The sequence below is a fragment of the Apium graveolens genome, chromosome 10 (assembly GCF_009905375.1).
Source record: "Apium graveolens cultivar Ventura chromosome 10, ASM990537v1, whole genome shotgun sequence".
NCBI classification, from domain to species: Eukaryota; Viridiplantae; Streptophyta; class Magnoliopsida; order Apiales; family Apiaceae; genus Apium; species Apium graveolens.
This window is the reverse complement of record NC_133656.1, coordinates 55,403,183-55,475,271: the sequence shown is the minus strand read 5'-3', so window position 1 is coordinate 55,475,271 and position 72,089 is coordinate 55,403,183. Positions and strand designations below refer to the sequence as shown.

At 36.3% G+C, this 72,089-nt stretch overlaps 1 protein-coding gene across 1 annotated transcript; it reads right to left on the bottom strand.

The window, feature by feature from the left end:
- Positions 1-38,238: 38,238 nt before the first annotated feature.
- On the bottom strand, positions 38,239-43,378 carry LOC141692310 (E3 ubiquitin-protein ligase SIS3). The gene is made up of 10 exons (XM_074497086.1): positions 43,021-43,378; positions 42,889-42,927; positions 42,302-42,368; positions 42,119-42,192; positions 40,645-40,783; positions 40,476-40,568; positions 40,238-40,303; positions 39,766-39,885; positions 39,343-39,456; positions 38,239-38,979 (listed from the first exon to the last, which is right to left on the bottom strand). Exons 1-10 carry the CDS (start codon positions 43,047-43,049, stop codon positions 38,587-38,589), a joined length of 1,134 nt encoding a protein of 377 aa, XP_074353187.1. The 5' UTR covers positions 43,050-43,378; the 3' UTR covers positions 38,239-38,586.
- Between the last annotated feature and the right edge of the window lie 28,711 nt (positions 43,379-72,089).

Below are 72,089 nucleotides of genomic sequence, written 5' to 3'. Positions count from 1 at the left end.
AAATCCTCTGACATGTATAATATACACAGAGTTCCAGTTTATAACTGTATAAAAATTATCGTTGCAAGGTGATCTCATATATCTAACCTTGTCTCAACGTTATTCTGAAAATCTTTGACATGCACCAGATAATCATTTACTAGATATAAGTTTAAAAGATGAAGTTACAAGATACTCCAATATACTTATATCTTTTCCAAATACTACATGAACTACCACCGTTCAAGTTATAATTAGTTTAACAGTTCATCACATAGATGAGACTACAAGATAATACTTGAATAGATTCAATCTTTAAAATATCATCAAAATAAAATGAAGTTATGAGATACTTCATTTGATGCAAACGTTATTTTGAAAACTTGACCCTGCCAACACTCAACAATCGCCCAACCGTAGCCTTTCTATCGAAGTGCTCTGGGTAGTGTTGCAGAAATATCCAATTGGATGATGAACTCATTACGGGAGTTTGTCGCGCCAGGAAGACCACTTACGATGATCAGTCGTAGTAGTACAACCCCACCATTTTCTACATGTAGAGGAGAACCTGTCGGATTTACTTGTCAACCGAACACTGAACTCCTAAGGAATGGACCGCCTTAGCGGAACTTCCAGGCCATTTGGGCCAATATAATAAGGCTGGGCCGGCGCCACTCGACCACTTACGCCACTCCTAGTTCAGATGAAATCCATGACTCTGAAACGTAAAGCTCGTTCCCCCTTTCCCCAAGTAGAAACTTGTTGATACGGCTCCACCAAGAAGTCGTATCTAGTTGGAAAGGAGAACTCACCGATATTTCCCAGGCGATGCCTGTTAATGGATTAACTTGTTCCAAGAATTTTACTTCCCGAGTGTTGGGTAAGTAATCAATTCATTTATCAAAACAGCAACCTTGTTGCGAATATAAAACACACCACAGAGCCGGATCCCTCAGGTTTTGAGCGAGTATTTAAATCCCCTTCGGAAGGAGGATCTTAAATATAAAAATGAGTTTTGGGATCCGCTCTAACTTTTAAAAATCATTTTGAAGACTCGCAAAATATTTTTAAGAATGTTTGGAGTGATGCTGATTAAACAAGGTAAATCAGTCCCAATATATTAGAAAATATCTGAATATTATTATTTAAATAATATTCCCATAAAGAATAATCTTTATAAAAATAATTGAAGTAGAAGTTTTAAAACTTATACTTGAAATGAATATTAAATAACCAAAGATATACCTACACGAAAGTACTATCTTTATTTGAATAATCAAAAGTGAGTTTGATTATCGACACCTTATTCTTTAATAAAATAAAGAATATATCTCAGCAAATAATCAGAGTCATAGATCCTCAAATGAATATTCAAATAATATTTAATAAATAAAATAAGCTGAGTCATAAGCCCTCGAATGAATATTCGAAATAATATTCAATAATAAAATAAAGGAGTCATAAGTCCTCGGATGAATATATGAAATAATATTCAATAATAAAATAAAGTTATCAAATAAACCTTATTCGATTAATAGTTTTTAAAACTATAACCATATATATATATATATAAATATATATATATAAAATCTACTCGGGATCCTCGACTCCCGGTTTTAGAAAATGTTTTCACCTTTGGGTCCCTATACTAAGGGTATATGCAATTTACTGCTATTCTCTAGCATAGGTATTATCACCTGAACCAACAGATATATATGGCAAGAATACGAAACAGGCATGCATATATATACCATATCAGCATGCTTCAATATATCGCAACATTTGCTAATTAACCAACATGCATCTATCACAAGATAATGCATATACATATATACATCACAACAACAGTATAACGGGTAGAAAACTTGCCTGAGTGCTCCCGGATAGACTTAAGCTTAGAGTGGGTCCGATAACCTATGAACAACAACATAAGTCAGAATTAAACCCCGGTCGCTTAAGAAACTAGACTTTAACCATTTAGAGTCCTAACGTTCGCTTTCGCGCTCAACGATTTACTTAAGTCGCTCGAGTACCCTCGGCTCTCCCATTTTTAATAAATTAACCATTACGAGTTTTAAGGCGATTCTTTCGCAAGTGTCTTATCAACTGCCTATTACACCTTACATAAATGTTTCATACTTCAATTAGTCATTTAAGGTCTTTAACCTATGTTTCAAAGTAAGGCGAGGGGTAATGTTTCGTTCGCGAAACGTCGTTACTTAAAACAGCCATTTCTCCTAAACCGTTCATCGGAATCAAACGAACCACATATCAAAACGAAGCTCGTAACATGAACTATTTAAACATGCTAATGGTCAAAACCTAGCAGGGAGTTCTCAGGTCCTAATGTTATGAACAAAAGCAGTCTAAAGTAAATCGGACATTACGACGGCTATGTTTACGCGATTTCCCAATTTTATACCATTCCAATTCAACCACCAATAAATCCACAATCACCACCAAATCAAAACTCCATCCATACTACATCATAACAGCCCCAACAACTCAACATTAACAATTTATACTTATTCCCCACATGAACTAAAAGCTTTACTTAAGTTCTTTAACTAATTATCAAGATTTACAACTCCAAAAATACCACAAAACCAACTAATCTCTACAAACTCAACCAAACTTTAAACAAACAAGCATCATGCTTCATATATACTATATCAATCATATTCATTCCTAATTACTCAAAACTAAAGCTAGGGTTTGGAGTTTATACCTTCTTTGGAGCTTTTAATCAATGAAAGATCCTTGGAATGCTCATGGAAGCCTTGATCTATGTTTAAGCTACCTTGAAATTTCATAAAAAATCAAGAAAAACAAAGTTATTTCTTGAAGGTTACTATTCACCATATTCTTCCTTGATTTATTGGAAGAGATTGTGAAGGAATTAGAAACTTAAACTTATAGGACATCCATATCTATGTATAAGGAACCTTAGATAATTACCTTGTGATTTAACAATGCTTGGAACTTGATTTTTGAAAATTTCTTCTTTGAAAAAGAAGAAAAGCCGAGAGCAAGCTTGGAGAAAGAAAGATTTTTGTGTTTTTTTGCTTTGATTTGTTTTTTGGTTGGTTGTTTTTGTTTAGATTTTGGTTAATTACCTTAATAACCTTGAACTTTGTGTGGTTATCATTCATCCACACCTCCTTCCCTCCTATGTCATGCTTACATCACCTTATTGTGTCATCATCCCTTAATTGTCCTCTCCTTATTGGTTGGATGACCTCATCATCCCTAACCTCCTTGATTAACTTCCTAATTGTTTGCCTAATGACCGCTGATCTGTTATACGGTTCGCTTAACTTTCGTTTTCGTTTATCGTTTGAGGGATCATACCCGGGATCTTATTACTTGGGTTTCCTTAACCTTTCTCAATACATTATATTCCTTTTATGATCCTCTCTCATAATCCTTTAATTTAAATCCTTTTTATCCTGTTACCTTATACTCAATTCTTTCCGTATCTAGTGGATTTCCGGGAAAAATCAAAGTGTTCGGAATTGGATTCTGACGATCTTTACATACACTTATATACCACATAGAGTACTAATAATATCCCAGAAGATCAATAACAGAACCCCTACATAGTGTGGCATGAAAAGTTTTCTCATTCAGCATAATCTGCAAAATCACTATTCATAAGGGTTTCAAAAATTTCCAAAAATTGGGGTTATTACAGTAAGCAAGAACTTCAAATTCACTTCTTCGACATCATAAAATTTATCATGAAGCTGCAAGTCATTTATCAGCTTATTAAACCTTTCAAACACATCAGTAATACCCTCATTTGGTTTATCCATAAAACCCTCATACTGAGAAATCAATATCCTTCTTTGATTTGACCTAACCTCCTCAGTTCCTTCACAAATTATTTTAATCTTTTCCCAGATTTGTTTAGCAGTGTCACAGTTGACAATGTTATTATACATTACATTGTCAAGTGACTCAATTAGTATCAGTTGCAAAGCACTGTCTAGGGAAACTTTCTCTCTTTCAGGTTCAGTATACTCAGAAGGATCCTTGGGAGCATAATGAGCTGGAATAACCATATCTCCATATGTGGTTTCCTCAACTCTAACTACAGGAGTGAAGGGCCCATTCTTGAGGATACCAATGTAAAGATGATTGGCCATTCTTATAAACAGCAGTATTTTCTTTTTCCATAAAGTGTAACTGGCCTTATCAAAGGGAGGAATCTTGATACTACTGATTTTCTGTGTATTCATTTTTCCAAGATCTAATCTGTTTACTTTCAGATTTTGCTCTGATACCACATGTTAGGTATGAATACAACACAGGGGGGTGAATGTGTTTTGGCTTAAATGTTTGATTTTCGATCGACTTAGGCTTTAGCAGTTGGTAGTTGTTAATGATTTAGTAGAATGGATGTTAAACATAAATAGCTGTGCAAATATGTAAAACAAAGATCTTCAAAACTCACTTAATTTTATATTAAAAATCAAGCAGTGTTTTGCTACAAAATCTCTAAGTTCTTGTTTTAGAACTTAGCTTCTTTCTTGAGAGAGAACACACAAATTTTCTATTCTGATTGTTCTACTTAACTAGAGGACCAGTGTTAACTTTATAACTCAGTTAACTGCGGGTTTACACGGTGGATAATAAATATGCTATTAGATTCTCTAAACTGTCACTTGTCATTTCTATTTATAAAAAAGCAAATCTTCCATTTCTGGCTTAGCATATCTTTAGCATCCCGTGATTACTTTAATCTCCTCTGTCAGTTAATCTTTGCCATTGATCTTGCACATCTCTCAAGCTGCTTTTTGTAGACTTGTCAATCCAGCAGTGTGAATTGTTTGTTGATTTGCAACCTTGGATATTTAACTGTTCTGCAATTCTGTACTTAGAGAAATTTTGTAACACCCCCAAATCCGGGGTCGGGGATCCGGGTTGTCACGAGTTCCATTTCCCTTAATAATACTTAATCTTAATAATCAACCAACTACTGCGTACTGTGACCCCACAATATACACACACACCACAAGTTATAGTCTCAGAGATAAATACCAAACAATAACACAAGTCATTTTATTCCACAATTATAAGTCATTACACCTCAAAAGGGTTTCTGAATAAATTTACATATTCTTTGCCATTATTACAATTCATAAATATACATAAGTCTGGTACATCAAAAGTTGAAAGCCTAGCCTATTGGTAGACCCTACCTCAGCTACAACGGCATCAACACCTACAGGAAACTGCGGAACGTTTCCTATCCACTCGCGAATTGGGAGCTTGATCCTGTTCATCTTGTCTATCTGTTGTTGTGTGATGAAAAAAGAAAGCAAGGGTGAGCAACAAGCTCACCGAAATAATATGTATAATGATTAACAATATATGAGCATTCTCATAGTACTCATGAAAGTCTTGGTGAAGTAAAAAATGAACCAAGTTTGATATCTTATCGCGACCAAGTCGTAAAATATTCAGCATATATGTATATATACTTTTCAAAATCTTGGAAGTCCTCTTCCATGCATAATATACACAGAGTTCCAGTTTCTAACTGTATAAAAATATCGTTGCAAGGTGATCTCATATATCTAACCTTGTCTCAACGTTTTTGTGAAAATCTTTGTCATGCATAAGATAATCATTAACCAGATATAAGTTGAAAAGATGAAGTTATAAGATACTCCAATATACTTATATCTTTTCCGAATACTACTTGAACTACCACCGTTCAAGGTATAATCAGTTTCAAAAGTTCACATAGATGAGACTACAAGAAAAGACTTGGATAGATTCAACCTTTGAAATATCATTATAAATAATGAAGTTACGAGATACTTCATTAAGTCCCGATATATATATACACCTATATATATATATTTCATACACTCCTTGAAAACCTCTGTTATGAAAATTATAACAGAGTTATAATATCCAATGAATTTGGAAAGGAGAAAACCTTGACATAAACCTGATATCTTGTTGATCAGGCAAAGATACCAATAAATAACCTTTTCTACTAGTAGATGGACGAATTCCCCACTGGTCATCACCCTGGCCGCATTAGGACCTATGCTGGACTGCCACTCAGCCACTTATGCATTGATGGACTCCCACTGAGCCACTTACACTTTCATGGACGCCCACTGAGCCCATGTTGCTTATGCCGACTCAAATAGATGGACTTACTTCCCGAACGTTGGGCAAGTAATCAAAATGTTTTCTCAAACCAACAACCTCGTTGCGAATATAAAATACACCACAGCGCCGGATCCCTCAGGTTTTGAGCGAGTATTTAAATCCCCTTCGAAAGGAATATCTTAAATATAAAAATGAGTTTTGGGATCCGCTCTAACTTTAAAAATCATTTTGAAGACTCGAAAACATTTTTAAGAATGTTTGGAGTAATGCTGATTTAATGAAATAAATCAGTCCCGGTATATTAGAAAATATCTGAATATTATTATTTAAATAATATTCCCATAAAGGATAATCTCTATAAAAATAATTGAAGTAGAAGTTTTAAAACTCATACTTGAAATTAATAATAAATAACCAAAGATATACTAATACGAAATTATGATCTTTATTTGAATAATTGAAAATAAGTTTGATTATCGAAACATTATTCATTAATAAAATAAAGAATATTACTTAATAAATAAGCGTAGTCATAAGTTCTCGAATGAATATTCAAAATAATATTCATTAAATAAAATAAACGGAGTTATAAGTCCTCGAATGAATATTCAAAATAATATTCATTAAATAAAATAAAGTTATCGAATAAACCTTATTCGATTAATAGTTTTGAAAACTATATCAATATATATATATATAAATATATATATATATATATATATATATATATATGTATATTATACTCGGGAACATCGACTCCCGGTTTAGAAAAATGTTCACCTTTGGGTCCCCTATACTAAGGGTATACGCAACTACTGCTTATCTCTATCATAGGTATTATGCAACTTATATGCAATTGAATTAACAATTAGATATCAAGATTACGAAACAGACATGCATATATACCATATCACATGCTCCAATATATCGCAAGATTTGCTAATAACAATCATGCACTTATCACAAGATAATGCATATACATATATTTACATCACAACAACAGTATAACGGGTAGAAAACTTGCCTGAGTGTTCTCGGATAGACTTAAGCTTAGAGTGGGTCCGAAAACCTATGAACAACAACATAAGTCGGAATTAAACCAAAGTCTCTTAAGAATCTAGACTTTAACCAATTAGACTCTAACGTTCTCTTATGGTCGTTTATACCCTTAACGATTCACTTAAGTCGCTCGAGTACCCTCGGCTCCACCATTTTTAATAAATTAACCATTAAGAATTTTAAGGCGATTCTTTCGCGAGTACTCTACCAACTGCCTAATACACTTTACATAATTGTTTCATACTCCAATTAGTCATTTAAGGGCCTTAACCAAGGTTTCAATGTAAGGTGAGGGGTAATGATTCGTTCGCGAAACGCCGTTACTTAAAATGGTCGTTTCTCCTAAACCGTACATCAGATTCAAGCGAACCACACATCAAAACGAAGCTCGTAACATGAAATATCTAAGCATGGAAATGGACAGAATCTAAAAGTGAGTTCACGGGTTCTGAAGTTAAGAATAAAACAGTCTAAGGTAAATCGGGCATTACGACGGCTATGTTTACGCGATTTCCCAAATTTTACCATTCCAAATGATATCAATCCAACTACCAAATAACAACAACTCAAGATAGACATCAATGCTACTGATTTCAGTCATAATAAGCCCAAGAATCTCAATTTAATCCAATATCATACTATCTTCAAATTCAACCATACTACTAAATCAAACAAGGTTCAATTCATGCTTAAACATTTAAACTACTACTCCTCCATTAACAATCATCAACACCTCAATTAAAATCCAATCACTACAAACCCAACCAAACTTTAAACACACAAGCATCATGCTTCTCATGAACTATATTAATCAAAACCACTCCTAAATATTCAAAGTAAAACTAGGGTTTGAAGTATTATACCTTCCTTGAAGCTTTTAATCAATGAAAGATCCTTGGAATGCCCATGGAAGCTTCAATCTATGCTTAAGCTACCTTGACCTTAAAAATAAAATCAAGAATCAATATTTGTTCTTGAAAGTTATTATTCACCCTAAACTAAAATGATTTGTTTGAGATAGAAAACCTTTGATTCAGGCACTCAAACTACTTGCTCTTCTTAGTTATGAAATATAGGATTCAAAGAAACAAACCTCTTGAATTATGATTGAGTGGAGCTTGGGTTTGGAAATTTTTCTTCTTGTTTTTCTTCAAAAAACCGTGAGCAAGTAGATGGGGGGAAGAGAAATGAATGTGTTTGCTTGGTTGCTTTGTTTTTGTTGTTAATTAACCTTTTACCATGGTAAAATTTGTGTGGCTTATAATCGACCAACAATTCCTTCCCATTGTGTCATGCTTATATCATCCTCTTATGTCATCTTCCCACACTTGTCTTCTTCCTGTTGGTGTGATGACATCATCATCACTAACCTCTTTGATTAACTCCTAATTACTTGGCTAATGATCGCTGATCTGTTATACGGTTCGCTTAACTTTCGTTTTCGTTTATCGTTTGAGGGATCATACCCGGGATCTTATTACTTGGGTTCCCTTAACCTTTCTCAATACATTGTATTCTTTTTATGATCCTCTCATATAATCCTTGAATTTAAATCCTTTTTATCCTGTTACTTTATACTCAATTTTTTCGGTATCTAGTGGATTTTCGGGAAAAATCAAAGTGTTCGAATTTGGATTCTGACGATCTTTACATACATTTATATACTATATAGAGTACTAATAAGATCTCAGAATAACAATAAAAGAACCCCTACAAAGTTTGGTATGAAATGTTTTCTTATTCAGCATAATCAGCAAAATCACTATTCATAAGGGTTACAAAAAGTCCAAAATTTTGGGGTTATTACAGTCTCCCCTCCTTAAAAGGATTCCGTCTCGGAATCAAATAGAAAACAAATGGGGGTACTTTTCTAGCATTGCGCTCTCTAGCTCCCAAGTTGATTCTTCCACATTATGATTCTGCCATAGCACTCTGACTAGCTTGATCACTTTGTTCTGAAGCACCTGCTCCTTCTTATACATAATCTTTATTGGTTTCTCCACGTAAGTCAGATCTGGTTGCATATCCACCTGCTCGTACTCCACTATGTGTCTGGCATCCCGATGATACTTCCTTAGCATTGACACATAGAACACATTATGAACTTGTTGTAGGTTCGGGGGTAAGGCTAGCTCATAAGCCAACTTCCCAATCCGTCTTAGTATCTCAAAAGGTCCAATGTATTTTGGGCTTAGTTTCCCTTTCTTTCCGAACCTCATTAATCCCTTCCAAGGGAATACCTATAACAGCACTAGGTCCCCTACTTCCTATTCTTTGTCCTTTCGTGTCAAATCAACATACTTCTTATGTCCATCTTGGGCTACTACCAGCCGTCCTCTGATTAGATCTATTATATCCTTGGTCCTTTGGACTACTGCGGGTCCGAGCATCTTGCGCTCTACAACTTCATCCTAACATAAGGGAGATCGACATTGTCTTCCCTCAAGGATCTCATAAGGCGATATCTCGATACTGACATACGATCTATTATCGTAAGAAAATTCAATCCGCGTTAAATGATCCTTCCAAATTCTTTTAAGTCTATTGCACAGACCCTCATCATAGCTTCTAGCATTATAGCTTTTGCTTCTCAATACCCACTTTTTCCCGTTCATAATATTATACTGGTTATAATTTTGCTCGTTAGCGTTCTATAACCTTTTAATAACCACGTCAACCTTAGTATCACGAACGCGTTAGATTCGGAATACCACCGCACTGATACTACTTCCTTTTGCTGCTTCCATCTTCGAAAGCTTGATCTATCGTATAGAAGTAAAAGATTTTATTGAGAGATCACTATGATCATGAACACTTGTTCTATTGCATAGTTATTACAGAAGGTGGCCAGTCTTTAGTACTTGACAAGCAATTAAACAACATGTGGTATCCTACTAGGCATCTATCATACAGATAGATAGTCATTCGGCAATACCTCCCCTTCTGGAAGGGTTGTTCTTCTCAGCTTATACAAAATGAAAAGAAGAGAAAAGAATGAATTGAAGAGAATTGTATATATATAAAATATACTGTCACAAAATATCTGGCTTGGAATCTACCTCTGAACTATAGAGGTTTATCATAGGAGGACAAAACATATACGTATATATATCAACATCAGGTATTATAGCATCGTATTTCACATGCCTAAATATTTTTGATATTCTGTCCATCATTCTATGGACCCATGCTCTTGCTCGAGCTTATACACAATCACCTTTGAAACTCCCTCGACATCAAAAATCGAATCTGGGATCTCATTCTAGACATCATCATTACTTGAATTCTATGCTTGCACCGCAACCTTCCTCGTATAGTAATACGACTCTCTATTGATAAGAAGGAATAAGTATTCAATAGGTAAATAATCGACTTAATTAGTCTATTAATGATAACCTATACATCACCACAACCCGATTAGTGGTACCCAATCTCAACATCCATTACACTACAACTCTCACGGTTGTGATCGGCTCATTATTCACAGAATCGTTGCTGCATTACTAGGGTCCACCACTGACCTACTGTCGTCATTCATTTTCCTTGGAATATTAATAGCTAACCATATGGAGTCCATACCTGTCGTATCAAATTCTTCTAAGGAGTTAACATAATCACCATTCATAATTCATGAAGAACACTCCAGATCCTGACGTACTTTCATGACATGAGGCAGATAAAATTGCAGAAGTGTTTCAATAAAAGCAACGATAGCAGGTTAATACCATTCTTAATCATATGTCTTTATCAGGAGACATGAAGCTCAAAGGTTCATTTAATCCTTTCGTAACATGGTCCTGGCTTATCTCAAGATATGTCCTTATAAGATAGATTGCCCACTCACGGCGATTACATAAATTAAATCTTTACTAAACTACTATCACGATTGGGTATTGCACAGTCATCAGAAGGAATGTCAATCTTCCAAACCATAATACAACCTTCACGGCTTCAACCATCATCACTGTATTCCTCTGGCACGAGCGCCTATAATTATCCTCTTACATTTAAAGTGTCAGCCACCTCTTTGGCCTTTCCTGATAGTAAAATTTCCTTACAATCAATGTCATTTTAACCACCTCCAACTAAATTTTCTACCTCATTTCAATCACTACTTATGTAAAAATGCTTTTCTTAAATCCTGGTGAGAAAAAAAACACCATTTTTCCATAAGTCATTTCCTTAGTCTTTAGATGTGAACATTGTCACGACTGACTCTCGATCATATTTAGGATGTCTTTTATCTTGGGTCCTTCTCGTTTTCACCAATCTCGACCTTCATTGGGTCGATCTATACTTTCTTATGGTTCAACACGTGCCCACCTGGCATTATTATAATTATGTCATATTTTCTTTATCAAAATTTCTATTCTTGAGAACTTTGAATATTACCTTTTTCCTTGTAAAACCTCTGAGGTTATCCTTAAATTCTTCATCCGGTACTCCCTAGGTACAGGGTATATCAAGATACCATTTACTAATACTAGAACCATTGTTTAAGTACTTCTGAAAAATTTCTCTACTGATCTTTAAAGGTTGTTGTTACCTTAGTCCTTCATTCCATACTACCCAACTCATAATGTCCCTATTAAGGGTGAAATACCAACCTTTATGCATTCCCCTAGGATTCATTTTAAGTTACCGAGGTTATATCCTTAATTCCACCTTTAAAAAGGTACATGCATCCTTCCATGGATAAATCAAGTCATATATCCTTGATAGATTATCTTATTTAATCATTCCCATCTCGATAGTCTATACCAAATTTCACAATAATATCCTTACTCAAAATGAGGTCAACCAATATGGCCTCCAAAAGATAACAACGGTTACCCGCTTTTCTTGCCTGATTTAGTAATGATAACAGGGATGTTCTAGAAGATATTGGTCGTGTTCAACGTGAACTTCTTCTTAATAAATCCTTATTTTCTTTTGTTATTTATCTCAACAGTCATCTCAATGTTGGGATATCTTTCATACATGGCGTCTCCCTTTCTGGGTATCATGCCCCCGGTCTTACACTTCACTTTCTTAAAGGTCACTTCCTTCATCCAATTTTCCTAATTTCTGACTTTCTTGTCTCCTCAATCTATCCGCGTCTCATTATTTATCCTTCGAACTATCTCAAGGTTTCCTCGAATCCTCCCAACTTAAAGGGGATAAAATATATGTATCTCTTATTCCTTAAATCATCAACTTTAACTCATGGTGAATCACCCTCATCCTGACGATTACATACTTTTCTATTTCTATTGCTACGATTCTTTAGGGTTTCCTCATACCCAACTCCCTTATCATTCCTCAAACTCTATTTCCTTTATATTCCTTTCCACTTCAATGTCTTTTTATTTACCTCTCTCTTACAATCATTTCACGAACCCACTAATCATTGACTTCAAACATCACGTTGTTCTGGGATTCTTGTCATCAAAACAAATCTTGACAACTTTTACAATCTTATATTCATAATTTATCATACTCGTCCGCCTTTGTTTCGGCTCTAAAGCTTTTACACTATCTCCATAACCTTGGGAAGTACTTTCCCGAAAACAATTGACTGAACTTTAATCAGTTTATTATAACCTCTAGCTCCATGCTTTCCTTGGACTTTCACCAGCGGGTGGCCTCTCTCTTAGGAGGGTAAGTGACAAAAATAGTCTTTTGTGATTCGTAACTCATTTAGAATCTCAAATGATTCCTATATTTCTTTTAGCCAAGCTCTTACCTCGACTGGGTCAGCTTGTTCTTTGGAACTCTGAGAGCTTAGCGACTTAAAGGACCAGAAAGAATTTCTCACCGCATTGTTTCCTCAGGGTGGTGGTTGGGGATAATAGTCTAAGTTCTGTTTAGGCAGGTCCATGAATTTCCCAATAGGAGTACCATCCTGGTTATCCCTATCTTGTTCGACTTTTATTTTCTCAGTATGAAATGTTCCAACCTTCTCCCATAATCGGGGTTATCTTATACGTTAAAAATCCTTGTTTTTCATTTCATTATATTATAGGTTCTTTCTTTCTTGATGGCGACCTCCCTGACTATCACATTCAGGGTTTGCCCTAAATCTTATTCCTCAAACTATGGCTTTCATCTAAGATCTCGTCCTTAAGCTTTTGAATGTTTGGAACCCAAATTCTGTAGGAATACCTCATTATTCCCTTATCATCTTTCTCGGTATTAATCTCTTCTCTATTTGTTGGCTCTCTGCCTTCATTCATCACTTTTTCTTGGCACAATATGATCTTTTCCAATAATTCGGGCTGCATTACAATCTCAAACGGCATTTCGGTACCAGCTCCGGTTACCTTCACTTATATTTCCATTTTCTCAAAATCCCTTATCAATTCTCCCAAAGACATTATCATCTTGAGTCTCTCCTTTCTACTAAGGCATTAGCCACCATATTGGCTTTCCCTGGATGATAAAGAATCTCATAATCGTAATCCTTAATTAGCTCTAACCACCTCCTTTGGCGCATGTTGAGCTCTTTCTGCGTGAAAATGCACTAGAGCACTTATGGCTTGTGTAAATCTCGCACTTTTCTCCATACAAGTAGTGCCTCCAACCTTTAGGGCAAAACTATTGCCACGAGCCCAAGCTCATGGGTGGGGATATCGAATTTTATATTCCCTTAGTTGTCTTGACGCGTACGCGATTACCTTGCTGTGCTGTATAAGAAGCACCCTAATTCCTTATGTGAAGCGTCACTACAAATCAAAAAAATATCTCCTTTTCCATCCGGAAACGCCAACATAAGGGTCGTCACCAACCTTTGCTTCAGTTCTTAAGAGCTGTTCTCGCATTTCTCTGTCCATTCGAACTTCTCAGTCTTACGAGTAAGCTGCGTTAAAGGGGCTACTATCTTTACAAACTTGAACGAACCTCTGGTAGTGGCTGACCAATCCTACCTCTGGTAGTCGCTCTAACCATGGTCATCAATTCCTCAGTGGTCCTTTATTCAATCTTGTCAGGATCCTTCACGGGATCCTTCTCAGCAATAATCCCTTTTAGGACAACATCCTCAACCGCTACATCCTCAATATGAACATCATCCGGTCCCGTGTTAGGACGCTCTATCGGATCCACAATCTGATCTCCAATACCTAATAAAATATCATCGCGTTGTTGCTCCTCAAACTTAGGGTTCGCAGTCCCGCTACCATATATGATAATGAACTACGCCTCTATCACGATATTTATAAGGCTTCCCCTAAGGGTTTTAACTGTCAGTACTACGTTAGGTAGTCCGACTATGAACTTGGAAAGAGTTCTTATTTATCTAAGTGAACTTATTATTTTAACGTCACTTCATCTCTGAGGTTTATAACGCTCAGCTCTGATACCATTTTTGTAACACCCCCAAATCCGGGGTCGGGGATTCGGGTTGTCACGAGTTCCATTTCCCTTAATAATACTTATCTTAATAATCAACCAACTACTGCGTACTGTGACCCCACAATATACACACACACCACAAGTTATAGTCTCAGAGATGAATACCAAACAATAACACAAGTCATTTTATTCCACAATTATAAGTCATTACACCTCAAAAGGGTTTCTGAATAAATTTACATATTCTTTGCCATTATTACAATTCATAAATATACATAAGTCTGGTACATCAAAAGTTGAAAGCCTAGCCTATTGGTAGACCCTACCTCAGCTACAACGGCATCAACGCCTACAGGAAACTGTGGAACGTTTCCTATCCACTCGTGAATTGGGAGCTTGATCATGTTTATCTTGTCTATCTGTTGTTGTGTGATGAAAAAAGAAAGCAAGGGTGAGCAACAAGCTCACCGAAATAATATGCTTAATGATTACCAATATATGAGCATTCTCATAGTACTCATGAAAGTCTTGGTCAAGTAAAAAAATGAACCAAGTTTGATATCTTATCGCGACTAAGTCGCAAAATATTCAGTATATATGTATATATACTTTTCAAATTCTTGGAAGTCCTCTTCCATGCATAATATACACAGAGTTCCAGTTTCTAACTGTATAAAAATATCTTTGCAAGGTGATCTTATATATCTAACCTTGTCTCAACGTTTTTGTGAAAATATTTGTCATGCATAAGATAATCATTAACCAGATATAAGTTGAAAAGATGAAGTTATAAGATACTCCAATATACTTATATCTTTTCCGAATACTACTTGAACTACCACCGTTCAAGGTATAATCAGTTTCAAAAGTTCACATAGATGAGACTACAAGAAAAGACTTGGATAGATTCAATCTTTGAAATATCATTATAAATAATGAAGTTACGAGATACTTCATTAAGTCCCGATATATATATATACACCTATATATATACATTTCATACACTCCTTGAAAACCTCTATTATGAAAATTATAAACAGAGTTATAATATCCAATGAATTTGGAAAGGAAAAAACCTTGGCATAAACCTGATATCTTGCTGATCAGGCAATGATACCAGTAAGTAACCTTTTCTACTAGTATATGGACGAATTCCCCACTGGTCATCACCCTGGCCGCATTAGGACCTATGCTGGACTGCCACTCAGCCACTTATGCATTGATGGACTCCCACTGAGCCACTTACACTTTCATGGACCCCCACTGAGCCCATGTTGCTTATGCCGACTCAAATAGATGGACTTACTTCCCGAACGTTGGGCAAGTAATCAAAATGTTTTCTCAAAACACCAACCTCGTTGCGAATATAAAATACACCACAGCGCCGGATCCCTCAGGTTTTGAGCGAGTATTTAAATCCCCTTCGAAAGGAAGATCTTAAATATAAAAATGAGTTTTGGGATCCGCTCTAACTTTTAAAAATCATTTTGAAGACTCGAAAACAATTTTAAGAATGTTTGGAGTAATGCTGATTTAATGAAATAAATCAGTCCCGATATATTAGAAAATATCTGAATATTATTATTTAAATAATATTCCCATAAAGGATAATCTCTATAAAAATAATTGAAGTAGAAGTTTTAAAACTCATACTTGAAATGAATAATAAATAACCAAAGATATACTAATACGAAAGTACGATCTTTATTTGAATAATCGAAAATAAGTTTGATTATCGAAACATTATTCATTAATGAAATAAAGAATATTACTTAATAAATAAGCGTAGTCATAAGTTCTCGAATGAATATTCACAATAATATTCATTAAATAAAATAAACGGAGTCATAAGTCCTCGAATGAATATTCAAAATAATATTCATTAAATAAAATAAAGTTATCGAATAAACCTTATCCGATTAATAGTTTTGAAAACTATATCAATATATATATATAAATATATATATGTATATTATACTCGGGAACATCGACTCCCGGCTTAGAAAAATGTTCACCTTTGGGTCCCCTATACTAAGGGTATACGCAACTACTGCTTATCTCTAGCATAGGTATTATGCAACTTATAAGATATTGAATCAACAATTAGATATCAAGATTACAAAACAGACATGCATATATACCATATCACATGCTCCAATATATCGCAAGATTTGCTAATAACAATCATGCACTTATCACAAGATAATGCATATACATATATTTACATCACAACAACAGTATAACGGGTAGAAAACTTGCATGAGTGTTCCCGGATAGACTTAAGCTTAGAGTGGGTCCGATAACCTATGAACAACAACATAAGTCGGAATTAAACCAAAGTCGCTTAAGAATCTAGACTTTAACCAATTAGACTCTAATGTTCTCTTATGGTCGTTTATACCCTTAACGATTCTCTTAAGTCGCTCGAGTACCCTCAGCTCCACCATTTTTAATAAATTAACCATTAAGAATTTTAAGGCGATTCTTCCGTGAGTACTCTACCAACTTCCGAATCCACTTTACATAATTGTTTCATACTCCAATTAGTCATTTAAGGGCCTTAACCAAGGTTTTAAAGTAAGGCGAGGGGTAATGATTCGTTCGTGAAACGCCGTTACTTAAAACGGTCGTTTCTCCTAAACCGTACATCAGATTCAAGCGAACCACACATCAAAACGAAGTTCGTAACATGAACTATCTAAAAATGGCAATGGTCAGAATCTAAAAGTGAGTTCACGGGTTCTGAAGTTAAGAACAAAACAGTCTAAGGTAAATCGGGCATTACGACGGCTATGTTTACGCGATTTCCCAAATTTTACCATTCCAAATCATATCAATCCAACTACCAATCAACAACAACTCAAGATACACATCAATGCTACTGATTTCAGTCATAATAAGCCCAAGAATCTCAATTTAATCCAATATCATACTATCTTCAAATTCAACCATACTACTAAATCAAACAAGGTTCAATTCATGCTTAAACATTTAAACTACTACTCCTCCATTAACAATCATCAACACCTCAATTAAAATCCAATCACTACAAACCCAGCCAAACTTTAAACACACTAGCATCATGCTTCTCATGACCTATATTAATCAAAACCACTCCTAAATATTCAAAGTAAAACTAGGGTTTGAAGTATTATACCTTCCTTGAAGCTTTTAATCAATGAAAGATCCTTGGAATGCCCATGGAAGCCTCAATCTATGCTTAAGCTACCTTGACCTTACAAATAAAATCAAGAATCAAAAATTTGTTCTTGAAAGTTACTATTCACCCTAAACTAAAATGATTTTTTTGAGATAGAAAACCTTTGATTCAAGCACTCAAACTACTTGCTCTTCTTAGTTATGAAATATAGGATTCAAAGAAACAAACCTCTTGAATTATGATTGAGTGGAGCTTGGGTTTGGAAATTTTTCTTCTTGTTTTTCTTCAAAAAACCGTGAGCAAGGAGATGGGGGGAAGAGAAATGAATGTGTTTGCTTGGTTGCTTTGTTTTTGTTGTTAATTAACCTTTTACCATGGTAAAATTTGTGTGGCTTATAATCAACCAACAATTCCTTCCCATTGTGTCATGCTTATATCATCCTCTTATGTCATCTTCCCACACTTGTCTTCTTCTTGTTGGTGTGATGACATCATCATCACTAACCTCTTTGATTAACTCCAAATTACTTGGCTAATAATCGATGATCTGTTATACGGTTCGCTTAACTTTCGTTTTCGTTTATCGTTTGAAGGATCATACCCGGGATCTTATTACTTGGGTTCCCTTAACCTTTCTCAATACATTGTATTCTTTTTATGATCCTCTCTTATAATCCTTGAATTTAAATCCTTTTTATCCTGTTACCTTATACTCAATTCTTTCGGTATCTGGTGGATTTTCGGGAAAAATCAAAGTGTTCGAATTTGGATTCTGACGATCTTTACATACACTTATATACCATATAGAGTACTAATAAGATCTCAGAATAACAATAAAAGAACCCCTACAAAGTGTGGTATGAAAATTTTTCTTATTCAGCATAATCAGCAAAATCACTATTCATAAGGGTTACAAAAAGTCCAAAATTTTTGGGTTATTACATTCTCCCCTCCTTAAAAGGATTCCGTCCCGGAATCAAATAGAAAACAAATGGGGGTACTTTTCTAGCATTGCGCTCTCTAGCTCCCAAGTTGATTCTTCCACATTATGATTTTGCCATAGCACTCTGACTAGCTTGATCACTTTGTTCCGAAGCACCTGCTCCTTCTTATACATAATCTTTACTGGTTTCTCCACGTAAGTCAGATCTGGTTGCATATCCACCTGCTCGTACTCCACTATGTGTCTGGCATCCCGATGATACTTCCTTAGCATTGACACATGGAACACATTATGAACTTGTTTTAGGTTCGGGGGTAAGGCTAGCTCATAAGCCAACTTCCCAATCCGTCTTAGTATCTCAAAAGGTCCAATATATTTTGGGCTTAGTATCCCTTTCTTTCCGAACCTCGTTAATCCCTTCCAAGGGAATACCTATAACAGCACTAGGTCCCCTACTTCCTATTCTTTGTCCTTTCGTGTCAAATTAACATACTTCTTATGTCCATCTTGGGCTACTACAAGTCGTCCTCTGATTAGATCTATTATATCCTTGGTCCTTTGGACTACTACGGGTCTGAGCATCTTGCGCTCTACAACTTCATCCTAACATAAGGGAGATCGACATTGTCTTCCCTCAAGGATCTCATAAAGCGATATCTCGATACTGACATACGATCTTTTATCGTAAGAAAATTCAATCCGCGTTAAGTGATCATTCCAAATTCTTTCAAGTCTATTGCACAGACCCTCATCATAGCTTCTAGCATTATAGCTTTTGCTTCTCAATACCCACTTTTTCCCGTTCATAATATTATACTGGTTATACTTTTGCTCGTTAGCGTTCTATAACCTTTTAATAACCACGTCAACCTTAGTATCACGAACGCGTTAGATTCGGAATACCACCGCACTGATACTACTTCCCTTTGCTGCTTCTATCTTCGAAAGCTTGATCTATCGTATAGAAGTAAAAGATTTTATTGAGAGATCACTATGATCATGAACACTTGTTCTATTGCATAGTTAGTACAGAAGGTGGCCAGCCTTTAGTACTTGACAAGCAATTAAACAACATTTGTATCCTACTAGGCATCTATCATACAGATAGATAGTCATTCGGCAATACCTCCCCTTCTGGAAGGGTTGTTCTTCTCAGCTTATACAAAATGAAAAGGAGAGAAAAGAATGAATTGAAGAGAATTGTATATATATAAAATATACTGCCACAAAATATCTGGCTTGGAATCTACCTCTGAACTATAGAGGTTTGTCATAGGAGAACAAAACATATACGTATATATATCAACATCAGGTATTATAGCATCGTATTTCATATGCCTAAATATTTTTGATATTCTGTCCATCATTCTATGGACCCATGCTCTTGCTCGAGCTTATACACAATCACCTTTGAAACTCCCTCGACATCGAAAATCGAATTTGGGATCTCATTCTAGACATCATCATTACTAGAATTATATGCTTGCACCGCAACCTTCCTCGTATAGTAATATGACTCTCTATTGATAAGAAGGAATAAGTATTCAATAGGTAAATAATCGACTAAATTAGTCTATTAATGATAACCTATACATCACCACAACCCGATTAGTGGTACCCAATCTCAACATCCATTACACTACAACTCTCACGGTTGTAATCGGCTCATTATTCACAGAATCGTTGCTGCATTACTAGGGTCCACCACTGACCTACTGTCGTCATTCATTTTCCTTGGAATATTAATAGCAAACCATACGGAGTCCATACCTGTCGTATCAAATTCTTCTAAGGAGTTAAAATAATCACCATTCATAATTCATAAAGAACACTCCAGATCCTGACGTACTTTCATGACATGAGGCAGATAAAATTGCAGAAGAGTTTCAATAAAAGCAACGATAGCAGGTTAATACCATTCTTAATCATATGTCTTTATCAGGAGACATGAAGCTCAAAGGTTCATTTAGTCCTTTCGTAACATGGTCCTGGCTTATCTCAAGATATGTCCTTATAAGATAGATTGCCCGCTCACGGCGATTACATAAATTAAATCTTTACCAAACTACTATCACGGTTGAGTATTGCACAGTCATCAGAAGGAATGTCAATCTTCCAAACCATAATACAACCTTCACGGCTTCAACCATCATCACTGTATTCCTCTGGCACGAGCGCCTATAATTATCCTCTTACATTTAAAGTGTCGGCCACCTCTTTGGCCTTTCCTGATAGTAAAATTTCCTTACAATCAATGTCATTTTAACCACCTCCAACTAAATTTTCTACCTCATTTCAATCACTGCTTATGTGAAAATGCTTTTCTTAAATCCTGGTGAGAAAAAAAACACCATTTTTCCATAAGTCATTGCCTTAGTCTTTAGATGTGAACATTGTCACGGCTGACTCTCGATCATACTTAGGACGTCTTTTATCTTGGGTCCTTCTCGTTTTCACCAATCTCGACCTTCATTGGGTCGATCTATACTTTCTTATGGTTCAACACGTGCCCACCTGGCATTATTATAATTATGTCATATTTTTTTTATCAAAATTTCTATTCTTGAGAACTTTGAATATTACCTTTTTCCTTGTAAAACCTCTAAGGTTATCCTTAAATTCTTCATCCGGTACTCCCTAGGTACAGGGTATATCAAGATACCATTTACTAATACTAGAACCATTGTTTAAGTACTTCTGAAAATTTTCTCTACTGATCTTTAAAGGTTGTTGTTACCTTAGTCCTTTATTCCATACTACCCAACTCATAATGTCCCTATTAAGGGTGAAATGCCAACCTTTATGCATTCCCCTAGGATTCATTTAAGTTATTGAGGTTATATCCTTAATTCCACCTTTAAAAAGGTACATGCATCCTTCCATGGATAAATCAAGTCATATATCCTTGATAGATTATCTTATTTAATCATTCCCATCTTGATAGTCTATACCAAATTTCACAATAATATCCTTATTCAAAATGAGGTCAACCAATATGGCCTTCAAAAGATAACAACGGTTACCCGCTTTTCTTGCCTGATTTAGTAATGATAACAGGGATGTTCTAGAAGATATTGGTCGTGTTCAACGTGAACTTCTTCTTAATAAATCCTTATTTTCTTTTGTTATTTATCTCAACAGTCATCTCAATGTTGGGATATCTTTCATACATGGCGTCTCCCTTTCTGGGTATCATGCCCCCGGTCTTACACTTCACTTTCTTAAAGGTCACTTCCTTCATCCAATTTTCCTAATTTCTTACTTTCTTGTCTCCTCAGTCTATCCGCGTCTCATTATTTATCCTTCGAACTATCTCAAGGTTTCCTCGAATCCTCCCAACTTAAAGGGGATAAAATATATGTATCTCTTATTCCTTCAATCATCAACTTTAACTCATGGTGAATCACCCTCATCCTGACGATTACATACTTTTCTATTTCTATTGCTACGAGTGTTTAGGGTTTCCTCATACCCAACTCCCTTATCATTCCTCAAACTCTATTTCCTTTATATTCCTTTCCACTTCAATGTCTTTTTATTTACCTCTCTCTTACAATCATTTCATGAACCCACTAATCATTGACTTCAAACATCACGTTATTCTGGGATTCTTGTCATCAGAATGAATCTTGACAACTTTTACAATCTTATATTCATAATGTATCATACTCGTCCGCCTTTGTTTCGGCTCTAAAGCTTTTACACTATCTCAATAACCTTGGGAAGTACTTTCCCGAAAATAATTGACTGAACTTTAATCAGTTTATTATAACCTCTGGCTCCGTGCCTTCCTTGGACTTTCACCAGCGGGTGGCCTCTCTCTTAGGAGGGTAAGTGACAAAAATAGTCTTTTGTGATTCGTAACTCATTTAGAATCTCAAATGATTCCTATATTTCTTTCAGCCAAGCTCTTACCTCGACTATGTCAGCTTGTTCTTTGGAACTCTGAGACCATAGCGACTTAAATGACCAGAAAGAATTTCTCACCGCATTGTTTCCTCAGGGTGGTGGTTGGGGATAATAGTCTAAGTTCTGTTTAGGCAGGTCCATGAATTTCCCAATAGGAGTACCATCCTGGTTCTCTCTATCTTGTTCGACTTTTGTTTTTTTAGTATGAAATGTTCCAACCTTCTCCCATAATCGGGGTTATCTTATACGTTAAAAATCCTTGTTTTTCATTTCATTATATTATAGGTTCTTTCTTTCTTGATGGCGACCTATTTGACTATCACATTCAGGGTTTGCCCTAAATCTTATTCCTCAAACTATGGCTTTCATCTAAGATCTCGTCCTTAAGCTTTTGAATGTTTGGAACCCAAATTCTGTAGGAATACCTCATTATTCCCTTATCATCTTTCTCGGTATTAATCTCTTCTCTATTTGTTGGCTCTCTGCCTTCATTCATCACTTTTTCTTGGCACAATATGATCTTTTTCCAATAATTCGGGCTTTATTACAATCTCAAACGGCATTTCGGTACCAGCTCCGGTTACCTTCACTTATATTTCCATTTTCTCGAAATCCCTTATCAATTCTCCCAAAGACATTATCATCTTGAGTCTCTCCTTTCTACTAAGGCATTAGCCACCATATTGGCTTTCCCTGGATGATAAAGAATCTCATAATCGTAATCCTTAATTAGCTCTAACCACCTCCTTTGGCGCATGTTGAGCTCTTTCTGCGTGAAAATGCACTAGAGCACTTATGGCTTGTGTAAATCTCGCACTTTTCTCCATACAAGTAGTGCCTCCAACCTTTAGGGCAAAACTATTGCCACGAGCCCAAGCTCATGGGTGGGGATTTCGAATTTTATATTCCCTTAGTTGTCTTGACGCGTACGCGATTACCTTGTTGTGCTGTATAAGAAGCACCCTAATTCCTTATGTGAAACGTCACTACAAATCAAAAAAATATCTCCTTTTCCATCCGGAAACGCTAACATAGGGGTCGTCACCAACCTTTGCTTCAGTTCTTAAGAGCTGTTCTCGCATTTCTCTGTCCATTCGAACTTCTCAGTCTTACGAGTAAGCCGCGTTAAAGGGGCTACTATCTTTACAAACTTGAACGAACCTCCGGTAGTGGCCGACCAATCCTACCTCTGGTAGTCGCCCTAACCATGGTCATCAATTCCTCAGTGGTCCTTTATTCATTCTTGTCAGGATCCTTCACGGGATCCTTCTCAGCAATAATCCCTTTTAGGATAACATCCTCAACCGCTACATCCTCAATATGAACATCATCTGGTCCCGTGTTAGGACGCTCTATCGGATCCACAATCTGATCTCCAATACCTAATAAAATATCATCGCGTTGTTGCTCCTCAAACTTAGGGTTCGGAGTCCCGCTACCATATACGATAATGAACTACGCCTCTATCACGATATTTATAAGGGTTCCCCTAAGGGTTTTAACTGTCAGTACTACGTTAGGTAGTCCGACTATGAACTTGGCAAGAGTTCTTATTTATCTAAGTGAACTTATTATTTTAACGTCACTTCATCTCTGAGGTTTATAACGCTTAGCTCTGATACCATTTCTGTAACACCCCCAAATCCGGGGTCGGGGATCCGGGTTGTCACGAGTTCCATTTCCCTTAATAATACTTAATCTTAATAATCAACCAACTACTGCGTACTGTGACCTCATAATATACACACACACACCACAAGTTATAGTCTCATAGATGAATACCAAACAATAACACAAGTCATTTTATTCCACAATTATAAGTCATTACACCTCAAAAGGGTTTCTGAATAAATTTACATATTCTTTGCCATTATTACAATTCATAAATATACATAAGTCTGGTACATCAAAAGTTGAAAGCCTAGCCTATTGGTAGACCCTACCTCGGCTACAACGGCATCAACGCCTACAGGAAACTGCGGAACGTTTCCTATCCACTCGAGAATTGGGAGCTTGATCCTATTCATATTGTCTATCTGTTGTTGTGTGATTAACAATATATGAGCATTCTCATAGTACTCATGAAAGTCTTGGTCAAGTAAAAAAATGAACCAAGTTTGATATCTTATCGCGACCAAGTCGCAAAATATTTAGTATATATGTATATATACTTTTCAAAATCTTGGAATAATATACACAGAGTTCCAGTTTCTAACTGTATAAAAATATATCGTTGCAAGGTGATCTCATATATCTGACCTTGTCTCAATGTTTTTGTGAAAATCTTTGTCATGCATAAGATAATCATTAACCAGATATAAGTTGAAAAGATGAAGTTATAAAATACTCCAATATACTTATATCTTTTCCGAATACTACTTGAACTACTATCGTTCAAGGTATAATCAGTTTCAAAAGTTCACATAGATGAGACTACAAGAAAAGACTTGGATAGATTCAATCTTTGAAATATTATTATATATAATGAAGTTACGAGATACTTCATTAAGTCCCGATATATATATATACACCTATATATATACATTTCATACACTCCTTGAAAACCTCTGTTTTGAAAATTATAAACAGAGTTATAATATCCAATGAATTTGGAAAGGAGAAAACCTTGGCATAAACCTGATATCTTGCTGATCAGGCAAATATACCAATAAGTAACCTTTTCTACTAGTAGATGGATGAATTCCCCACTGGTCATCACCCTGGCCGCATTAGGACCTATGCTGGACTGCCACTCAGCCACTTATGCATTGATGGACTCCCACTGAGCCACTTACACTTTCATGGACGCCCACTGAGCCCATGTTGCTTATGTCGACTCAAATAGATGGACTTACTTCCCGAACGTTGGGCAAGTAATCAACATGTTTTCTCAAAATAGCAACCTCGTTGCGAATATAAAATACACCACAGCGCCGGATCCCTCAGGTTTTGAGCGAGTATTTAAATCCCCTTCGAAAGGAAGATCTTAAATATAAAAATGAGTTTTGGGATCCGCTCTAACTTTTAAAAATCATTTTGAAGACTCGAAAACATTTTTAAGAATGTTTGGAGTAATGCTGATTTAATGAAATAAATCAGTCCCGATATATTAGAAAATATCTGAATATTATTATTTAAATAATATTCCCATAAAGGATAATCTCTATAAAAATAATTGAAGTAGAAGTTTTAAAACTCATACTTGAAATAAATAATAAATAACCAAAGATATACTAATACGAAAGTACGATCTTTATTTGAATAATCAAAAATAAGTTTGATTATCGAAACATTATTCATTAATAAAATAAAGAATATTACTTAATAAATAAGCGTAGTCATAAGTTCTCGAAAGAATATTCAAAATAATATTCATTAAATAAAATAAACGGAGTCATAAGTCCTCGAATGAATATTCAAAATAATATTAATTAAATAAAATAAAGTTATCGAATAAACCTTATTCGATTAATAGTTTTGAAAACTATATCAATATATATATATAAATATATATATATATGTATATTATACTTGGGAATATCGACTCCCGGTTTAGAAAAATGTTCACCTTTGGGTCCCCTATACTAAGGGTATACGCAACTACTGCTTATCTCTAGCATAGGTATTATGCAACTTATAAGCAATTGAATCAACAATTAGATATCAAGATTACGAAACAGACATGCATATATACCATATCACATGCTCCAATATATCGCAAGATTTGCTAATAACAATCATGCACTTATCACAAGATAATGCATATACATATATTTACATCACAACAACAGTATAACGGGTAGAAAAGTTGCATGAGTGTTCCCGGATAGACTTAAACTTAGAGTGGGTCCGATAACCTATGAACAACAACATAAGTCGGAATTAAACCAAAGTTGCTTAAGAATCTAGACTTTAACCAATTAGACTCTAACGTTCTCTTATGGTCGTTTATACCCTTAACGATTCACTTAAGTCACTCGAGTACCCTCGGCTCCACCATTTTTAATAAATTAACCATTAAGACATTTAAGGCGATTCTTTCGCGAGTACTCTACCAACTTCCTAATCCACTTTACATAATTGTATCATACTCCAATTAGTCATTTAAGGGCCTTAACCAAGGTTTCAAAATAAGGCGAGGGGTAATGATTCGTTCGCGAAATGTTGTTACTTAAAACGGTCGTTTCTCCTAAACCGTACATCAGATTCAAGCGAACCACACATCAAAACGAAGCTCGTAACATGAACTATCTAAACATGGCAATGGTCAGAATCTAAAAGTGAGTTCACGGTTCTGAAGTTAAGAACAAAACAGTCTAAGGTAAATCGGGCATTACGACGGCTATGTTTACGCGATTTCCCAAATTTTACCATTCCAAATCATATCAGTCCAACTACCAATTAAAAACAACTCAAGATACACATCAATGCTACTGATTTCAGTCATAATAAGCCCAAGAATCTCAATTTAATCCAATATCATACTATCTTCATATTCAACCATACTACTAAATCAAACAAGGTTCAATTCATGCTTAAACATTTAAACTACTACTCCTCCATTAACAATCATCAACACCTCAATTAAAATCCAATCACTACAAACCCAGCCAAACTTTAAACACACTAGCATCATGCTTCTCATGAACTATATTAATCAAAACCACTCCTAAATATTCAAAGTAAAACTAGGGTTTGAAGTATTATACCTTCCTTGAAGCTTTTAATCAATGAAAGATCCTTAGAATGCCCATGGAAGCCTCAATCTATGCTTAAGCTACCTTGACCTTACAAATAAAATCAAGAATCAAAAATTTGTTCTTGAAAGTTACTATTCACCCTAAACTAAAATGATTTGTTTGAGATAGAAAACCTTTGATTCAAGCACTCAAACTACTTGCTCTTCTTAGTTATGAAATATAGGATTCAAAGAAACAAACCTCTTGAATTATGATTGAGTGGAGCTTGGGTTTGGAAATTTTTCTTCTTGTTTTTCTTCAAAAAACCGTGAGCAAGGAGATGGGGGGGAATAGAAATGAATGTGTTTGCTTGGTTGCTTTGTTTTTGTTGTTAATTAACCTTTTACCATGGTAAAATTTGTGTGGCTTATAATCAACCACCAATTCCTTCCCATTGTGTCATGCTTATATCATCCTCTTATGTCATCTTCCCACACTTGTCTTCTTCTTATTGGTGTGATGACATCATCATCACTAACCTCTTTGATTAACTCCTAATTACTTGGCTAATAATCGCTGATCTGTTATACGGTTCGCTTAACTTTCGTTTTTGTTTATCGTTTGAGGGATCATACCCGGGATCTTATTACTTGGGTTCCCTTAACCTTTCTCAATACATTGTATTCTTTTTATGATCCTCTATTATAATCCTTGAATTTAAATCCATTTTATCCTGTTACCTTATACTCAATTCTTTCGGTATCTGGTGGATTTTCGGGAAAAATCAAAGTGTTCGAATTTGGATTCTGACGATCTTTACATACACTTATATACCATATAGAGTACTAATAAGATCTCAGAATAACAATAAAAGAACCCCTACAAAGTGTGGTATGAAAAGTTTTCTTATTCAGCATAATCTGCAAAATCACTATTCATAAGGGTTACAAAAAGTCCAAAATTTTGGGGTTATTACAGTCTCCCCTCCTTAAAAGGATTCCGTCCCGGAATCAAATAGAAAACAAATGGGGGTACTTTTCTAGCATTGCGCTCTCTAGCTCCCAAGTTGATTCTTCCACATTATGATTCTGCCATAGCACTCTGACTAGCTTGATCACTTTGTTCCGAAGCACCTGTTCCTTCTTATACATAATCTTTACTGGTTTCTCCACGTCAGTCAGATCTGGTTGCATATCCACCTGCTCGTACTCCACTATGTGTCTGGCATCCCGATGATACTTCCTTAGCATTGACACATGGAACACATTATGAACTTGTTGTAGGTTCGGGGGTAAGGCTAGCTCATAAGCCAACTTCCCAATCCGTCTTAGTATCTCAAAAGGTCCAATATATTTTGGGCTTACTTTCCCTTTCTTTCCGAACCTCATTAATCCCTTCCAAGGGAATACCTATAATAGCACTAGGTCCCCTACTTCCTATTCTTTGTCATTTCGTGTCAAATCAACATACTTCTTATGTCCATCTTGGGCTACTACCAGCCGTCCTCTGATTAGATCTATTATATCCTTGGTCCTTTGGACTACTACGGGTCCGAGCATCTTGCACTCTACAACTTCATCCTAATATAAGGGAGATCGACATTGTCTTCCCTCAAGGATCTCATAAGGCGATATCTCGATACTGATATACGATCTATTATCGTAAGAAAATTCAATCCGCGTTAAGTGATCATTCCAAATTCTTTCAAGTCTATTGCACAGACCCTCATCATAGCTTCTAGCATTATAGCTTTTGCTTCTCAATACCCACTTTTTCCCGTTCATAATATTATACTGGTTATACTTTTGCTCATTAGCATTCTATAACCTTTTAATAACCACGTCAACCTTAGTATCACGAACGCGTTAGATTCGGAATACCACCGCACTGATACTACTTCCTTTTGCTGCTTCCATCTTCGAAAGCTTGATCTATCATATTGAAGTAAAAGATTTTATTAAGAGATCACTATGATCATGAACACTTGTTCTATTGCATAGTTAGTACAGAAGGTGGCCAACCTTTAGTACTTGACAAGCAATTAAACAACATGTGGTATCCTACTAGGCATCTATCATACAGATAGATAGTCATTCGGCAATACCTCTCCTTCTGGAAGGGTTGTTCTTCTCAGCTTATACAAAATGAAAAGGAGAGAAAAGAATGAATTGAAGAGAATTGTATATATATAAAATATACTGCCACAAAATATCTGGCTTGGAATCCACCTCTGAACTATAGAGGTTTGTCATAGGAGAACAAAACATATACGTATATATATCAACATCAGGTATTATAGCATCGTATTTCACATGCCTAAATATTTTTGATATTTAGGACGCTCTATCGGATCCACAATCTGATCTCTAATACCTAATAAAATATCATCACGTTGTTGCTCCTCAAACTTAGGGTTCGGAGTCCCGCTACCATATACGATAACGAACTACGCCTCTATCACGATATTTATAAGGGTTCCCCTAAGGGTTTTAACTGTCAGTAATACGTTAGGTAGTCCGACTATGAACTTGGCAAGAGTTCTTATTTATCTAAGTGAACTTATTATTTTAACGTCACTTCATCTCTGAGGTTTATAACGCTTAGCTCTGATACCATTTCTGTAACACCCCCAAATCCGGGGTCGGGGATCCGGGTTGTCACGAGTTCCATTTCCCTTAATAATACTTAATCTTAATAATCAACCAACTACTGCGTACTGTGACCCCACAATATACACACACACACCACAAGTTATAGTCTCAGAGATGAATACCAAACAATAACACAAGTCATTTTATTCCATAATTATAAGTCATTACACCTCAAAAGGGTTTCTGAATAAATTTACATATTTTTTGCCATTATTACAATTCATAAATATACATAATTCTGGTATATCAAAAGTTGAAAGCCTAGCCTATTGGTAGACCCTACCTCAGCTACAACGGCATCAACGCCTACAGGAAACTGCGGAACGTTTCCTATCCACTCGCGAATTGGGAGCTTGATCCTGTTCATCTTGTCTATCTGTTGTTGTGTGATGAAAAAAGAAAGCAAGGGTGAGCAACAAGCTCACCGAAATAATATGTATAATGATTAACAATATATGAGCATTCTCATAGTACTCATGAAAGTCTTGGTCAGGTAAAAAAATAAACCAAGTTTGATATCTTATCGTGACCAAGTCGCAAAATATTCAGTATATATGTATATATACTTTTCAAAATCTTGGAAGTCCTCTTCCATGCATAATATACACAGAGTTCCAGTTTCTAAATGTATAAAAATACCGTTGCAAGGTGATCTCATATATCTAACCTTGTCTCAACATTTTTGTGAAAATCTTTTTCATGCATAAGATAATCATTAACCAGATATAAGTTGAAAAGATGAAGTTATAAGATACTCCAATATACTTATATCTTTTCCGAATACTACTTGAACTACCACCGTTCAAGGTATAATCAGTTTCAAAAGTTCACATAGATGAGACTACAAGAAAAGACTTGGATAGATTCAATCTTTGAAATATCATTATAAATAATGAAGTTACGAGATACTTCATTAAGTCCCGATATATATATACATCTATATATATACATTTCATACACTCCTTGAAAACCTCTGTTATGAAAATTATAAATAGAGTTATAATATCCAATGAATTTGGAAAGGAGAAAACCTTGGCATAAACCTGATATCTTGCTGATCAGGCAAAGATACCAATAAGTAACCTTTTCTACTAGTAGATGGATGAATTCCCCACTGGTCATCACCCTGGCCGCATTAGGACCTATGCTGGACTGCCACTCAGCCACTTATGCATTGATGGACTCCCACTGAGCCACTTACACTTTCATGGACGCCCATTGAGCCCATGTTGCTTATGCCGACTCAAATAGATGGACTTACTTCCCGAACGTTGGGCAAGTAATCAAAATATGTTCTCAAAACAGCAACCTCGTTGCGAATATAAAATACACCACATCGCCGGATCCCTCAGGTTTTGAGCGAGTATTTAAATCCCCTTCGAAAGGAAGATCTTAAATATAAAAATGAGTTTTGGGATCCGCTCTAACTTTTAAAAATCATTTTGAAGACTCGAAAACATTTTTAAGAATGTTTGGAGTAATGTTGATTTAATGAAATAAATCAGTCCCGATATATTAGAAAATATCTGAATATTATTATTTAAATAATATTCCCATAAAGGATAATCTCTATAAAAATAATTGAAGTAGAAGTTTTAAAACTGATACTTGAAATGAATAATAAATAACCAAAGATATACTAATACGAAAGTACTATCTTTATTTGAATAATCGAAAATAAGTTTGATTATCGAAACATTATTCATTAATAAAATAAAGAATATTACTTAATAAATAAGCGTAGTCATAAGTTCTCGAATGAATATTCAAAATAATATTCATTAAATAAAATAAACGGAGTCATAAGTCCTCGAATGAATATTCAAAATAATATTCATTAAATAAAATAAAGTTATCGAATAAACCTTATTCGATTAATAGTTTTGAAAACTATATCAATATATATATATAAATATATATATATATGTATATTATACTTGGGAACATCGACTCCCGGTTTAGAAAAATGTTCACCTTTGGGTCCCCTATACTAAGGGTATACGCAACTACTGCTTATCTCCAGCATAGGTATTATGCAACTTATAAGCAATTGAATCAACAATTAGATATCAAGATTACGAAACAGACATGCATATATACCATATCACATGCTCCAATATATCGCAAGAAATGCTAATAACAATCATGCACTTATCACAAGATAATGCATATACATATATTTACATCACAACAACAGTATAACGGGTAGAAAACTTGCCTGAGTGTTCCCGGATAGACTTAAGCTTAGAGTGGGTCCGATAACCTATGAACAACAACATAAGTCGGAATTAAACCAAAGTCGCTTAAGAATCTAGACTTTAACCAATTAGACTCTAACGTTCTCTTATGGTCGTTTATACCCTTAACGATTTACTTAAGTCGCTCGAGTACCCTCGGCTCCACCATTTTTAATAAATTAACCATTAAGAATTTTAAGGCAATTCTTTCGCGAGTACTCTACCAACTGCCTAATACACTTTACATAATTGTTTCATACTTCAATTAGTCAGTTAAGGGCCTTAACCAAGGTTTCAAAGTAAGGCGAGGGGTAATGATTCGTTCGCGAAACGCCGTTACTTAAAACGGTCGTTTCTCCTAAACCGTACATCAGATTCAAGCGAACCACACATCAAGACGAAGCTCGTAACATGAACTATCTAAACATGGCAATGGTCAGAATCTAAAAGTGAGTTCACGGGTTCTGAAGTTAAGAACACAACAGTCTAAGGTAAATCGGGCATTATGACGGCTATGTTTACGCGATTTCCCAAATTTTACCATTCTAAATCATATCAATCCAACTACCAATCAACAACAACTCAAGATACACATAAATGCTACTGATTTCAGTCATAATAAGCCCAAGAATCTCAATTTAGTCCAATATCATACTATCTTCAAATTCAACCATACTACTAAATCAAACAAGGTTCAATTCATGTTTAAACATTTAAACTACTACTCCTCCATTAACAATCATCAACACCTCAATTAAAATTCAATCACTACAAACCCAACCAAAATTTAAACACACAAGCATCATGCTTCTCATGAACTATATTAATCAAAACCACTCCTAAATATTCAAAGTAAAACTAGGGTTTGAAGTATTATACCTTCCTTGAAGCTTTTAATCAATGAAAGATCCTTGGAATGCCCATGGAAGCCTCAATCTATGCTTAAGCTACCTTGACCTTACAAATAAAATCAAGAATCAAAAATTTGTTCTTAAAAGTTACTATTCACCCTAAACTAAAATGATTTGTTTGAGATAGAAAACCTTTGATTCAAGCACTCGAACTACTTGCTCTTCTTAGTTATGAAATATAGGATTCAAAGAAACAAAAAGTCCAAAATTTTGGGGTTATTACAAATTTCTTCACTTCGAGATCTCCAAATAAGCTGTAGAGAACTCGACATCTTGATAGGCATGTTGGCTTGTCGATATCTCTGAAACTTAATTGTTAACTTGACTTATCGACAACTCTGAGTTCTCTAGTGAATTTTGGTTTATCGATATCTCAGAGTTCTCTAATGGACTTTGGCTTATCGATAACTCAGAGTTCTCTAATGAATGTATACTTGTCGATATCTCTGAGTTCTCGAATGGGTATCTGACTTATCGATATCTCCAATAGCAATTCCTGAGTTCTCTAAACCCGGTGGATGTTGCTTATCCGTCGGGTAGACATTGCTCATCCGTCGAGTAGATATTGCTCATCCGTCGGGTAGATGTTATTCATCCGTCGGTACTCTCTGGAGTTTAAATGACTTCTCGATAAGTCATTCTGGAGTTCTCGAATGATTTCTCTATAACACTAATTCTGTGACTTGTAGAGATCTTGACTTAGAATTTTTTACACCAAACATATTTATTCAACTCCAAGCTTCTTCATAATTTTTCTGAGGCATGATCTTCTTGATCTTCTTCCAGATAGAATTCTTAGGCTTGACACTGTTTAGAGAAAAATGCTCCAGTCTGCTCCATTATATTTTACAGACATTAAGTTTTACAAGTATGAATTATAGATTAAGGTTACAATACAACTAATCTTAGGGTTTTCAGTATGACTTAGTCTTGTTATAATACAGGCATGTCTTGCACAACAAAGTCATATTAAGATATATACATTGAGAAAAACCCTAGCAGCTCTACGTTTTAGAGAGTCTAGAAAGAGAGAAAGAGGCAAGCTAATAGGCTAGTACTGGCTCCGGTGATCGTTAGACGATAGTACGTTCATGTGGATATCTTTGGAGAGCAAATCTTCTCTAGGAGGAGGGTTTGTTGTCATTCATCAAGATCAGGACCTCCATTACTATCATATAGAAAGCTTTATTTAAAGTAAATATCTAATATCCGAATTAAATGTCTTGTTTCGCATGGCACCTGCGTTTGGGGCTTCATTTTTCATATTTGTTTTTGATTTTTCCGCTATGTTTATGCCACAAATCCCAACAACAAGAACACCCATAAAACCAGCATCTCTAATGGCATTCAGGATATGCTGTGGTAGTGGATTAGCTTCAATACAATCCCAGAATGACTTAAAATTTGAGCGGAGCCGTAAATGATCTTATTACCCTGCAATTAGATGTGATATAAAATGTAAGAAGCTCATAATGAAGTTTTAAAAGTTAACCACAATAGGGGAAATGAATGTGTAACTTGTCAACCCAGACAATTTGTGAACGATGCTTATGTTGTTGATTAAGCAATTCCTCGTCAATTGGACCGGGGTTGATCATTTGTCGCATGGCCATTTAATCCTGCAAAAATAAGAAATAGTCCAAATTGTATAAGTATTCGTTGTATGTATAAAATTTAAAAATGAAACGGACAGCATTTCATCTGTATTATCACATTACCATTCCGAGAACACAACCAACATAATTTATGGTGAAATGTGTAAAATCTAAAATGAAACGGACATCATTCCCCAGTATTATCACATTACCATTCTGAAAATACAACCAACATCATTTGTGGTGAAACTTGTAAAATCTAAAATGAAACGGATAGCATTTCCCCGATATTATCACATTACCATTCCGAAAACACAACGACGCATAATTTAAACAATCAATTAATTAATTAAATTTAAGCAATGAATTGATTAATAAAATTTATGCAATGAAATAAATATTAAAATAAATGTAATTAGTTAAATCCCCAAACATTGAATTATTTAATAAAATTAAAGCAATTAATTATAGGTGTTCGATACGGTCAAACAACCACAAACATGCTTGGGGTTTCAACGGCAACATAAGAAGGGCTCGTTTCCTTCCGGTAACAGCGATGATGGAGTACCTCTTCTACAAGGCGGTCACAATTGTTGGCACACATCGAAATATAGTGGATGACGGTCTGCAACAGGGGAAACAGTTATGTGCACATTCAGCCGCTATGTTAGCGAAAATTCAAAGGAATGAAACAGGACATACGGTTATTACTTTTCACCGTCTACGCGAGATATTGAAAATAGTTACACATCAGTACACAACTTCTAAGGGAAGGGTAAAGGGAGGTAAAACCCAGGTTGTCAACCTGAATGACTGTACGTGCACATGTGGAAAATGGACGACCCATCACATGATGTGCTCTCATGCAATGACATGTTGTATAAGACATGAATTGAGTTGGGAGCATTTCATTGAAAATTGCTATAAGAACCAAACAGTGGAGAACTTGTACCGGCGAATGATTTATCCGTTACAACCAACTAAATACTGGAATTATGAATTACTCATACCTTGGCAGGGCTATGGAAAGTTAGTGCCAGATGAGTCCTTGAAAAAGCTTAAGAAAAAACGCGGAGATAAGGGTCAATCGGTGCGGATCCGAACGGAGATTGATGGCCCGCGGTCAGGAAAGAAATGCAGTGTATGCAACCAAGAAGGTCACACCAATTGTAGCAAGAAATGCCCAGGGCAGGGCGCCCACACTTAACAACGTGAGCTTGTGTTTGCTCATTTCCGTTTTTTCATTTCCGTGTTTTTCATTCCATTTTCGTGTTTTTCATAACTGCATCGTTTCTTTTCATTTCCGTGTTTTTCATTCCATCTCTGTATTAGTTGTGTCATTCTGTAATATTAAGTTGTTTTCAATTAGGCATATATGTTATACTATGAACCTACTTTGATCACCTTCATGAATTTCATTTGCCATGTTTACTTTTTCTAATTTTTATGTACTATTTTACACATTTCTAGTACCATTCTACTACATTTAAAACTCATAAATTTTTAATTTATTTATTTATGAAAATAAATAGTAAGCAATGTACTACAAAAGTGCTACTACATGAATACAAGTTTTTACAAAAATAAAATTTACAACTATATTTGAAAAATCCGTGAAAATGTGTCTTCGTCAAAAAAATGCGCAATCGGCTCTCATAACACCCTTTCTCAAAATACAAAAGTCATATATATACAAATTTAAAATTTTAAAAAAATACATACTAAAAATAAGTTTACATCACTAACAAATAAAAAAAATAAACCAAAATAATTTTTTGGTAATTAAATATAAGCTTTACGAAAACAAGTCCTCACGTGATTTTTAACTATCCAAATCTGCACAACACAAGGCAAAAAAAGGGGAGGAGAGAAGAAAAACTGGAAAAAAAATTACCTCAAAACGCCACTTATTCTCAGTATCCGCGGCAGAACCCCATAAAAATGGCGTTTTGTGCCATATTTGTTAATTTTTTAACAGCTATGCCATAAAAATGAATTCTTTTTCCACGTGTGCTAAAAAAGGGACGGAACGGGAAAGGTTGACGCCATTCAATTTTCTCAGTTGATTTTTCAAGCTGTAAATATTCACATACATTCAATTTTCAATATTTAACTTACTTTTAATACCCTTGTTTATTTTACTTTTTAAAAATTACTAATAGCAAATCTACATATAATAATTAATTGTATACTTTTGTAAACCTTGTAGCTGACTTCTAAACAGATGAGCAGTGATAAAATATTTGATCAAAAAATTATAGATACATGACCTATTTTATTATTTATTTTCAGGCTTTACTATAAAGATACTAACATAATAAAAAAAATGAAATGACATATGAAAAATAATATTAATACATTTATCTCTAAATAATTTATAATAAGCATTTGTTGATGCAATAATACAAGAAAGTTTTTTAATAAATACCATGCATATAGTAAATATGAATATTATAAAAGTACTTGACAAAACAAGAAAAAATGACAAAAATAGCCGATTTTTGAAAAAATTTAACAAAAATAGCCGTTCTGAAAAAAGTGGCCAATTTTGGCTGATTGAATACTCCACTGTCAGTTGGGTATCTCAATTTGTATAGGATACTCCACTGGTAGTTGGGTATTTCATATATGGGATACTTCACTGCCAGTTGGGTATCTTGTATAAAGTGGATACTCCACTGACAGTTGGGTATCCCATCGGCTAAAGTTGGCCAACTTTTCAAAAACTGGTTATTTTTGTCAATTTTGTGTAAAAATAGGCTAAATTTGTCCTTCACCCACAAAACAAATTATAACAGTCAGACTCATAGGCAGACTTGAATTATTTAAATCATAGGATTAAAAAATGGTGAGAACTTGGAAATTAAAAAGACCTTATATTTTACTAGTATTATTTTGTTAAAAAATTTCTTTTGATTGTTGTACGTTTGGTCTGCTTAATCTACATGTTAGCTAGGTGAACCCTGTGCTTACAAGTATGTCGTGGAAAAGTTTGAAATACCCTTGACAAAATTAACGGAGTTATTCATATTTGACGGCGGTACACACATAGTAAAAATTTAAAAAAATCGATATAACAAATAGTAATTTTTGAAGTATGTTATATCAAGAAAGTGTAAGTACACTGAGTACAATTCACTTTATAATGTACATTGTACCATAAACATGTTAAACTCTGTTGTTACACTGGTTGAAGCTAAAAAATTGAAGTTTCACAAGAGATCATTTTTTGTCAGACCTCAGCATTGTGAGTGTAATTGTGGTTTAGCTACAAACGGGTACTCCCTCCCACCCATAAAATTTCTCCTCTTTTAATACTAATACAAAATTAAAAATATTAACAATCAAGATATTTAAAACAACTGATACGACGCGGTTTCGTATTCATAAAAGGAGTGCAGTTCAGGAAGCTGCATAGGCATATTCAATCAATAAGCAACTTTATGAATCCAATCTAAAAGGTTTCCGAGTGCACTTAAATTTGTCAAATTCAAGATAGATAGATGTGTAAGTGGCTAAATATACAAAAATATATTTGAACGAGCCCACTTCTTGCAACCAAAACAAGAGCTCAATAAAACAAACCTTTGCAGTTTTCGAGTATTCAGTATAATAATGAGCCAAACAAGTCCTAACTAATCCCTTTGAATATATGCAACAAGAAAGAAGTTTTGGTATATATATTTACTCAGCCAATTCGAATACACAATTATATAGCGCCTTATCTGGGCCATGCCATTCACCAAAAGAAACTCACTTGATTCTCAGAAATATGCACAACATTAAAACACCAACTCCAGTCGGTGCCCCCAAAGTTCTAAACTACCATTACAGTCCTCCGAGTCCAAGAACATAATCTTTTCATACACATTTTAGCCTATGGGAAGCATACAAAAAGTTAAAATGGACAAAAATTTAATCAGCTTTTCTTTTAATCCCATTTGTTACTTGTGTTAGACTTGAGGTAATATTTGTAAGGCTGCAACGAAACCATTTACATTAGCATGGAAGTGGGGAGGAATGTTCAGCGAGTGTTTGCCCAGTCTCAGGGCTCCTGTTTGGCTGCACTACCACAGGCAACACACCACTTTCAGCAGCTTCTAAAGCCAAGTCTGCATTGTTGGCAGGCCCTGCATTTTCTGTTCGAACCGACCGAAGCAGGCCCTGCAATCTTAGGAAATAGCTCGGGCTAGGAGGTTGTGTTCTGACATATGGAGCTGCTGTCACAACCGCGGCAGGTGAGTGATCACTCTCAGCACGAATATTGGATAGTGCACTTAGATCAAGGTTAGGGAAGACGGAACATCGACATCTAGGGCATTTCACATTCAAACGAAGCCACTCGTCAATGCATTCCACATGGAAATTATGAGCACAAGGAAGACCACGAACCTACATTGCACGTGTATTAGTATACACATCAATGGATGGGAAAATGCATAATTAAATTCAAGTAAACTGGCATTTTGTAGTTTTCATAGTCATATTCAGTCAATAATTCGTCTGCTGAGGACTAGTCAATACATCATCTGCTTTTTATATTATAAACAGCAACTTCTCGCAACTCGGCCTAAAGAAGAGACCAAATGCAATAAGCAAATACATCAAAAAATATAACTATACTGGCCAAATACAGGCTATCTCCTACATGGACCTCGACGACATAATGTATCCATATAACATCTCCAAATGAATAGAAGATCTAGAGATGAACAAGACAGCAATCGATGAAAAAACTATACATAAAAATAATACCTCATTTCCAACATGGAACTCTTCCAAACAGATCGGACACTCACTGCAATCAGTTGGAACAGCCTTAAGCCTGAACTTTGGAAGTTCCTGAATTAGCGCTTCCACTGCTTCTCTCTACACGCAGAAAAAATAACTTCCGCAATTAAAAAAGGATTGCAAAAACAATCGTGCAACGGGCGGGCTTGGGAGAATAAAATTAAGTAGCATAGATTCCATCCAAATGATGGTAAACATAAAAGTAGGTACTATACATTCATATGGTACAAGTAACAAGTCTAGTGGGTACATTTTTGTTTGTGTACACAATTACACATGTATTATCAAAAAACCCGTGTTATGAAATCAAATGCTACAAGCCTAACACATACATGCATGCTGTTACTGTATCCTTTATATAGAATGTTCTATAAGGCCTTTGGTTACCTGAGTTGGCGTTAAGTAGAGTCCTGGGTGGTATGCAGCAGTATCTTGGCCCATGCCTCTCATCTCCTGGCCAGCAGCTTCAAATGCCCAATCTGGTACCCTAATCATGTCAACGAACACCTGACAAACAAGATGAGTATGGACAGTACGGTCAAAAGATACCATATTCAATAACCTAAAAATCAACGTACTTGGAGAAAATAGTAGTATAAAATGGCATATCAGATACATTAACAATCTTACTGCCAGTAAAAGATTCCCAACAGAGATATGTTACAAGATCTAAACCTATCAAACATAATGGGTCTCTGCCTAGTTGCGACTACAAAGGCACAAGTCGACAAAACCCATGATCCTCATCAAAATATTCTATATTTCTATTTACGATTATAAGTTCTGCACATTCCCGGTTTGACTTGTGTGTCAAAAGGGGTGATACAAAAAAATACACAATACTATCTATGAGCCTTACCCCAAACTGTGAGATAGGTATCCCCTGTTGTGCACGCAGTAAATGAGCTTGTCTTCTAGTAATCCACTGCAAAATACATTTTAAAACAAAAAAAACAGTTTAAGCATATAACATAATGATCAAGCATAAATTCATAAATAATCATACTTTACGGTTTGTCATATTTGTGAAATGTACATAAATCTTTCAACTTGGATCTTTTTCTCTCTTCAAGTAGTATTAAATAGAGAAAACAAACCTTCCCAATGGACATGCATGCAATGCAGATGAGGCCACAGTAGCTAAAAAGCAACCAAATAAGGAACCCATACTTCTGACCTTCTTCTGGCAACTGCAATATATTTTTAAAACATCTACATTAAATCTTTTTAATAAGCAAAAGGAAGGAATTGAGGTGAGAAACTTACACAGCTTCTTGCACTAGTGAACCACATAGTCCCAATTATAGTCCATGCCCAGAGGAAGGGATAAAGTAGCAGCGATAGGATTGAAAGAACAACTACTCTTCCACAAAACCGAGCATATCTCTGCTGCCAACCAAAATCCCTGTATCATAAAAGATAAATAAATGCAATATCATGTGTGCTTATATATATTAAAACCGCTTTTAAAGGAACTACGGTCAACTTTATAAATTAAAGCACCAAAACATCTAATTTCATGAGACTGACTTTCAACTTTTATAAGTTCTGATCACATCAAGTAGTTTGATCTGGTTTATTCAAGTGAGGTTCATGTTAATGAACTTAAATTCTACTATCAGTGACATATTATCTATATTTTAAATGCAATCAAGTAAACCAAATCGTAAAAGAGGGACGAAAAGGCCAATAAACAGAAACTTCAATGACAACCGCAACAGCAAAGTACGGAGCCAAAGCACCAGATCGATATGACAACAAGCAAAACTATGAGTTCAACGCCACAGCTCTGAAAATTTTGCAGCCCCTACCACAATTACATTTGTATGATCTTAATTAAGTACTTTGTGGCTTAATGAGTTTTGAAGCAAACAATAACCCTTTGTACAGTTGGAATTTCAAGACAAAAAGAGATTCTCAGAACAGAGCAGTGGTATTATTAGCTCATTAGTTAACATCTTGCACTGATTTCCCTGTTGAATACTGGTAATTAAGTTTTTATTTTATTTCAGCCATGTGCTTGATGTGTCTAATCGAGTGACTGTCGCATCACTAATCGAATATACTTGGAACCTAGTAAACTTGAGAAGGGAAGTTACTGCTAGCCATTAGCAATGGATTAAGTAACTTGCGTTTAAACTTATTTGTTCAAATATTTCAGTCGATTGTCTAGTAGGAATGTGTTTGTACTATATGTAAACAGTGTGGTCTCTAAGCTGCACGAGACTTCCCTTAAACCATGACGTATTAAAATTTACAGGACTGGTTGAGAGATGCAACTATGTAAGAAGTTAATTATAATTATGAACGAATAATATCTGTAGGTAAGAAAACCCATTTTCAATTAATAAGTGAAGAAAGTCTATAGAACACTTAGATGAAGTGTAGAGAACACTTTAATTAAAGTCTCGGGAGAGATTATAATCCTAGGCTTCTTCATTGTTTTCTAAAGTCCAATCGTCATTCTTATTTGTAAACTATTTTGCTGTAATCTGCAGTTCGAAATTGTTTGTTTAACAAGAACAAGCTTCTCCATTAAGGCTTTCCTCTTGAAAACTATGTTGCTTACCACTTGCCAGTATATTACTTGTTAGAGGCTTTGCATTTTGGACAGCAGAAGTATATCCACATATGATAAGCAACTCGTTATTTGTGCATGCCGGGTGTTTGAGGAACATGGTGATTAACCAAATATTTTACACTAGATTTTAAGAACATAGATAAAGATATGAAGCCTTACAATCCCATTCCTGAGGCAAGGCCATTATCCACAAACATCAGGAGCCGAAAAACAAACACAGTAGTGTAGTCCACCTATAAGTTTATCAAAGCATAATGGATATAACATATAAACTTAGTTACTATATTGAAAAAAAGCCAACAGAAACATAATTGTTTAAAAAACGTTCATGAGAGTACCCACCACAATCCATATATGCAATGGATATTCACAATAATGGTACCGCTTCCAATTAATAGCCACGATAATTCTGGAAGTTTAACTTGTTAAAGAACCAACACAAGCCCTTTACAAACACAAGTACACAACAAGCTAAAAGTTCAAAATATCAATGCATTATAAACTACCATGGCAAAAGACTACATGCTAATATACGATTGCAGTGCCTACACAGCCACGGCCCCTAAACTTGGGCCAAACCCTACTTGATCATCTATACAATTTACCATAAAAACATTGAATATGACAAGAACCATATGAATTCAAAATAAATCCTTCATCAAAAATCGAAGTCAGTCTTTAGATTTAAGCTTAGATATACATTTTTACTTAACAAAAATTAAAATGACACAAAATTGACATGTTTACCAACAAGGAAACAACCCGAAACTCAAAATTATCATAATATAACATAAACTTCTCAACTCCATAGCAAAAGGAAGTAGATTGTTGAAACAAACATATAATCACTTGACAATTTACAACCTGTACAAATAACACAAACACACATATCATATTAGAGAATTCCAAGCTAACCCCTCAAAGGATACATACTAGTTGCAAGCATTGACAAGAAAAACCCATCATACCTGCAAAACCCACAATTCAACCACAAATTACAAACAAAAACATACAAGTTACAAAAAAAAGACAATATTTTTAATCAAGAACCAAGAACTCACCACTTAAAATCAACTCCTCTAATAGCCATCAAACTCCAAAATCTTCAAAACCCGTTTATTAAATCCCAAATCTTGGAGACCCAAGTTCTCAAAATCTCAAATTTCGCATCAAATGCAAAAAAAAAACAAGATATTTCAAGAAAGCCAAGATTTACTGCAACTCTACAAAACTCACAAAATCAAACGAAACCCGTGTCAAATACACAAACATACATGTAGAGGCAGATGGGTTTATTATTATTTTGGTGGTAGAGAAAGTGGACTGAAAGAAGAAAGTGCGGAGAGGGAAATGAAATTACAGTGTCACGTATTCACTAACGGCGTTAAAGGGTAGCGTGTATCTATATGTATTGATGTGTGTATGTATTTATATATTATATACAGGGGCGTACACAGTGTACACTGGGGAGTAGGGAGTGGGTCTACTAGGCAGTGACTATACATGTATTTAATTTTTGTGCCTTCGGGGAATTAGATGTGGCCACACGATCGTGTCGTGCCGAATTTTCGGTGGGCCGGTTCGTTTAGCTATGAACTCGTAAACAGTCCGTGTGATAAGACGAGCCGTGCCGGGTTCGGGCCGGTTCGATAAACGACAATTCGTGAACGGCCCGCGATTTACCCGAGTTAAACGATTTTGGCGGTTTACACGAGTTGCAGACGGATGAGGGGAGACGGCGAGCCGAGCTGCCGAATTTGGCGAGCCGAATTATATGAACACTGTATTTTTTTCTAATAGGATGCCCTTGATTATAGTTGATTGACAGATAACATTTGACAGAGATGATTCTTAATAATGCAAATTAAATTATTAGCTAATTTGGTGCATGGGATTCGTGAACAGGAAAAGAAAAGACCTCTTGCGTGCCGCGCGTGCCGATTTAGCGGGCCGGTTCACGAATTTTCTATTTTTTTTGACAAATGCTTTTTTAAAAGGTTAATGTCTCTTTTTTTGGTAAATAAATCAGGTGTTTTTTTATATTTTCGTTGTTCATTTTTTTAAACACCCATTACCAACAAATATATATGAATGATTGTTAATTAATAAAATTTATAACATTTTGCATATATTTAAAAGTTTTCAAATTAGAAATTTAAAATAATATAAGATAGTATTTTTCAAAAATAAAAGTTAGGCAGCCAGGTGGCGAATCGCGTGCCGGTTCCGGTTCAATCCAATCCAACTCGTGCTCAGCTCGTTTTAATATACGGTTTGTGTCGAATTTTGAACCGGCATGTCACGAGCCGAGTTATATGAGTTTCTGGCGAGCCGATTCACGAGCGTGCCGAGCCAAACCGCCCGTTTGGCCACCTCTACGGGGAATGGTGTGCAGAATCATCCATAACTATTTTTTGTTCGGTAGGACGCAATTGCCTTAAATACATTGTCTTTTTCTATAATAAAAAATAAAAAGTGATTTTTGTGTAAATAATTTTTAAAAAAATTAATGTGTTTTTAACGTAAGTACATTTTCGTTTGGGTTGATGAACAATTAGTAACAACTTTTGTAGATTTAGTAACAAAAGCATTTAGTAACAATTTTTGTAGTACTCCCCCTGTCTGCGAATAAATGTCGTTTTAGACTTTCATTTCTGTTTTTTACAAGTCCCTCGTTTATTAATGCACACTTTTGATTATTAATATCTTTAATTTTGTATTATTATTAAATATAAAAATTTCATTATATTAAAATACTCATAAATATAAATTCAATAATATCACTCATAATTATATTTTATCTTATAGATTAGACATAAATTAATAGTCAATTACTTACAATGAACAGTTCTAGGAAACGTATAATGAGACAGACAGAGTAATTGTTGTTCTCCTTTACCAATGACAATAAATTAGGTTATTTCAATATTACCCATGCAAGTTTGTGCATGGAAGCTGTTATACCCAAAATTTGGCATTGAATTGACTCGGGTCAAATGCGGATTAAGTACGGTCAAACCCGGTATTGCGTTGTAGAAGGTGAGGACGCATCCAGGCACAAAGGACGCGCTCAATCTAAAGGATATGTTTTATGGAAGATGGTCTGATAATAGGGAAGCTTGGGAGCGCATGATTAGGGTGGAACACGCCCAAGTGTTGTGGACGCGTCCACCATGGTGAAAGTATTTGGCGAATGTGGTCTGAGAAGCAGTTGTTGAGGAAACAATACAGGTTTTATGGAAGTTAGGGTGCGCCCAATATTTGAGGACGCGTCCTGTGTTTGGTCAATAAACTCTCAATGGTGACCTCAAGACAAAAGTATGCATGGGAAGGAGGAATGGATAAATATCTTTACTAACGTATTTGTTGCAGGTACTCTTTGAAGAATTCCCTCCTTGAGACAGTCAAGGAGGGGGATATCCGTGAAAAGCTTGAAGGCCTCCAGGGGTATGCCTGATGATTGAAGGCCTCCTCCTGTATTCAACGGGTGTCCTCTTTGGGGATGCGGGGTTAATATTGGTGTGTGCTCTGGGAACTCCGGTCTTGTATTCAACGGGTGTCCTCGTTGGAGAACTTTGGAGTCATCCTGCACTTTACACCCAAGAGCTTGGGATCACCTGTCCTGTTATCTGGTGGGTTATCCTCATTCGGAGGACAGAGATGCGTCTGGAACTTGGGGTGAACCATGGCTATACCTGCGTCCGTAAATCAAGGGAGATAGCTGTAGCGGAGTGTTATCCTTGCGTAGGGAGATGCATTATCCGTGAAGTCCTACGATTACGGACGAGCCTTGGGCCTTCGCGGTTGGGCCTCATAGTTGGACATTCCTAAAGCTAGCGGAAGATGGACTCTGGATGGGCTTCTACCGGGCCTAGGGATAAGAAGTCTAAGCCCATTAGATTTTTTGTTCCACAAGAACTACGCCACGCTTGATCCCTATATAAAGGGTACGTAGGCACATTGAGAGGGGTAAGAAGTTGAGAGTTGATAAGGGAGCCACCACTTACTCTGATCAATCTCAGCCTAAAACAACCATAAACCACTACACACCGCTTGATTTCCTGGCAAAGAACCACCGTCATAGATCTGAATTCCGGTGAGAAACCTCAATCTTTGTTGTTATCAGATTCCTCCGTCAATAAATTGTCGCTAGAAGGAGGGGTTGTTGATTAAGATCGTAATCTTGGGAGGAAAAGATGTCTTACAATTATGATGGAACTTTTTATGACGGAAGTGATAGCAGATCTGAAGGAGAAGGCGAGGGAGGCTACACTCGTCACGAACTTACGTGCCCAGAAATATGGTAGATCCACCAAGAGCTCCGGATGTGGGAGGAACACCTCCAGTTCTCATCAGCAACGCTAATATCTTGGAGCAGTTGTACCGCATGGGGGATACTCTTAACAGTTTTCATTCAAGGTTGAATACGGTGGAGCGTCGCAGGACGAGGAGGGGTCGTCGTCTTCCCTTTCACGGCCACGCCGTGGTGAAGGCGCCCGCAGTCGAAGGAGATGCTCAGGTCAGCGGGGAAAACCCGCGAATCACTCTGCGGCGCTTGGAATATTCTGATGATGTAGATACTATTATGAAGCTTGTTGATGAGGACACTGGCGGTAGAGAAAGGCCTTGTTTTATTAATCAGGTTGTGTCACACCCCCATAGGTCTGGGTGTACGATGGACGAGCGTCGTCGTGCGGAAAATACTCAGAATCAAGATGGGGAAGGAAGAGATTTTTCAACCTTAAAAAGAAGGCTTGGAGGATGACGATTTGAGAATGCTGCTGGTAGAATGACAAAAGGAAGGAAACGTTGGAGAAGCGAGGCCCCGTGACACAATGCGTGTGCCCCCTACATATCAAAGAGGTGACAGGGTGCGGCACCGCGAGCACGAGCGTGTCCCTCCGTGAGGAAGGTTTGGGAATTATTACTGAGGCTATCAAAGGAATGAGCGAGGAAGAATGGGATACCAACATGGAAGGGCACCCTACAATGGTAGAAGAGATGGCGTGTTCTCCACTGAAGAACCTCATATCATTGTTACTGTAGCTTCCCACAGTGCTATGGGCAATGGTTCCAGGATGCGTCCTCATGACCGGGACGACACGCGAAATCAAGAAAGGTTGCAGAATAATGAGGAAGTACCGCGACACGACCAGGAGGAACCTCGCGTGCGGGATAGTGTTCAAAATCAAGATGGTAACATACCATAACCGCAACCTCAGGGCGAGGGGCGGCGAGATCCACCGCTACACCCTGGGGGCAATCAAGGGGAACAACAAAAAATCACAGAGCAACCCCAACAACCTAATGTTCAAACCATTCCTGGAGTAGGGATGTTTAATATGAACAATCTTAAGAGGCTTCTCAACCATCTTGAAGGAGGAAGAGTAACGGCGACTGCACAAGCTCCTTCTCCTTTTGATGCTGTTGTGAGGGAGGCGCAATTGTCGGCAGGATACAGGAACACAACCAATGACTTACGTTTTCATGGGAACTCTAACCCTGTGGAATTTCTGGGGCGTTTCAACATTGAGATGGATGTATATCAAGTACCTGACTTGGCTCGATATCGTCTCCTGGGGCCACTTTTAGAGAGGGCGCTCAGCAGTGGTTTCAGAAACTTGGTCCAGAGGTTATCACATCTTGGGAACAGATGAAAACCTTGTTTCTAACTCAGTTTCAAGCTGCGGTGAAGTATACACCGTCAGTTACCACGCTGGCCAATGTGAAACAGAAAGAGGGGGAAAGCTTGACCTCATACTTTAAAAGGTTCAATGCAGAGTCTACTTTGGTGAGGGGCGTAACTGATGAAATACTGAAAATACTTCTTATAGCTGGATTGCGTGTGGGAATAGATTTCTGGAAGCACCTGCAAGGGAAGGACCCTGTGTCGTTAGCTGATTACTTGCGCAGACGGAATCATTCAAAGCGATTGAGCAGTCGCTTGTAGAAATAAAAAAGAATGATAACACCCACAACTCCAAGGGGCGAGCCAAGAGATGAGATAGATCCGTCAGCCCGGATTAGCGGGAATATCAGAAGCCCTAATAGGGTGAACATCGTGAACACGTGGAGAGAATGGAGCCCGCCATCGAACTATGAAAGGAGAGTAAACAACTACATTCCACTGGCAGCGTCCATTGATCATATCTTTGAGGTGAATAAGGATAGAAGAATCTTCAAAAAACCAGACCGTCTGACTTCATGACAGAGTAGAGATAAGAAGAAGTATTGTGATTACCATGAGTCTACCGGTCATGACACCCATGAGTGTCGTCACCTGAAAGATGAAATTGAAGAATTGATCAAGGCGGGATACCTGGGAGAATGGATTGACAAGGTGAAATGACGTCGGGGGAATGATGACAAGGGGAAAGATGAAAGGCAGCCCCTGCGGGAAGAGGATGCTGAAAAGACAGTGGAGGTTAAGTTCTAAAGGGCTGGAAGTATCAAGGAAATTTTTGGAGGACATCCCTTTGTCGGTGATAGTAATCGGGCGTTGGAAAGAAATGCAAGAGAAGCACGACACCCGCCACTCACCAGCATTCATAGTTTGGAAGATAGACCTCCAAAAATATTCAAAGGGGAATCAGCTGATATTACGTTCAGGGAGAGAGAGTCAAGATGGGCACATCACCCCCATAATGATGTACTGGTAATAACTATGTTTATTGGGGAAATGAACGTGCATCGGTCTTCTTGGACAACGGGAGCTCTGCGGACATCCTATATTATAGCACGTACAAAAAATTGGGTTTCCCGGATAGCGACATATATTTTGAAGATGCACACGTCTATGGCTTTACTGGAGAAGCAGCGGGAGCTATGGGTTCGGTTAGGCTACCCGTCACACTTGGGGAAGGAGCTCTGTTTGTCACTCAAATGATAGATTTCAAAGTGTTGGATCAGGACTCTACACACAACGTGTTGGTGGGCAGACCTTGGTTGCGGGTGTTCAGGGTGATAACCTCGATACATCACTTGATGATAAAGTTCCCAACACCTAACGGAGTGGGAAGTCTGAGAGGGTCGCAATACGAGTCACGCGACTGTTATCACAAGGCTGTTAAGGAATTTCGTAGAAGAAGATATGAGGGAAAAGGTCTTTCATTTGAGGGTGTAGAGGACATTCATACAAAACCAAGTGGAGAGGTTCATGCCCACTATTTTGTGGAAGGCCCAGAGGAGGAAGAAACCCATACTACCGAGACCCCCGTTGTGACGCTGAGGAATGTTTCGAAGATCCGTAGCGTGGAAGAAGTTGTAGTGAACTATATAGAAGAGATCATGCAAAAGGAGGTTAACGGAGAAAAGTTGAAAGGAAGATGTGAGATTATACAAAGTCTCGAAAGTAGCCTCAAGGTGGATGCTCCTTAAAAGGAGGACGCGCCCTTGAAAAGTGAGAATGAAATTGAGGTTGATGCTCCTCAAAATGAGGACGCGCCCTCCATACCTGCGTTGCACAAGACCATGCCTTGTCCTGAGGTAGATGCTCCCACATGTGGGGATGCGCCCTCGGATGCAAAAATGGGCGTCGAGGACCCCCGTGATTTTGATTTTGATCTGGATCCCAGGATCCCTATGCCCGCCGAGAAGACGGGACCGGCCGAAGACACAATATCTGTTCCGGTCGACAAGGGTGACCCGGGCAAGGTTTTGAAAGCGGGATCTCAGCTAAGTGATGAAATGAAAGAAAGACTTACTCATTTTCTGATTAAAAATCTCGATATCTTCGCATGGATTTATTCGAACATGGTGGGAATCGACCCCGGAGTAATGTGTCATCAGTTAAACATTTTCCCTAATTGCACTGGCGTGCGGCAAAAGCGTCGTCCAGTGAGTGGGGAAAGGGCGATAGCATTAAAAGAAGAGGTTGACCGACTGTTGGAAGTGGGGCTGATCAAAGAATCTTACTACCCCGAGTGGTTTGCAAATCCAGTGCTCGTAAAATAATCGAACGGAAAGTGGAGGACGTGTGTAGATTTCACATATCTCAACAAGGCCTGTCCAAAGGATAGTTTCCCGCTCTCACGAATTGATCATGTGGTTGACACGGTGGCAGGGCATGCCTTGTTAAGTTTTATGGATGCAAATTCTGGTTACAATCAGATTCTCATGTATGGTCCCGATCAAGAGCATACATCCTTCATCACCGACAGGGGGCTATACTGCTACATAGGAATGCCATTTGGATTGATTAACGCTGGCGCAACCTATCAGCGATTGGTGAATATGATGTTCAAAAACCAGATTGGGAGAACCATGGAGGGGTATGTGGATAATATGTTGGTAAAATCCAAGGAGGCGAATGACCATATCGAGCACTTGATGGAAATGTTTGACATTTAAGGAGGTTTCTCATAAAGCTGAATCCACAAAAGTGCGTGTTCGGCATGGAGTCAGGCAAGTTTCTTGGATTCATTGTCAACCATAGAGGAATTGAAGCTAACCCAGCAAAGATCAAGGCATTGTTGGATATGAAATCACCCACCAGTGTAAAACAGGTGCAGAGCTTAACTGGAAGGATCGCCGCGCTAAATCGATTTGTTTCCAAATCGTCCGACAGATGCAAGAAATTCTTTAAGGCGATTAAGTTGGCAGGGAAAGATTTTGTATGGACGTCAGAATGTGAAGAGGCTTTTAGAAGGATCAAGGAACAATTGATAAACCCTCCCATGTTGTCAAAATGTTAGATGGAGAATCTCTAATACTGTACCTTGCAGTATCGGAGTATTCAATCAGCGTTGTTCTAGTAAGGGAGGAAGATGGGCAACAGTCACCAGTGTATTATGTGAGCAAGCGATTACACGATGATGAGACTCGCTACATAAGCATGAAGAAACTGGTTTATGCCTTGATCCTTGCATCAAGGAAGTTACGGCCGTACTTCCAGGCCCATAGAATCGAAGTCCGCACAGCGTATCCGCTACGGCAAGTCCTTCACAAACCAGAATCATCAGGGAGGATATTGAAATGGGTCGTAGAGTTGGGACAGTTCGACTTGGAATACATGCCCCGTGCAGCAATTAAAGGACAAGCCTTAGCCGATTTTTTGTTAGAATTTGATTCTGCTATTGATGATAAGGCTTTAGTAGTGCTCCAGCCCCCACGTAATAAAGAATTTTTAGAAGAGTTCCCACATCCCTGGTGGATCTTATATATAGATGGGGCAGTTAACAATGGAGGAGCAGGTGCAGGCATAATACTCGTGTCTCTAGAAGGCCATCATCTGATGAGCGCAATTCACTTAAAATTTTATGCAACGAATAATGATGCGGAGTATGAAGCACTGATTAATGGCTTAAAGATCGCTTTGGAAATGGGGGTGCGAAACCTAATTGCAAGGAGTGATTCGAAGCTGGTAGTGAATCAGGTGAATGAGGGGTTTCAAGCGCGAGGCCTGCGAACAGAATTGTACTTGAGATGCACGCAGTGCCTGATTAGAAAATTCAAGGAGGTTAGGTTGGAATGTGTACCACGGGAAAAGAACAGCAACGCGGATGCTGTAGCAAAAATGGAGTCACAATAGGAGGATGTGATATTGGGATCCATACCTTTAGAGATTCAGGAAATTCCTAGTATCCCGGAGATAGAGGCAATGCAAGTAGATGTGGCTCCCAAGGAAATATGGATGATGCCCCTTCTTTCCTACATTCACAAGGGAACACTCCCCGAAGATAAGTTCAAGGCTCGTCGACTCCGCTACTAGGCTGCGAGGTATGTGGTGTACGATGAAGTTCTGTATAAGAGAGGCTTTAATCAACCGCTGCTCAGATGTGTTGATGAAGAAGAAAGGAATTACATCTTAAAGGAGGTGCATGAAGGAATTTGTGGTAATCACTCGGGGTGTAACTCGCTAGCAATGAAAGTTTTGTGCCAAGGATATTACTGGCCTACGATGAAAGAAGATGCGGTGAATTTCGTCAGAGCATGTGATCGCTGCCAACGCTTTACAAACTACTCATCTATGTCAGCGACGCTCTTGACATCTATGGTAAGCCCGTGGCCATTTTCCATGTGGGGAATAGATCTTATTGGCGAGCTCCCCAAGGCTAAAGGGGATGTCAAGTATGCGGTAGTCGTGGTTGATTACTTTACTAAATGGGCAGAAGCAATGCCATTGGCAACTATCACCGCAAAGAAAATCAGAGACTTTGTTTTCAACTCTATCATGTGCAGGTTTGGAATCCCTTACAAGCTTGTGTCGGAAAACGGAAAGCAGTTTGACAGCAAAGAATTGCGACAATTATGTGAGGAACTGAAAATAAAGAAGGAATTTGCGGCGGTCTATCATCCTCAAAGCAATGGGCAGACAAAGGCCGTGAATAAAATAATAAAGCATACCCTCAAGGCCAAATTGGAAGATCGTAAAGGGAATTGGCCGGAAGAACTCCCAAAAGTAATGTGGTTCTACAACACTACTCCACGATCTACTACGGGAGAAACTCCATTTATGCTGACTTATGGCTATGAAGCTGATAAGTGGCATTTTATACCACTTAGAACGTCTTATAATAGCTTAAATTGGTGTCTTGAAATCAAGTATTTTGTGTATTTGATGCGTTTTTCTAGTGTTTGTGCATTTCAGGGTATTAGTTGCATTTCGGGGGAGAATTCATCAATAATCAGCCTTGGCATGTGTCTAGCATTGTAAGAGGGAAGAGATGAGCAGATTACAGCGAAGAAACGGAGCAAAATCAGACCATTTTCCAGTAGGGGTCTGAGCGGCCGCGCAGGAAGCTGAGCGCCCTCTCAGCTATGCTGAGCGGCCGCGCAGGGACGGGAAATCAGATTTATTATTTTAGACTCCTATTTCTATTTGGCTTCCAACTTCTGAGTAATATGAGTTTTATGGGACTCCTATATAAGTAGATTTCAGAGACGTTTCACGGGTTGGATCATTGTATTAATCAAGGAGCGAAGGAGATAAGGAAGAAGACCGTTTTAGCACACCACAACGAAGAGGAAGCATATTTTCTTGTGATTCTTTATTTCGTTGTAACGTTGGATGCTAGTTTTTTTTGCTTTGAACCTATTTACTCTTGTGACGTACTCTGGTTTAATAAAATTAGTTTAGTTATTATTCTTTTGTGTTTATTTATCATGTTTTCATATGAACCCATGATGACGATAAGTGCTAACATGGGCTATTCGTGATCATGGGGTTGTAACGTATTTACTGTGGAATTCTTTAGTTAGTTGTTTAATACCTTAGTGTGTGATGATAGTATGATATCTAGTATTGGTTGTGCGTATTCGTCTTATGTGCGTCGCGAACATATAAGATAGGGTGTTAATCTCTTGTGAAGCGACGGTGGATCTTGAGATTTAGAACTTGCCATGCTAGCATAGGTTCATGTACGAGTCTGCATGATTAGTGGGTAGCTCTAACCGTTTTATTCGCCCTGTGTAATCAAAAGGAATAACTTGTTCTTAAATCATTATGTTGTCAATTTCTGTAGACATATAGGGACTCAACATAATTGATGCCTATTCAACTTCTATCTTAATTGTGGATGCTTGATAGAATGGTATTAGTACAATGAAAGTTGGCTTTTATCAGTTTCGTGTTATTCGATTAATATCATCACTGTTGCATGCTAAGGGTAATAACAATGACTATTGAAGGAAGTAGTAATAAAGTTGTGATCTCATGAGTGTTTTAATATTGTTAATTTGAAGTGTTAATTAAGTGGTTAATTTTAGCAGTTAATTGTAGTTAATAATTAGTTACTTAAATCTAAGTGTTATTGTCTTAACATTGAGAAGTAATCATACATTGGTGAGTGAGTTTAATTGAACATAATTAGTCTGAGTCTCTGTGGGAACGAACTAGAAAGTATTCTATATTACTTGTGAACGCGTATACTTGCGTGTATTTTAGCGCGTGATTTCGCCCTAACAGAAGCTATGGTTCCCGTGGAAGTTGGTTCGGGATCACTTCTCAGAGATCGTTACATGGAAAAAGATGCAAAGGTTAATCAAAGGCTACATTTGGATTTCTTGGAAGAAACAAGGGAAAATTCTCAGCTGAGGCTTGCGGCGTATCAACAACATGCCGCCAGATATTATAACAAGAAGGTGAAGGGACAGCTGCTGAAGGTAGGGGATTTGGTACTTAGGAAGGTGATGCCAAACATGAAGAATCCCCAACATGGAGTGTTTGGAGCTAATTGGGAAGGACCATACAAGATAAAATCAATCTTGTGGAAGGACTTATCACCTTGAGGATATGGAAGGGAAGTTGGTTCCGCGAGCGTGGACGCGGAACATCTCCGAAAGTATTATCAGTAAGGCAAGGATTTGGCCCCTTACGTATCTCTTTTATTATATACTTAGGGTTGTGCCCAGATTATAGACTAGAATTAAATAAATTCCTCCTAGCCTAGGGGGGTAGTGCATGTACTACTCACCTTAGAACTAGTTGAAAGATCATTTTTTTGAATAAATTCCCCACAGAGCATAGTAGCCGTGAGACTGGTGCACTTTTGACACCAGAGCGCATTATTAATGAAAACTTTGAAATTTTCCAAAGGCTGTTTGCTTGTTAATTTGCTTGGTTGTATTTCATGTGCCACTGGATTTCCAAATCGGTTGCAGTGGAGTCAAGGGCTACACAAGCTAGCTTGCTTTTTTTCCTCCGGGCATTTTCTCTAGTTCTATCAGAGCACCAAGCTTTGCCCAATCATAATCCACTTCAACATCTGAGGGTTCCCAATGTTCTAGGGGAGGATCGGATTTCTGAGGGGACACAGGATATACATCAGGGTCAGGAACCATCTTTTCAAATTCACTTACGCTAAGAGGGGACGCGTCCTGAGAAGCCGACGCATCCTGAGATACTAACGCGTCCTGAGCAGGAGACGCATCCTCATCTGAAACAATCATGCGTAGGGGCTGTTGGATGGTTGTGGGTATAATCTCATCATCCGTCCAATCTTCGATGTCAGCCCTATTATTGAGAATTGGAGTTCTTTTTCGTTTGAATCCTTTCTTTTTCATTCTAGAGCTTATGGGGACGTGATCCATAGATTCGGAACTAGAATAAAAAATTATAGAAACCTTTGATTTGAGAGATTCAAAGACGCGTGTTTCTGCTTCAAGAAAGGAACTTGTCCTCTGAAATTCAGGGAGTTCAGGTTTGAAAGAGATCGAATGTGGGGAGTAGATCCCAAGGCGTTTGTTGAGAACTTTGAATGGATAGAAAGGTGATGAAGATGACACGTCCTCCAGCTGAAATAAGAAAGAAGAAGATCTTGAGGACGCGTCCATGTTTATAAAAAATATATACTGAAAATATGTAAAAGACAGCAAGGGAGAAGGGATGATTGTGAGGACGCGTCCTAAACGCCCATCGCAGAAAATATGAAGGTGACGCGTCCTAGGTGAACAAGTGCGTCTTTATAATTCTTTGATTGAAACAACTTAACTTGTGGTAAAAAGGACGCGTCCTGGGCAGTAGACGCGTCCATAATGATGTGAATATAGCAGAAGTTGGAACGATTGTGGTCAATTTGGAGAAATTCAATTAAAAACCTTAGAAACATTTAATCCAGAATCAAACAAGCAAAATAGGGGGTTTTATGATATATATACACATATACATACATGGGAAAATAAGAACAATTCATAAAAAAGAAAGGTAGACGAAAGGTCTTTTACTTATTCTGACCGATTTACTCGACCAAATGAAGAAATAAAAGAAGATTCACATACCTCGTAAGTTGAGGGTTGGATTATGCTAGAGAAATCGGGAAATGGCCGGTGGATTCGTTGGATTTAGCTTCTTACAGTGGCGGTAATGGCGGTTTTGGAGAGAGAGAAAAGGTAAAGTAACATTGTGGGATGGGGAAGATATTTATAGAAAGAGATGGATGACATGTACAAGACAGCTGTCATGTAACGATCGATCTTGAATGACTGAAGGGTTGACGTGTCTAGGAAATAGGACGCGTCCTCATGGGCCCATGTAAATTTTTGTTTGTGGTTTTTGAATAAAATTCCAATTTTGTTTTCAACTGCAAATGGAATTTGGGGGGTAGTTGTTATACCCAAAATTTGGCATTGAATTGACTCGGGTCAAATTTGGATTAAGTACGGTCAAACCCGGAATTACGTTGTAGAAGGTGAGGACGTGTCCAGGCATAGAGGACTCTCCCAATCTAGAGGAGATGTTTTATGTAAGATGGTCTAATAATAGGGAAGCTTGGGAGCGCATGATTATGGTGGAGCGCATGGTGTTTTGGACGCTTCCACCATGGTGAAAGTATTTGGCGAATGTGGTTTTTTGGCAATGGTAGCTAGAGGACGCGCCCGTCCTGTTTATGACGCGTCATGTCACTATGGCATGCTATGAGAAGCGGTTGTTGAGGAAACAATACAGGTTTTATGGAAGTTAGGGCGCACCCAATGTTTGAGGACGCACCCTGTGTTTGGTCAATAAACTCTCAATGGTGACCTCAAGACAATAGTATGCATGGGAAGGAGGAATGAATGGCTGTCTTTACTAATGTATTTGTTGCAGTTACTCTTTGAAGAATTCCCTCCTTGAGACGGTCAAGGAGGGGGATGTCCGTGAAACTTGAAGGCCTCCAGGGGTATGCCTGATGATTGAAGGCCTCCTCCTGTATCCAACGGGTGTCCTCATTGGGGATGCGGGGTTAATATTGGTGTGTGCTTTGGGAACTATGTTCTTGTATTCAACGGGTGTCCTTGTTGGAGAATTTTGGAGTCATCCTGCACTTTGCCCCCAAGAGCTTGGGATCACTTGTCCAGTTATCTGGTGGGTTATCCTCATTCGGGGGACAGGGATGCGTCAGGCACTTGGGTGAACCGTGGCTATACTTACGTCCGTAAATCAAGGGAGATAGCTGTAGCGGAGTGTTATCCTTAAGCATGGAGATTCATTATCCGTGAAGTCCTACGATTACGGACGAGCCTTGGGCCTTCACGGTTGGGCCTCATAGTTGGACATTCCTAAAGCTAGTGGAAGATGGACTCTGGATGGGCCTCATAGTTACCTCAGTTACATGTTGTGCCTCAAAGATTGGAAGATAGTTGAGAGGCACGCCATTGTTAAGGTTGTTCCTGCTCAGATCTGCAAGTACTCTCTTTTCTTGGACCCAACAATCAAGCTTGTTGTTTGGATTCTCAATTACAAGGTTCTTAGAAACAAAGTTAGCTAATGTTGCCCAGTAAAGTAATTGTTTAAGGGGGGTTGGATACAATTACTAAATAAATCGATGTTTATGAAAGTTAAGTAAGAACAGATGAATCAAATAATAGTTTATATTGATCTTTAATAATCTTTTACAAAACTCTCTTAAAAAAATATTCTTAAGAGCTTCTAGGTTACACGAATACTCGAGTTGTGCTCTATCACTTATATTGTGATAACCTATTCTATGTTTATATACTACATATCTACAAATCAGTCCTCTATCAATTACAAGATATGTTACAATATTACTATAATACTTTACATATCTAAATCAACTACGATCCTATAAATCAACACCTTCTGATTTATCTAGCAGTCATGACTTATCATCCAAGTCATTCTTCAACAGATAGCTTTGATCAACGAATAAGTGTTTTAGCTTCAACAAATAATCATTTATATATATATTAATGGATAACTAATCAATTGTCAATGGATGATATCGAAGCTTTCAATGGATAATCATATTACAATAGTTGATCATATCCTGATTTTGACATAAATCCTGATATTTGACTTCGCCAATTCTCAATAGCTAACATCATAAAGAATCTAGCATAATATGTTCTTTGACCTTTTCTTAATGTCTCCTAATTTGTACCCTAATTCCATCATGACAGAGTTACTAAAGTTAAAGTACTTGGCATTCAAAAGCATGTATAGCATGTTAACCATGGAATAAGTGACTGCATCAAAATTGCTAATTTTTCCAGAAAATACTTTGATAAAAGAATCCCAAAGAAAGATCCATTATTTTCTAAGGCCCATTCTCATAACCTCACCTAACTTGGTGGGAATGAGAGAATAATCCATAGCCTAAGCATGGTGCACACATATGTGTTTGTGTGTAGAACATTAGTGTTATTTTTAGGCAAGTTAAAGCATGCTTGTATTTCATCACAATTAATACAGTAATTATTACCTTTTAGAGAAAAAACAATGGTTTTATCTTTCGAGTTGTACACCGTCGTGGTCCAGATTTGCTCCACAACTTCACAATAGATTACTGGAGACTCAAACATAGCATAACTTAGTTTACAATTGCGAATGAAGTCCATCATCTTGTGATAGTCCTAAGAAGCAACAATCTTCTTGTCCACCAGTGTCACGAAGTTGTACTTTTCATTGACAAACCCAGAATGAGACATAATCTTGACTACGGGTGCCATTAATGTGATTCAAAAGCAGTTACAGAGAAAGGGGGTTTATGGAGATGAAGAGAGTAAAAGTTTCTAAGTAATTCAGAGAGAGATAAAAGTAAAATACAGAAATGAATTGGTCTTTTATACTAACTCTGAAAAAAATTAATAAATAATTAAAAATAAAATAAAGTATCCAATGAAAATTTACCAAAAATAACCGTTTAGAAATAAAGCAGACTATATAAATTCCAAAATTAATCCATCGACAGATACATACATGCTATAAGTAAAGTCGACGACTAGGGTTTGGAATTAACGATTAAGATTGAATCAACTCAACGGATACATGTTGTACCTTTATCCGTTGAATGATAAGGTACCCAGAAATATTTTGACTTTCAATGGATAATTCTTATCCGTTGAATGCTATCAGTATTTACCTTTAGCAAATCCTCATTTTGGTGTCAGGATCTGACAGCTGGAAAATCCTGATGGTTAATACCAGGATTTGACCACTTGCAAATCCTGATGCCAATATCAGGATCTAATAACTTGTAAATCCTGATTTGTATCTTTAATAAAGTTAAACTTATTTCTGATTGCGCTACAAATTACTTAGATATCAAAATAACTTTAGGAATAATTAAGCAGACCTAACTCACTTACCAGCCTAGTGAAGGTGGACTCATCAAGTGGCTTGGTAAAAATGTCTACAAGTTGCTGCTCACTTGGAATAAAATGAAGTTTTATAGTACCATTCATAACATGTTCTCTGATGAAGTGGTACTTGATGTCTATGTGCTTTTTCCTTGAGTGTTGCATAGGATTTTCAGTAATGATAATGGAACTTGTGTTGTTACAGAAAATTGGGATCTTGTCCACATTCAGACCATAATCCAACAGTTGATTCTTCATCCATAAAATCTGTGAATAACAGCTACCGGTAGCAATATATTCAGCTAGCTGCAAAAGTAGAAACTGAGTTATGTTTCTTACTGAACCAGGACAGAAGCTTATTTCCTAGAAACTGACAGGTTCCTATAATATTTTTTCTGTCTATTTTACAACCTGCATAACCTCCATCTGAATAACCAATTAGATTAAAACCAGAATCTCTAGGATACCAAATGCCAAGTTTTGGTGTTTTTTTGAGATATCTGATAATTCTCTTAATAGCTGCTAAATGAGATTCTCTAGGATCAGCCTAAAATTTGGCATAAAAACAAGTAGCAAACATTATATCTGGCCTACTAGATGTTAAATACAAAAGTGAACCAACCATGCCTCTATAAATTGAAATATCCACAGACTTTTCAGTAGTGTTCAATTCAAGTTTAGTAGTAGTGGCCATGGGAGTTTTTTTGGTTTGATCCCGATTTTTCTCCGATTTAAGTGGCAGATGTGCAATCCATTAAGTCAAACTTCTTTAAAAGATCATGCATATTTTTGGTTTGACTAATGAATATTCCATCACTAACTTGCTTAACTTGTAAACCAAGAAAGTAAGTTAGTTAACCCATCATGCTTGTTTCATACTTACTTTGCATCAGTTTGGAAAACGTTTTACAAAGTTTCTCATCTGTATAACCAAATATAATATCAGCTACATAAATATGAACAAGTATACTAGAGCCATTAACATTTCTAAAGAAAAGAGTTTTGTCAACATTACCTCTTGTAAAATGATTTTCTAAAAGGAACTTTGATAAATTATCATACCAGGCTCTAGGTGCTTGCCTCAATCCATAAAGTGCTTTCAAAATATAGTATACATAATATGGAAAGTTAGGGTCTTTAAAACTAGGAGGCTAGCTTACATAGACTTCCTCCTCCAAATCTCCATTCAGAAATGCAGTTTTGACATCCATTTGATAGACTTTTAAATTGGCATGGGCTGCATAGGCTAGAAAGATTCTGATGGCTTCAAGTCTTGTAACAGGAGCAAAAGTCTCATCAAAATCTATTCCTTCTTATTGACAGTATCCCTTGGCAACCAATCTAGCTTTGTTCCTGACGACTATGCCATCTTCATCCATCTTATTTTTGAATACCCACTTGGTGTCACTAGAATTCTTTCCTTTAGGCTTAGGTACCAGTTTCCAAACTTTATTTATTTTAAATTGGTTTAGCTCCTCTTTCATAGCTAAAACTCAATCAGGATCTAACAGAGCTTCTTCTACCCTTTTAAGGTTCTTCCTGAGATAGAAAGCTGTTGTATAAACATTCTTCTTGAGTGGCTTTCCTTGTTTGTACTCTTGAAGATGTGTGACCAATAATTAGTTCAAATGGGTGATCTCTAGTCCATTTCCTTTGTTTTGGTAGATTAGCTCTAGATGAAGAGGCCTCAAAGGTGTCTTGGTGTGTGACTGGGTTTTGATTAAAAGAAACTCCCCCTGAGTTTATGGATCTTTGACTTGAAGTTGTGGTCCTTTTTGTGTGTGATCTATACAGACTTTCAATTCCTATTGATGGTTCAACGGATGTTGATTTTTTCCTTTTGACGGATGATGCAGTTTATCTTTCAACGGATGATGCACCTTGTCTTTCAACGGATGCAGAATTCTGTGCTTCTTTTGTTGCTGACTTTTTTGTATTTTCCTTAGAGATTATTTCTTGATCACTTTCATCATAATTATCAGCACACTTCATCTCAACATTGTCAAATTTGAGGCTTTCATGGAAACCTTCACCTTGCAGTCCTTCAATCTTCTTATCATCAAACACAACATGTACAAATTTTATAACAGTGTTGGTTCTGAGATTGTAGACTCTGTATGCTTTTCTAACTGCATACCCAATAAAAATACCTTCATCTGCTTACTTTCTATGTTGCTCAGTTTGATTCCTTGGAATATAGTATTTGCAGCCAAAGACATAAAGAAATAATTGATAAGGAGTTATGCATTTTGCTTGATTGACCAAAGAAATATTCTGAGTGTAGCATCCAGTATTTACAGCTTCTGCCCAAAAGTAAGTTGGTAACTTTGATTCTTCTAGCATTGTTCTTGCAACTTCAATAAGAGATCTATTCTTTCTTTCCACCACTCCATTTTGTTGTGGAGTTCTTGCTGTTAAAAACTCATCATGATCCCATTTTCTTCACAAAAAAACCTCATTGCAGAATTCTTGAACTCAGTTCTATTGTCACTCCTGATTCTTCTTACTTTGAGACCAGGATGATTGTTGACTTTCCTTATATGATTGATAATGATTTCACTAGCTTCATCTTTAGATTTTAGGAAATATGCCTAAGTGAACTTTGAGAAATCATCCACAATCACTAGGAAATATCTTTTCTTTGAGATTGACGATATATTGACTGGTTCAAATAAGTCCATGTGCAATAGTTGCAGTGGTTCTTCAATTATAGATTCAAGCTTCTTTTTGAATGATGCCTTGATCTATTTTCCTTTCTGACAAGCATAACATATTCCATCTTTTGAGAACTCAATTTGAGGAATGCCTCTGACTAGTTCTTTCCTGACTAACTCATTCATAGTCTTGAAGTTCAGATGAGACAGCTTCTTGTGTCATAGCTAACTTTCATCTTGACTTGCTTTGCTGAAAAGACAAGTGACAGATTCTGAATTTGTTGAGTTGAAGTCAGCTAGCTACATATTCCCTTTTCTCACTCCAGTGAGAACCACATTATTGTTTTTCTTGTTTGTAACACCACAGGCTTCTGAATTGAATGTTACTAAGTTGCCTTTGTCACATAGCTGACTGACACTTAGTAGATTGTGCTTGAGTCCATCAACTAAGGCAACTTCTTCAATAATGACATTTCCCAAAAGTAATATTTGGGCCATCTCAAGCCATATCCCACAGTATACCCTTTGTTGTCATCTCCTAAAAGTAATATTTGGGCCAGCTCTCTCCTTGAACTCAGTGAGCAGGGTAGAATCTCCAGTCATGTGCCTTGAGCAATCACTATCCAGATACCAAAGATTCATTCTGTTTCCCTGCACATATCAAAATCAAATCAAGTTGATTTTGGTACCCAAGTTTCCTTATGTCCTGCCTTATTAGCCTTTTCTTAGGCTTTCCATCATCAGACTTAGGTGACTGAAAATCATCCTTAGGCCTAGGGGATTGACTATGAATCCCATGATAAGTTATAGAATTATTATACACATTTTGATTAACACGATATGGCATGGATTGTGCAAAAATGTTATTCTAGTATGGCATGCTAAACAACATTTGTGGTAAATTGAATGCAGCATAATAAGGATTTTGTGTAAATGGCATATTAGAAAATTGTGCATTCAAATTCTGTGCATGCATAATATGCATGGTATTCATTGGTAATGTGGACATGTTAGAAAATGAGGGAGTTGCAGACATGGGTGCAGGCTTATCAGATTTGCAATTAACAGACAAATGATTAACACTACCACACTTAACACATATTTTTCTAGGTGCATACTTTTCAGGTGTGTAGTTGTTATTTTTGCTAATTTCTTCTTTCCCATTCCTGTTGTTCTTCCTTTTAAAATCTATCTTAACCTCAATTTTCTCCAATCTGTCACCCAACTGCTTCATTGACAGATGCCCCACATTTAATCTTTTGTTCTGCTTGGCTTGACTTGATTCTCCTGTAATAAAGTTTTTGGAAACTAATTCATATTTCTCATTTAGTTTAGCTAGCCTGGCTTTGCTAATAGGCTTCTTTTCTATTGACGGATGTGGTTCCTTGTCTTTCGACGGATAATCCTTTTTGGCTGTTGACGGATAAACTTCATCATCCGTTTCTCCTTTTACCAACTCAGGATCCAGTTTCTCCTTGCTCTTTTTCCAGGCTTCTTCAAAAAATGACTATATTCCTTGAACCTTAGCAATTTGGGCATGTACATCACTTGATGACTTCCAAGCCTTGATTACCTCTTGCTCTTGTTCAAGATGCTTTCTCAAAATCTCCTCTTTTTTCAAAGATTCAGTCAATTCATCTTTTGCAATCTTACACTCTATCTTTATTTTCTCAAACTCAACAAATTGAGTTTCTAACATGACATTTCTCTCACTTATAAACATATTGTTAACTTTAATTCTTGTTTTTTTAGTGAGTGATTTAAGTGTAACACATAAATGATATAATTCAGTTGACATGTCATTTATAGCATCATTACACTCATCTTTACAAAGGCGTGCTAGATTAGTAGTGATTACCTGATTGCTTGAAGAACTGACTTTTGTTTCATCTAATTTGGCCATTAGGGCTAGGTTGACATAGCTTGGTTCTTCATTTTCATCTTCTCCATCTGATACCCAGTCATTTTCTTGAGTTAGGAAAGCCCTTTCCTTCTGTTTGAGCAATTCAAAATATTTCTTTTTCTAATCCACAAGCTCAAACTTCCTTTTCTCGGAATCAGGCTTTCTGCATTCATTGGAAAAATGACCACTCAAGCCACATTGAAACACATGAATTTTGATTTATCCACCATGTTTTTATTTGGCTTGGTTTCTCCAAAATTCTTTTTGAATTTGAGCTTGGAAAATCTTATTGATAAGAAAGCTAGATGTTCATCTATATCTTCCATTTCATCCTGACTAGAATGGTCTCCATGCTCATCCATTAGCCCCTTTCCTTTGCCTTCACAAACCCTTGAGTTTGGTGCAGATTCCGTAGCTTCGACCTTTACCTCTTTCACTCTCTCTTGTTCAACTACCAATGAAATAGATCCTCCCTTCTTCCTTCATTTCTCTAACTGCTCATCTTGTTTTCAGAATGCCATAAAGCTCATAAGTTTTTAGAATTCCATAAAGTCTTTACAAAGTGAACTCCTTATATTCTTGAGAGTTTCTAAGAGAAACAATCATAGGCTTCCAGTCTTTTAGTAGAGATCTGAGGAATTTCAGGTTAGAATCTTTTGTTTGATAGACTCTTCCATGCAGCTTCAGTGCATTTAGTAGTATTTGAAATCTACTAAAAATGTCACTGAAAGATTCACTGTCTTCACAATAAAAGTGTTCATACTGCTGGATTAGAAGTTGCATCTTGTTTTCCCTCACTTTTTCAGTTCCATCATATATGATTTGAATTATATCCCAAATATCCTTAGCAGATTTACAGTTGATAATATTGTCAAACATATCGCTATCAAGACCATTGAACAAAATGTTCATAGCCTTTTTATCTTTGTGCACTTGCTCAATGTCTTCATCTGTCCACTCAGATTGTGGCTTTGGATTGCTTTGCTCATTTCCTATAGCTCCATCAATATCTGTGGCAGCTCTTCGAGGAATATGAGGACCTTTCTCGATGTAATCAACATACCTTTCATCTTGAAAGAGGAGATACAGGTGCATTTTCACCTTCCAGTGGTGATAGTTGTCTTTATCCAGAAAAGGATCTTCACTCCAACATCCTTCCTGCTCATGTTGTTAGTTATTTTGATCTTTAAAATCTTAGTGTGTCAAGAGCTTGCTCTAATACCAATTGTTATTCCCGAACAATCTAACAACAGAATTACAGAAGGGGGGTTGAATGGAATTCTGGTTTCTTTTGGAAATTTAAAAACTTCTTATGAATATATATATATATATATATATATATATATAATAGAGAGAGAGAGCAGTGTTTGAATAAGCTAGTTGCGAATAAGAAATATTCAAGTATTCAAACATAATGTAAATAAACAAGGATGTTTAAAAACTTTCTGGTGAATTGATTTTTCTACCAGATATATATAGAAGATCTTCGTGATGCAAAGGCACACAGCTGCTTACAAGAGTTCATACAAAACTGAAATTGAGAGTGCTAAAGATACAGCTTACAAATGCTCTCTTGTTCTTGCTTGTATTAACTGTGTCAATCGATCGATCGATATTTTTAACTCTTGCTTCTCTTGGTTTATATATATCCAAGTTACATGTACGATAAGACAGAACATACATCTATTATCTAGGTCCAGTCACATGTTTCTCCATTTCTTTGTCCCATGCAGTCCAGATAGATATACCATCTTTGAACGTCCCTATTTTGCATGAAAATGGAAATGCTTCTTGATATTTATAATCCTGATTATAGGCTGCCACATTCCATTTGTGTAAATCAACCCATGTGACTGTCAAGTCGCTTTCAACTGCTATTCATATTTGATTATTCTTTTAGACTTCAGCATTATCCATTGAGTCTATGAATCATCCGTTTAAGGTGGCTTGAGTCATCCATTGAGGGCTTTGCAGATTATCCGTTGATAGTGTTTCCTTAGCACTTGATACTCTTTCACTTATGCAGAATTACAATGCATTGTCTATTTACAATTAACAAGCCTATTCTGCATATCTTGCTAGTAGCCGAAGTGACTTGGAATTTCTAACAACTTCTAAACTTCTAAGATATTATAGTGTACATGAATGTGTTACAGACTTATTTAAACATAAGCTACTCCATCACTTTGATGGTTACAAAATCATTTGACTTGTCTACTTAGAGTATTTTTTATAGTTGTCATCAAGCCTACAACATATTTCTAACAACAACCATTTCGAAAACACTAACGAGAATAGTCCACCAACATATTAAATTAATAAATTTCTAAGTTCTATGAGTTTTTTTACATAAGCTTCTTCAATGAGTTTTGTAGATGTTGCTTCTGTATTAGTGATGTCATGCACCATAGTCACAACATCCTAAATGCAGAAAATAAAAAGAGAACATATTCAGTACATTACAAGTGAATAGAATCCTAAAGTTCCAACCTTAATAATGCTTACTAATACACTCAAATATATTATTTATAATAATCAAAACATATAGTATATTTTTTCATTAAGTAAATATAGCTATCAATGGTTAACTATCATTGTCTGATAGCCAGTGACATAGTAGTTTATTAACTGATAGGTTTTGCAACATTTTCATGTAGATATCAATAGTAGTCATTGATATAATTATTCATTTTATGGTCATAATTGACTCAATTAATTTTAAAAATATAAAAAATTAAATTTACTTTTTAAATTTTAAGTGGGACCTAATATAACAATTTTAATATTATAAGATTCAACTATTCCTCTTTTGGGTTGAGAAGCATTTAGGAAAATATAAATAAATAACAAAAAAAGTTAGGATTTAGGATTTAGGGTATGCCTTAAACTCTAGAATCTAAACCCTAGTTTAATCTAGGGTTTAGGGACCCTAGTTTAATCTAGGGTTTAGGGACCCTAACCCTAGAATCCAAACTATAATTTAATCTTGAAATCTAATTTAATATTTTAGATTTCACCAATTCCTAATTTATTTTTTATTAATTAGGATTATATGCCTTACATATAAGTATCCGTTCTAACAAATCTCGGGAGGGGGGGGGGTGAGCGAGAATCGAACTTAAAATCTGGGATGATAAGAGATAAGCTCTTAACTACGTAAGCTATCTTATCACTCTCTCTAGTTTGGATTTTAAAATATTAAAATATATATGTGAATAAAATCTAAACCGAACATCCCTTAAAATAATGTTTCAAACTTGAAAATATAACATTATCTAGTATTTTAGGTAAAATAAAAATAAAAATAAGACAAAATACGAGTCGATGTAGTGTTTAGAATACATAAAACTATGTTATGTTTTTGTCTTTAAAACATGAATTAATATAACTTTTTTCATGAAAATATTGAAAATAATTAGACAAAACACAATATCATAATCATGAAAATAGAAGATCATCTTCCGTTCTCTGTTTAAAAGAAAACCTCCACATAACACGATGTAACATTTTAAAGCAATATTTGATGCCATTTTTTTATATTGTGACTTACGTGACAATCGTGTGTCAGGGAACCTTATCCAACACATCACCTCCTGGCCATTGGATCGTCAGGATTTAAAAAAATTCAACCCTTTTTGCACATATTATCCACGGGAAGTAGGGCTTTCGCGCATATTTACCGCAGAAAGGCCAGATGGTTCCGCAGATATTAAGCGTGGAAGGTTTGTACTTCCAGTTTATAAAATCCTTGATAATCACACTTTACTATTTGTGACATTTGAACCAAATTGGAAAGCTAAATTGGGGAATTTCTTGTAATTTTTCATCCTTGTTCACTATTTTCATTGGGTAGGCTAATTTCTTGCTTATTTGTTATTTTCATTATGGATAAGACGTTTGCTAGATTTGAAGGTAGAAAAGTTTTGAAAAAAGTGATAACAAATGTTCGTAATTTATTAAATAATAATATTAATAATAGTAGTTTTTATTCATTAACAATCAATATATGAGTAATTTGTAGAAGAGGGGTTGAATATAGATTACAATTTTTAAATTTTCCATTTGAACAATTTTTAAAGTGAAATAAGAATACAAGATTTAAAATATCAGGTGGTTTATTTTTTACTTGTCACCTGAGTTATATATTGAAGAAATAATCTATGCAAATTACAAGAATTTCACAGCTACATTTTACGGTGTTTTTCTAAGAAAAGGTGCTCCTGCCTTAACTCTTTTGAAAACTCTAAATCTAATTTCTTAGAGACTACACTGCTACTATTTGGTTTATATTATTACCAAGTTACAAGTCTTGTTAGACACTACATATCACAGTATTCGAGGTACAACAATCAAGATTGCTTTTTCATTCTCTTTCCCGTGAGCAATGACAAATTGGGTTAGATTTTATCTTGATGTGTTGCTTCGAATGCCCCTCCGATTTATCATGCATGGAAATAGAATGTTTCTTCTTCCTCACTATCCAAGATAATATGCTCGTTTTATCTTGGCTCCCATTTTTCAATCTGAGATCTTCTATCAGCCCATGTGCTCTGTCAGATTTGATATATGTGCTATGTTTGTTCATTGCCAACTTGTTAGGCCTTAAACCAACTGTAGAGGGGGGTGAATATACTTTAAACAATCAAATCGAATTAAAGAACTCAACAGAATAAACATTTATTATATTAATGAATAAAAACTGATTACAATACTCTCTCAAAGGATGAACAAATATCATTGAAAGCTACTAGGTTATATGAATTATATATCAATCTCGAACACCTAAAGCGTAAATCTAACATGTGTTTATATACTATACAACTACACAATCAATCTAGAAGATAAATTACAATTGAATAAGGAGTTCTAATACATATCCAACTATTGATTGCTACAATAAATTACAATACCCTCGGGCTTTATCATCTAACTATTAGACTATCGTGGATCCGACTTCAACACTCAGGTCATTTGATTGGAACCTTGCTGAGCTTGTCGACTGATCACTAGGCTATCTTTAATTCGATTTCAACTTTCGGGTCTTCCGACTAGAACCTACAGAGTCGAAGTACCCTATATTAGACGACCAGTTATGCTTGACATATACTCGCTATCAATTCTACCTTAACAATATCATATTCTAACTCGTAGTTATACGTACTATTGTGATACACTGAACAACTAGGGTCCACGTACTCAAAACTGGGTTCGATAATCATTTTCGGAAAATACATATACCCGTCATTACAGAAAATAGGGTTGTCAAATTATTTACAAAATATTTTATCACGACACGCAAGTAGGTTCCGTAAAATACTTATTTATAATTTCATAGGTATATACGTTCGACTGGTAATCCATATATTTACAGGATACATTCCCGTATTTTCGAAATTAATTTCTCGAAAATCGGGCAGCGTTTCCTCTATTTATCGGACTACTTGTCGAAACATAATCGACGTGACAATCCCAACAACCATGCAACAATTACAATTAGTCCAATCCCACGGCCCAATCACCAATACGACCTTTAAATACCAATAACTATTTTTCATTTCGAAAATAATATTACAAACTAAATTTATTTATCTATAACTGTAGGACTCGGAATTAATCATCACTGTCCACCGTCGGCTCGCCGAGGCTCATCGCCGACGGCGGCAAAATTCGTCGATGCCCGATTATTCCGGGTTTCTGTTACGAATTCTACTGATTAATTTTTCATAATTTCCTGCACGAAATATATTTTTATTCATGAATATTAATCATATAATTTCCTGCAACAAAATCCAAAAATTTTGGTTCAAAATACGCACAACAGATTACAAGCCAACAACAGAATTAACATGCGCCATACACGCAGCCTTCAAACACCCACACACGCATACACGGAACACACACTCACACAAACACAATGCTGAACACACACACACGAAATTCACACATATAATAATACACATGACGTATGTATATATGTGAACAACAGGATTAAAACCAAAGCAGGCAACCAGAAGCCAATCGGAGATAAGCGGTGGCAGCGATGCAACAAAGAGGGAAACAAGGGGAAACATTGGAGAGAAACTGGGAGGAGGAGGAAAACAGAGAACGGGAGAGAGGAGAGGTTAAGTGAATAATCGATAGAGATACAGAGAGGAGATGTGAGATATCGAGAAAATAGAGTCCGAGAGAGATGAAGAAAGAAGGGTTGTGCGTGTGTTTTTGTTTTTATCATTTCATTTTCTTTATTTTTTTTGTTTTTTATTAACAGCAACAAAAAAACAAGCAATAGCCACGTACAGGAAATGAGGACACTCAGGAAATTGGTAATCTTAAAATTAAACACGTGTCCTGCAAGCCTGATTTTCGATCTGCGTTCGCAATTTAACGAAAAAACTTCTGGGTATAATTAACCCAAAAAATGGCCAAATAAATTTTAAAATTCTTATAATAATTAAAAACTAATAAAATAAAATTTTCATAATTTTTAAATCATTTTTGAATCACGCGTCAGACCCGCATTTTATGATTTAGCGAACAAATGTGCGAGTGAATATAATCCAAAATTTTTTCGAAATAATTTTAAAATTCTCGAAATATTACAAACTTAAGAAATTATGAGTTTAATTTTTGAAACCTTTGAAAATTTAATATTGAATTTACACTTTAATACAATCAGAAAATCATTTAGGAGTAAATAATCGATAAAATATTATTTTCTAAATTTATAAATTCCCAAAAATAACTATTAAAATTATAAAGTAATAAAAATAGTTTTAGAGACAATTCAATTATTTATGAAAAATATATCTTCAATAAAACCACTTTTGAAAGTAAAAACAAAATAATACGACTCAGCATTTAATAATACAATTCATTCTCGAACTCCACTGAGTCACACACAATTAATAATAAGTGCAACACACAGCTGATAGAACCAATACACATATTTTTATTTATTTATTTATTTACACTATTAATAATACAAAAGTAAGACTTGTTATAGAACAATCCAACACTAACATTTATTACATCTTTTACATAACTACCGGTCCTCACACAATCGCCGGCTATACTACTTGAGCTCTCACATAAGCCTCAACATCTCCAGAGGACTTACGACCAGTCTGCTTGAATCTAACTATATTTGCTAGATGAAATAACATGAATAAATAGCAAGAAGTGAGCCAAATGTTCATCAAGATATATAATAAGACATAATTTAACAATATAGTAATTTATTATTCGAATTTGGGGTGGATGACATCATTATTCAAGTCAAAATCATTTTCAAATCAAATTATTGCTAAAAAATCATTTTATGACGCTATGGATTACAGCCGGTGATCAGCCGCGAAGTAATCCCGAACCTCGCCGGGTTCTAACAAATTTTAATTGGGATCCCTAGGAAACTTCTAAGCCTAATATCATAAATGTGAAAGGGACTTGCGTCTTAGTCCAATTCATTAATCTCACAAAACATTTCTTTTATTTTGAAAATCTCTTTTAAGCAATTTTCATTTATAAAAATGATGCCAAAGGAAAATTCCAAAGATTCTAAGTAAAGATATCAATTTATTCCATTATCAAGGGAAACTATCTCTCACTAGTGGGGTCATCAATGATAAATATTAATGATTCAATGATGAAGGAAGAAAGTATTGAAAAATGATCATTACGATAATCAATAGGAGATGTCACAACAGTTGCATAAGGTAAGTTTGAAAGGGAACATCACTTGCAATAGTTATAAGTGGGATAGTAAGGTCCTTGCGTACGGAATTTAAAAGCATCAATAAGTATAAGCATTTCCTTGTGAAAGTAAATTGGAGTCAAGGATGATAAGGTTGAGAGACTTGCATAATATATGTTTCATAGGGGGAAAACATTTGCATAAAATGAGGATGAAAGATGGCTACTTGCTTAAATAATTTGAAAGGAGTAGAACACTTGCATAAAATAAGTTAAGAAGGGGAGGCGCACTTTCCTCTCCCAATGACCTTAGCTACACAAAAGCAACCTTGAGCTCCCTTACTCGACTTTGATGGCAAGAATCTTTCCTCTATCTTCTCTTGAACCTACACATATATACAACCTCATTACTAAAGGTTCTATACATAACTCGAATGACTTTTATACTAATCGACTCGAATGCAACACATATGCATAAATTCACTTATTACCATGCATCTCTATCACATAAACACTTAGTTCACATGATTACATATCGTTGTAAGTAGTCACATAGAAACATGGCACATAATTCACATAATCATACGAGTACCGAATAATATCAAGACACTCTACCCTTGACCACTCGATCTTTGCTATTCCTCATTCTTAGACACCAAACCTAGAAATTCCTAGGTACTATAAATCCAATTATTTTAAGTATTCTTAGAACATTCCCTTCTAATGACCTTTAACTATCTTAAACATAACAAGACACACCTAGGCCTCACCTAATTGAACTCACAAACACCTCATACAAGAACCTTCCTGAGAGCACCATTCGGCACTACCTCGTGTGCCTTGGCAAATTCAAACCTTTATACTT

What these genes read in the sequence shown, in the direction of transcription:
- LOC141692310 (XM_074497086.1), bottom strand. Translation starts at nt 43,049, where the DNA reads ATGGCTATTAGAGGAGTTGATTTTAAGTG. An exon ending in TCAATGCTTGCAACTAGTAT is followed by an intron (nt 42,369 to 42,888) that starts GTATCCTTTGAG and finishes TTAAACTTCCAG; the next exon opens with AATTATCGTGGCTATTAATT. An exon ending in AGTTCCATGTTGGAAATGAG is followed by an intron (nt 38,980 to 39,342) that starts GTATTATTTTTA and finishes CGTGCAATGTAG; the next exon opens with GTTCGTGGTCTTCCTTGTGC.